This window comes from Syngnathoides biaculeatus, chromosome 11 (assembly GCF_019802595.1).
Source record: "Syngnathoides biaculeatus isolate LvHL_M chromosome 11, ASM1980259v1, whole genome shotgun sequence".
NCBI lineage: Eukaryota > Metazoa > Chordata > Actinopteri > Syngnathiformes > Syngnathidae > Syngnathoides > Syngnathoides biaculeatus.
Window position 1 is genome coordinate 3979990 of NC_084650.1, and position 71246 is coordinate 4051235.

General features: G+C 42.4%; 4 protein-coding genes across 12 annotated transcripts; 2 read left to right on the forward strand and 2 right to left on the reverse strand.

Annotated features, from left to right (window-relative positions):
• Positions 1–225: 225 nt before the first annotated feature.
• eif1ad (eukaryotic translation initiation factor 1A domain containing) lies at positions 226–2720 on the reverse strand. Its single transcript, XM_061834002.1, has 6 exons — positions 2646–2720; positions 2506–2571; positions 2111–2222; positions 1533–1641; positions 896–1004; positions 226–800 (listed from the first exon to the last, which is right to left on the reverse strand). Exons 3-6 carry the CDS (start codon positions 2195–2197, stop codon positions 599–601), a joined length of 507 nt encoding a protein of 168 aa, XP_061689986.1. The 5' UTR covers positions 2198–2222; positions 2506–2571; positions 2646–2720; the 3' UTR covers positions 226–598.
• A 578-nt stretch (positions 2721–3298) lies between these two features.
• ctsf (cathepsin F) lies at positions 3299–29069 on the reverse strand. Of its 6 annotated transcripts, none has more exons than XM_061833996.1 (15): positions 28926–29069; positions 12041–12298; positions 9276–9386; positions 8612–8693; positions 7874–7929; positions 7637–7709; positions 5557–5670; positions 5308–5456; positions 5099–5195; positions 4937–5017; positions 4686–4805; positions 4378–4442; positions 4209–4299; positions 3932–3990; positions 3299–3813 (listed from the first exon to the last, which is right to left on the reverse strand). In XM_061833996.1, the coding sequence occupies exons 2-15, from the start codon at positions 12281–12283 to the stop codon at positions 3739–3741; spliced, it is 1416 nt and encodes a 471-aa protein (XP_061689980.1). In that variant the 5' UTR covers positions 12284–12298; positions 28926–29069; the 3' UTR covers positions 3299–3738. The 6 variants fall into 6 exon arrangements, with proteins under 6 accessions (XP_061689980.1, XP_061689985.1, XP_061689984.1 ...); XM_061834001.1 differs by lacking the exon at positions 28926–29069 and adding an exon at positions 13822–14043; XM_061834000.1 differs by lacking the exon at positions 28926–29069 and adding an exon at positions 13018–13158.
• On the forward strand, positions 13578–48910 carry fnta (farnesyltransferase, CAAX box, alpha). Of its 4 annotated transcripts, XM_061833992.1 has the most exons (20): positions 13578–13717; positions 14115–14252; positions 14648–14798; positions 16060–16247; positions 21604–21676; positions 21877–21950; positions 27936–28002; positions 28157–28259; positions 28331–28468; positions 30938–31077; positions 31222–31310; positions 35486–35571; positions 37429–37543; positions 37803–37907; positions 41989–42115; positions 44650–44798; positions 44970–45032; positions 46665–46854; positions 47773–47822; positions 48186–48910. In XM_061833992.1, exons 1-20 carry the CDS (start codon positions 13677–13679, stop codon positions 48199–48201), a joined length of 2103 nt encoding a protein of 700 aa, XP_061689976.1. In that variant the 5' UTR covers positions 13578–13676; the 3' UTR covers positions 48202–48910. The 4 variants fall into 4 exon arrangements, with proteins under 4 accessions (XP_061689976.1, XP_061689975.1, XP_061689977.1 ...); XM_061833991.1 differs by lacking the exon at positions 47773–47822; XM_061833993.1 differs by lacking the exons at positions 35486–35571; positions 37429–37543; positions 37803–37907; ... (4 more) ...; positions 47773–47822; positions 48186–48910 and adding an exon at positions 33664–34028.
• A 17147-nt stretch (positions 48911–66057) lies between these two features.
• Positions 66058–67561, forward strand: LOC133508843 (transmembrane protein 271-like). Its single transcript, XM_061835314.1, has one exon. The coding sequence runs from the start codon at positions 66608–66610 to the stop codon at positions 67373–67375; it is 768 nt and encodes a 255-aa protein (XP_061691298.1). The 5' UTR covers positions 66058–66607; the 3' UTR covers positions 67376–67561.
• The last annotated feature ends 3685 nt before the right edge of the window (positions 67562–71246 follow it).

Here is a 71246-nt window from a genome sequence, read left to right on the forward strand (position 1 = left end):
CTGTGGTGTGACCTTAAACGGGGAGTTCATCCTTGTAAATGCTCCCATATGTCAGAGTTGAAACAATTCTGCAAAGAGTGGGACAAAGTTCCTCCAGAGCAATGTGAAAGACTCCTCACTAATTATCACAAACACTTGACAAAACTTTATAAATATTACATATGGTTTTATATTTTATAATACTGTTTTGTTTTTTTTTAACTTAAAAGGGAACAGAAATCAAGGTGATTTTGGGTGGCCATTTCAATTTAATTATGTTTACTTAAGGACCTGAAACGTGGGAATTTGTAACTTACATAGTTCCTTTATAAAATGACAACAAAGTTCATCCAATTTATGGTTCAGGTTAAAGTCTATGAGCACAAAATAAAACAGTGCGGAAATGTTTGTGCAGATAAGCACATGATGTGATCAGTAAAAAAAAAAATGAAAAAAATTTTTTGTGGAGATTAAAATGTGGGTGCCCCTGCACTGAACAAGAAAACCAAACAAGAATGAGGCCAGCCAGCGTCCATGTGGCTGTAGGATAAGCGGAAAAAAGAAATATAAAGCCTGAGAATTGTCACAAAATGAGTCAGCAGCCTCAGTGCTCCTGCTATCACTCTGTGTCCTGGATGTCGCTGTCCTCTTCATCTTCACTCTCACTGTACTGGTAGGTGCAGCGGTTGGTGTTCACAAACAAATCATCCTCGTTGTCTTCGGCCTCACCAGCACTGTCCTCCTCTTGGCCTTTCTCCTCAGTGTTGTTTTCTTGATCTGGCTGTTGGTTTGTCTTGTTGTCAATCACGAAGCTTTCAGGCCTGGAGGGGCACAATTGGGCCAATTTCACAAAATCACATTGAGAGGGTTTACACACGCACCAGTCAGTGTATGTGAGGTTTGACTTGCCACACACCAGAGATCACGTTTCTGCAGGTACACAATGTGATCTTTGTAAAGAATGGAGCAGATTTCTGCCTTCACCTTCTCTCCCTCCTCAATTGGATCCACGATCACATAGTCACCTTGATGTGAAGGAACAAATCACATCATAACATGCTGTATATAATCTCAGGTCAGAACTTGAGGCGGAACTTCTAGAGCAAAAAAACAAAGTGCAGAAAAAAAATATCACAAAATCACAAGTATTTGGCAGGCACATGAAAATGTCCAAAAAGCTACGTCCTGAGCGGTTTATTCTCACAAAGCTCGCATGAGGGCTGGAGCCAATCCCATCTCTCAGCAGGGAGGAGGAGGGGTACACCCTGAACTAGTTGCTAGCCAATCGGAGGGCAAAGGAATATTTGATATGATTTTGGTGCATTGGAACAAGAGTACTGGTCTGTTACTTTATTACACTGGTTAACCATATTCATGTATCATATTCTATTCTAGTCAATAAAAAGAAAATTTTATGCACTTATATATTATGGTATTATTACTTTTGTCTTATCTTATCAAAAAAAGGTTTGATGTCGCATGTGGAGATGATGAATGTGTCATGGGCGTTATGGGGGGCTACTGACGGCATGTTCTCCAATTTTCTCACTCACCTCTCTTGATCCAAATATTCTTGCGGAACTTTGTGGGCATGCTCACCAGGAACATCTCCCCCTGCGCTGTGACAGTTTCATGGAGGTTGTTACCACGACTACCAGTCACCTAAAGGAGACAGAAAGGAGTGGGAATGGGGTAAATTTGAGAGAGTAAAGGGTTTTCTGTCTGTTACAAAGATAATGTACAATACATGGTTGTAGTGACACAATTTGGATTTTTTTTTTTTTTTTTTTTTTTGCTCTCAAGTGGCCTAAATGTCATTACACTGGACCACACAAAATAAATAAATTGCATGCAATTACAAAACTGCACTAATTTATTCTTAACACTCCATTCGCTTTATTTTGCAGCATTTCTTTTGGCTTCATTGCTTCCATCACATGTGGATGTTGGATTTTCTTTTTCATTCAATCAGATTTCTATGTTTGAATACAATATTGATATAATAGTTATACAATATATAATTTTTAAGTTGTTGGGACCGCGGACTGAAGTGTAAATCCAGCCTGATATAAGGATTTGAAATCCAGCGCAGTAAAGTAAAATACAGTATAGCAGGAAAAGTCTTGCAAACCTTCACAATCTGCTGCTTCTCTGTTGGCACGACAAAGTCTCCAAGAATCTCCTTGACGACGTGCTTGCGTTTAGTGGCCTGGGACATTATTAATGTTTACTTTCTGAGCCAGCTGAGGAAAATGAGAAAGAAAAAAATAAATAAATACGGTTCACTGTTACTTACTGTAACTCGAATAGTCAGGATAAGGATAACAGCCTTTTTTTTCCCTTTAAACATATCGCAACTTTTTACAAAGTAAAGTTAAATTGACATCTTTGTAAACTCTAAACGTATTTGCAAACGTGTGTGACAATTTTAAGGGAACCTTTTTGTTTCTCACGTGAAATTAACATTGCAATTTAGCTGACGTTAGCCGAGCTCTGCTGGTTTAGTGATAAAGGTTACAAAAATACCTTGAAATTATGAGGGTCTTCTCAGAAGCAAATGTGTCCCCGAGTCTTGTCAGAACCCAAAAGTAGCTTTGAAAGAATGGAAGGGCTGTTGTATGAACACTTCAATTGATTCACACACGTTGCGGGTTACACTACCGTACTTGACTTCCGGAACGCGCTCGAGACATTCTTCTTCTTCTTCTGCTTTTTCTTCTTCTTGATTCATTTAATGACGGCTTGCAACAAACCCATTACCGCCACCTAACATGTAGTTTTGACCACCGCAACTATTGCTCTTGGGTGAAAGAATACAAATAAATGCATTTTTTTTTTCATTTTGATAAGCACATTTGAAAACATCTACTTTCTTCTGTCAAAAATGCCTCGTTACCTTTTCTAACCATTATCAGTTCACACCACCTTATAAACAAGTAGAACACCGATCCATCCATTTTCTCGGCCGCTTATCCTTAAAAGGGTCACGGGAGTGCTGGAGCCGATCCCAGCTATCAATGGGCAGGAAGCAGGTTACACCCTGAACTGGTTGCCAGGCAATCGCAGGGCACATGGAGACAGACAACAGCCGCACTAACAATCACACCTAGGGGCAATTTAGACTGTCCACTTGACGTTGCATGTTTTTGGGATGTGGGAGGAAACCCGAGTGCCCGGAGAAAAGCCACACAAGCACGGGGAGAACATTCAAACTCCACACAGGTGGGGCCAGGATTGAACCCAGGTCCTCAGGACTGCGAGGCCAAAGCTTTCCAGCTGCAGCGCCGTGCCGACTAAGTACAGACATTTGGAAAATAAATAAGAATCCATTCATTTTATTTCTACTTTCATTTAATTCCAACAAAAGTTTCATTAATCAGCAAACAAGGGCTGAAGCGGGGAGATGAAAGTTAACGTTTCTTCAGCCAGTGGTAAGAAAACAGTAAAATTCTTAGCACACGTTGCCTATTACTAGTGCCTCATACAGTTACTGTCAGAGAAAACGACTTAAAAACAATGCTTGACATTTAAGAAATGAAAAGCACACATTCAATCTAAAATTTAAAAAAATCAAATTTCACTATATTATTTTTAACCTAGTAATAGTATCTGCGTATGCATTTTAAGGAAAACTAGTCTGTTTTAACAGTGAAAAGATGTGAGTACGGGTACATCATGCAGTCTGGCTCAGACATCTGCAATCACTGTGACATTATGTATCTGTGTGCGGGAGACATAAAAAAGTGCAATTAAATCTATTTAGTTGACAATAGCAGAAGAAGCCATCCTGTTGATTCCACACGCGTTGGAGCCCCTGTATAGGTAGTAGTAACCCTGTGTGAGGAATAAAAATAAAAAAAAACAATATTGTACAACAGATCAAATTTGATAGTTTTCAATGGTCATTTTATCATCCAAAAGGCTGCTCCTCTCTTCCTTGGGTTTGACTTACCTGCTCCCCATAGTCCTCACCCCAGCTGTTTTTGATAGCCCAGAATGGAATTCCCTTACCTGAAAAGAATGTTCCATTATGATGGATTAAAATGGCATAATATGAAATCTATTGATGTAATTATCATTTAATATATGAAACCTAAAATAAGATTAATACAATTTGTCCATTATGTGTCAATTTTCTTCTCCTGTTCAGGTATGAATCCATTCATTTGAACCACTGCACTACCAATGACCCAAAAAAGAAGTCAAGAACTTAGTAGAAAATCACTTACGATCTCCATATCCAACCAGAAGCACTGCATGGTCAATCATCCAGGGGTTACAGAAGATCTTAAAAGGGTGTGAAACACCCTTCCTGTAAAACTGCAAAATAAGTCCAATGAAAAGAATTAGACATACTTATGACTTCTCAACTACGCAAACACTGTCGGTTGGCTTTACCTGCATGGCAAAAGCATTCAGAGCAACAGAAATGGGGCCATTTTCAGCCAACCAAGCTGCAATTTCTGGGAGAAAGGAAATTAAAATGAATTCCACACATTACATTTGCTTTTCTGTATATTCAAAAGCATAAACATCCACAAACTGCACCAACCAATGCTGCCTTTTACAATTTCACATGATCAGGGGACACTTGTTTTTATAAATTAGCTTGTGTGTTTAATTTACAATTGAAGTTTGCCTTTGGGCATGTATTTTACTCTATTCATCGTCATGATTTTGTCTGTGCTTTGCTTTTGTGGCCTCACCATTTTCATCTTTGGACAGCTCCACAGAGCTGTTAATATAGGCAGCTACCTTCCTGGTGGTGAAGTCGCAATTCTGTTTATGGCCAGTATAGGAGTAGTCGCTCTCCAACTCCAAACCACCTTAGCCACACATGCAAGAGGATGATCATTAGATACAGTGGCGATATGAAACATTATTCCGACACAATCGTCGTTTTTTTTAACCAGAGTTAGGAACAACGGGAATCGGAAGCAGAGTGACTCATACTGACCAAGATTCTCAATTGCTTCATAAGCATTTGATGGCAACCCGCCTCTGCACGCCTGGTCCAGCCCATCGCAGTCAACCAGCTCTATTACCCAGAAATCAATAAAGCAATCATATCTTGCTTAGAATGTATTTAATGCAAACACATTTGGCGGCAAAACAATACCTTGTTCGGACAAAGACTGCAAAGTTCCGTTTTTCAGAAACCACTGTCCTTCGATGTTACCTGTGACCGAAAATGCCCAGCATGATCCACACATACCCTGAAACACACTCATACACACATTGGAAGATATATTAGTGTGATACTTCATCAGGTTGAGCGTTTCTTTAGTCAAATACTATTTAGTGCAACTCCGTCTTTTGTCATGGTACCTGGTTCTTAACAGGACTAACAGCGCCATGATCCCGCCAATCCCAGCTGGTGGGAGCAGAGCTTCGGGCGGAGGGTGCCAATTTCATTGGTCGCTGAAGGGTCCACTGGCTCAGTAGCGGGTTCAGGTAGGTAGAACGAAACTCTTCCTCTGAAAGCAAAGGGAAAAGAAATGAGTTCGATCATGACGATTTTATTAAAGAAAACATTTTGTGTCTAGCTAGAAACAACGTGGCAGTATGTATACATACCAGTTAGGTCACTGAACTTGGTGACGCCATACTCGGCAGATCCTTTATCTAAAGACTGGATTTTTGCAGCGGTCTTAAAGTTCTCATGGAAGATCTGCAAGCGGCGGTCGGTCTCTAAACGCACAAAGTAATACATAAGACAAACAGATCGTGCATTGTGTATTTGAAAAAAATGAAATGATTTACCTAAATTGCCAACGAGTATGGTGGCAAATGAACTATTACTTGTATGTATAACTAAAACACAAGAATTATTTGCCCCATTCCTGATCTCTTTTTTTTTTTTTTGCGTATTTGTCACACTCAAAGGTTTCAAATTATCAAACCAATTTTAATATCATTCAGAGCCAACCCAAAAAAATACAACATGCAGTTTTCAAATGACAATTCAATTTATTAAGGCACACCAAAGAAAATCCAAATGTCTCCGACCCTCTGTGGAAAAGTAATTGCCCCCTGAACCTAATAACTTACGGGTTGTGCCACCCTTGGCAGCAATAAGAGAAATCAAGCGTTTCCAATATTTGGTGATGAGTCTTACAGATTGCTTGGAAAGAATTTCGCAGAATTATTTCAACTCTGACATATGGGAGGATTTTCTAGCATGAACTGCCCATTTAAGGTCACAACACGGTGTCTAATTGGATTTAAGTCCGGACTTTAACATGCCCACTCCTTGTCCTGCTGCATGATGAAAGAGCGCTTGAGTTTGAGGGCACAAACTGATGGCCGGGTGTTCTCCTTCAGGATTTTCTGTTACATGCCAGAATTTATTGTTCCATCAATCACAACAAGTTGTCCCGGTCCAGAGGTTTAAAAGAAGCCCCAGACCATCCCACTGCCACCATCATGCTTCTCTGCTGCCATAATGTTCTTTTTATCAAATGCAGTGTCATTTTTATGCCAGATGTAACAAGCCGTACACTTTCCAAATGATTCAATTTTTGACTTGTCAGTCCACAGAAAGTTTCTCCAAAAGTCTTGAGGATCATCACGATGTTTTTTGGTAAATGTAAGACAAGCCTTTCTATTCTTTGCTGGTGACAGAGGTTTTCTCCCGGGAACTCTCCCATGAATGCCATTTTTGGCCAGTGTCTTTCTTATGGTAGAGTCATCATCACCGACCTTAACTGAGGCTAGTGAGACCCTGCAGCGCTTTAGATGTTGTTCAAGGTTCTTTTGTAACCTCCTGGATGAGTTGTCGTCACATTCTTGGAGTAATTTTAGAGGGTGGTCCACTCCTGGGAAGGTTTCCCACTGTTCCCAGTTTTGTCCATTTGTGAATAATGGCTCTAACAGTGCTTTGCTGGAGACCAAACCCTTGGAAATGGCTTTAAACCCATTTCCAGACTGATGGATTTTTTTCTCCCCCCCCCCATTTCTTCTAAAATTTCTTTGGATCGTGGCATGACGTATTGGTTCTTGAGATTTTGTAGCCTATTTTACATTCTCTAACAGATTCTATTTCAATGATTTCTTGATTCAACAAGTATGGTAGTAATCAGGTTTGTGTGTGGCATGTGAAATTGATTTCACCTTTATTAAAATTTAAAATTAAAATTTATTTAACAAGGATGGGGGCATTTATTTTTTCATAGTGGGCCTGAAAGGTTTTGTTGTTTTTTGTGCCTTAATAAATTGAATTGTCATTTGAAAACTGCATTTTGTATTTCCTTGGATTATCTCTGAGGGATGTTAAAATTGGTTTGATGATTTGAACCCTTAGTGTGCGATAGATATGCAAAAAAAAATAATAATAATAAAAAAAAAACAACTGAAAACAGGAGGGGGCCAAATACTATCGCACAGTCCTGTAGACTTACAAATGAAAATCCAATAATGCAGGTCTCTGGGGTTTTTTTCCACAATAAAACATTTTAACATTTATCTACTGTACTTGGTGATTGTCTGTGTTATCATAACTACGAACAGAAATGTTATATTCCTTCACCTTTAATTTGCTTTTTTTTAAAATTTTCTTTATTTTGTGGCATCATCTAAATGATTAACATTGTTCTCGAACCTGGAGATTTCCCCACTTCCCTCCACATGCAATGGAATGTAGAGAATTTATACTCACCCTCCTGGGTACTATAGACCTTATTGTATTTAACCATGAAGTCTTTGAAAAGGCCCACCAACTCCACAGACTCCTGATGAATAAAGAACAGGCAAACATGCATGCTCAATCTTATCCTAAACTTCAACTTGATGATTAGAACTATTTACTTAAACACATGAATAGATAAAAGTGATCAGTGCTGTACTGTGCTGTGCTTGTTGTCTATACTGTCAAGAGATTTAAGCATTTTTTCACCTCTGTATGCTGGTCAGGGAAAGCGTCCTCAACTGTAGTTGTTTCTTCTGGTCCAGCTGATAAGAAAGAAGTTGGAGTAAATAAGTAACTTAATATATAGCACTGTACAAAATGTTTTGGCCAAAATTGATTTGTTGCTTTAGCAATACAATCAATATACATCGAATACTGCACAGCACACTAAAGACTGAACTGTTAATATCAAAGTAAAAGAATTAATACATAATGCCAGATTATGTACTGTTACACATGTTCTGGTTCAGCAAGGAGGAGGAATTTAGAACAGACAATTCCACTAAAGCCACAGTAACTCAAAATGAGTGAAAATAAATTTGTATTTCCAAAGTTTTTTTCCTTCACCAATGCTCTATCCCTACTTTAACCGTGATTCTGTGAAATACATACAGTATGCTTCTTCTACTTGGTGAAAATGGCTGCAAGGTCACGAAGGCTACTTACAAAAAAAAAAAGTCAATTGTGGCCTTACACTTTTACACAGTTACTGTAGTACTGTACACAAGGCAGAGCTACCACAAATACCAGGGACCTGTTAATAAATAATCAGGAATTTTGTCATTCCCTTCATTTTTTAGGGTCAAGGTACACCCTGGACTGGTCTCAATCTCAATTGCAGGAAACATAATGTGTAGGATATGCCAAATACTTTCACAAGGCACTGGATATTTAAAATGATGTTGCACCTTACATTGTCAAAAAAATATAAAGCTTTTTTCTTACCTTTTGGTTGGCATTTCTGTTTGAGCAGATTCGAGGTTGCCTGCCATGGTATGTCCCAGATTTCAAACACACATACCTCAGTCTAGAAAAACAAACAAACCAAAAAAAAAAACATGCAGTTTGTTATGTGGAATAAATTCCATGACTCTCTTTAAACTGTTTCTCAGTACGGTAGCTAGTCACTGGTGGAAAGTCAACATTTACATGGGGCTGTTTTATCCTAGTGGGGTTGCAAAAACAATGAGTGCCAAAAATAGCTGAGTGTGCATACCTGTGGTGTAATGAGATCTGACAAACAAAAACAAAGACATTGCTGAACATCCATCCATTGTCTGTATTGCTTGTCCTCAGTATGGTTGGAAGCATCCTGGAGCCTATCCCGACTGACTCACCCTCAACTGGTCGTTAGCCAGTCAAAGGGCACTTATAAACAAAAAACTCACTAACATTCACACTTGGGGGCAATTTCAAGTCTTCAGTTAACCTACCATACCATTTTTCAAATATGGGAACACACAGGAGACCCTGGAGAAAATCCGCTCAAGCATGAGGAGAACATGCAAACTTTCTCAGAACTGTGAGGCAGATGTGATAACCAGTCAACCACCGTACAGCCTCTGCTGAACATTAAAAAAAATGAACTAAACTAAAAGAGACAGCCTACCTTAAGTTGTTGTAACTCGGGATAAAAGTCACAAGTACGGAGCATCGTGGATTTCTTACATTGAGTATTGCTTATCTCCACCATTATAGTGTAGCGGATTCCCTTAACCAGCTGGAAATAAAAAAGACAGCATTTATTTATTCATTCATTCATTCTGATTTAACAAAGAAAATCCTTTTCTGTATCATTTAGACAGACATTGTTTTGATCCATGCTTGTCCAAAGAAATACTACAGCCACACTGAAAAACTACATATAAGTTGTAATGAGGAAAAAAATATATACTTGCTCGAAAAATATTTATACTGTTTAACTAAAAGATGGTGTATTTTCCAGATCAATGTTGTGATATCCAGAGAATGACGTTGTATCTTGAGCATACCATACTGTGAGTGAGCTCAATGTAATTACAGATTACATCATAGGTACAGGAACTTGTGCAAACTATCGACAGCGACACCCAAATCTGTGTGATTCTTTCAAAAGAATAGAATAGAATAGGATTCTATAATAGGCACCAACTTTAATCCAAAAAATATGACTCTTAACCTTGGAAATGGATTTTCTACAAAAAAAAAAAATTAATCATTGTACGACTCTATATCTTCAAAATTTTAAAAAGATACAAACATGAAAATATACTAATGTCAGAACAATTACAAATTCAATCTTGAAAATATCCCATTTATCTCATATATGTACAACTTTATTCTCTTAAAATTCTTACTTCATTGTTGAATATGTGACTGCCTACAAAATAGATGACTTAGATGAAACAAAATTACAGTTTCAATCATTATCCAATTATTCTTGTACATTTATGAATTGAATTTCAGAATTATTTGTTGAAATCTCCAAAATATAAGACTTCACATTAATAAATTTATAAATTTAACAATTATTTGACTTTATATGTTGCAGGTATACAAAATATTTTTTAAATATATACAATGTAAATTCAAATTATGAGGGGTTCCCATACTGTGGTACGTGGGCCCTGTTCAAACTGTGGACGACGTGACTGTCAGACATGCAAACACAAAAGGCATGACAAAAAAAAAAAAACATGGTACAGAGAATTTGTTTCAAATTTAAAATAAATTAAGAAATTTGAAAGACTGAAAAGTACAATAAGGCCATATAAACACATTTTATTCATGCTGAAAAACATGTACACCGATATAAAAATTTAAGATGAAAACAAAATTTGATGCATTTCTCTGCATTTTTGTTCTGGCCTACTACTTGGGTAAGCCACCTTCACCTGATGTAGTAAAAGTACCACTACTTATTAATAGCAGAAGTGGCGGAAGTGATATTCTCATCTTATCTTTTTTTATCCCGAGCACACAGGCAGAACCTCACGCGATGCGTTCACAGATTAGTCTGCTGCATTGTAAAATTCAGAAATTAAGTTTGTGTGTTGATGGTGGATGTGTGCAATGGATCTATCTACTTGCCAAGGTTCAAGGAGTACCAAAAAGCCTATGATGACTGACGACAAATGAGAACCACTCAGCTGGAAAAAAGAACTTTCCATCACAAAAATGTGCAACTTATTCTCATAACTTTAGAATTATAGAACTTTTTTATCTTGGAAATGATCCAATTTTGTTGGCTCAAAAGTACATATTTGTGGAAAATTACAATTTCAAATTTGAAAATGTACAATTTCATCATCATAAAACAATGACTATTTCAGTATTTAAAAATTTTTTTTTAATCAAGAAAATTTATGACTTTGTTCTCATAAAATTACTACTTCAACCATTATTTAGATTTGGAAACATTTTCACAATAAAAATATACAACTTTACCATCATAAAAATTATATTAATTTGTACAACATACAACTTTTCAGTTATGATGAAAATGCATACATAAAATAAAATCATGTTCAATTTCAAAACTATGGGACTTTTTACTTGGATAATATCCAACTTTTTTTCTAAAAAATACAGGGACTAGTTTTTCTGAAATTACAACGATAAAACAATACAACTATATGCATACATAATTACGTCAGAATTTTATGATGAAAAAATACTTTAAAAAATATATAAAATGACCACATAAAATAAACTTTATTCTTGTAAAATTACCATTTTCATATATCAAATGTGAAAATGACTTCAATATAAAAAAGATGACTTAATGCAAAAAAAAACATCTAACTGAATAATTGCACTTATGCATCATAAAAAACTGCATCGTTTTAGCTCAAAAAAATTGACTATACCATTTTCAATTCATCTTGGAAAAAAGATTCATATTTTTAAAAGAATTCTGTCAAAGATTTATGACTTGAACCTTGAAAATATACGACGGCATTTTGGCAAATGTATTTTAATCTTGTTTTAATCTGGGAAGATCGCTCTATTAGTCTCTTAAATTTCTCTCCAATTCCTCCCTTCATTTTAGATTGGATTTACTTCTTATAGTTTTTAACTGGTAATCTGTTGTCCCTGTCGGACTCCTGCAGTTGCCAACTTTTGTGTTGTTGAACTTGATCTGTCATGTGATTGCAGCATGACAAAATATTTCACTTCTCTGAACGTCAGTCAAATGATTTACTGTTAAGCATAACCTGAAAAACCGAAACTCGAGTTCCAATATTTTTTAAACAATTATTTTCCTTGAAGGATTGCATTGAGGTCAATATGTGCTACGCAACCTATTTATGATGTCATTTTAAATGGACATCACTGTTGTGTACAGTAAATGTAAATATCCACGAAGCGCGTGCGTGCGTGCGCTCGAAGTACCTGCTTGGTGGCGGAGATGAGCCGGCTGACTTTGCGGAGGTGCATCGCGTTGGAACCCAAGTTGTACCGCTCCTCGGCGAACTGCAGAGCCTTCTTCAAGCCAGGATCGCCCTCCCTCAGACGGACAGCAGAGCCTATACGGCCGCCGATCGGAGGCCGTTCCGTGTCCTCACCGAGCCCCAGCACAGCGCCGAATACTGCGACCAAAGCCACGCAGACAAAGGCCTGACAACCAGTCGCCATGTTGTCTCCGATGTGCTTAAAGAAGAAAAGAGGATGTGCGTTCAGTTATAGGGCGGACGACTTGTTTTGCTGCCGAAACAACCGACTTTCGACAGCGAGCTCTAACAAGAAAGGTTGTTGCCAAACAAATCCCGGACCGCTCTGTGGGAGGAGACAGTGGAATCAGCGAGAGGGGCGCATTCAAGAACACTCAAATTCACGTACTGTTACAGACACTCACTCAAAATGCTGCCTTTGGTCAACGGTTTGAACCAGTAACCTTAAAGGCTACATAATAATAGTAATAATAATAACATAAAACAAAAGGAAATATGGGTAACATTTAGCTGGTCATGCTTGATGGATGTCTTTTCACATAAAAACAAAATGCCCCCGACATTGGTATCGGAATATGATTAAGCGTGCGGGGTGTGTTCACTAACAACCACCGCCACATTTAGCATCGGCCTACGTCTTTATGTACACGGGAAGTTATGTAACGTTTAACCAGTTACCGTCGTATTGAATACCTGTTGATGGAATCATCCAAAATTAAAAGTGATCAAAAATAAAAAAAATATTTGTCTTACTTTTCGGAAGTGATTGCAATAGTTAAATAACTAACTAATATCACATTACAACAGAATAACTTGTAATTGTAACCAAGTGCATTTCCAAAGCAATCTTCCCAACAGCTGTAGTGTCCACATGGAAGTACAGTACTGTCCTTTAATTTGTGGATGAAGGATACTCACGAGAAGACAACGCGCGTCGTGTGAAGGGAGTATTATTTTGAAATGAATAGATCAAAGCCATATTGTGGGGTTCAGTTTCACATTTTGCATTGTATAATAATCTGATTTCGCCGAAACTTTGCGTATTTAGGGATAGTAGACGTCCACAGGTGATTTCATATTCGACAGTTCTCTTGACTGAAGAGGAGGTTGAGGAACAAGTCAATCGCCATCAGCAATGCCAATTGATTTTGTTCAGTTTTCAACTTGGGTCATGGCCACATTGTATAATTTTGCTTAACATACACAGGAATACAGTACATATACAGTGTTAAAATTGTTTCGTGGCTGTTAGCTCATTGGTCATTTTATTTTGTAGGGTTTGGTCCGGAAGTGAAAGGGCTAAGGTTATTGGCGCAAATTATCATTAGCATTGCTAACCGAACCGACATTTGAGCTAACTCGAAAACTTTTCCCTTGGCTTTTCTTAAAACGTTTCAGCTCAAATTTCGTCACATCTTCGAGTGAACAGTAACTGGCGCAGGGGTGTGTTGCCCGGGTGCACTCGAATAAACGAAACGTTTGTTTTTCTCTTCGTGATGACGGATTTATCTTTAGCGAGAAGGATCTGGTTGTTTTTATAGCAGTGTATTCTCGAGTAACGCATTGACTTGACAGACATGGAGACTCCGGTTATTGACGAAATGGTTGACTTTCGCCGGTAAGTCAATGAAGGGTGACTGTATTACGTAATGCAAGCTCCCACGTTTCCCCCCCCCCCCCCCCCAATATTTGTAAGTTGCATAATTTCAGTACAGTAATTACCTTTGCGATGGTATCGTCTTTGCTAAATACATTCCAATTCGGGCGATCTAATTTCGAATTGAGCTAACGTTTTTATACGAATGATCAAACTTGTTAAAAGTGTTGTCGTATTACGCTTGCGAATCACACGTATTGATACGTGTCGAAAGTGTCAACTCAACGCAATACTCATTCTGTGTGGTGGTGGATTTTCAGTAATTATATTAAGAGCAGTAGATGTCTATAAAGTGCCTATTTAGTCATTTGTACATGTCATGTTACAGCCCTGTTTATTCCCATTTATTTTTGCACAGGTTACCCAAAGATACACTTGTCCTGATACTGTTGATGATTTACTTTCCAGTTGGCATTTGTTTGATGTTACTACGCATTTTTATCGGCGTCCATGTATTCTTAGTCAGCTGTGCATTACCAGAAAGTTTTCTAAGAAGGTAGGTAACTGTACATTATATACACAAGATGTTGACTGTTGTGTTCTGTGCAACAAGGATTTCCTCAAGGAGCAAATGTGATTTTTGTAAATAGTGGTATAGTATGCACGTTTTGATGCTTACTCACACTAGTCATACTATTTTGGGAGTGAAATGTAGCATGCATTTGTTTTGAGATTATCCTGAACAATGTGTATAATGTTATTGTACAGGAAATACTTGCTGAACGGCTGTCTTTCACAACTACAATGCCTGAACTACATTTCCCCACATGGGTTGCTGTGTTATTAGCTGCTGACTTGTACATTCAGGCAGCTAATGAGACAAATTTTCTTTTAATTTTGTTGAACTACTCTTTTCAGGCAGTATCTGTTTTTGTTTCTCTCTCCTGACAGATTCATTGTGCGAGTTATGTGTTCCGTCTTGGGAATGCACGTGAGGCAGCAAAATCCTCGATCTCGAGACAAAAATACCAAACTTTACATATGCAATCATGTGACAGAGTTTGATCACAACATAATCAATCTCCTGACCCCTTGCTGTACTGTGAGTCATTTTCTTTTTCATGTCCTCCTTCATGTCTACTCATCATTTTTACTGAATGTGCAGTGAGACTCCTGAGGTGAAGCATATTTCTCAAGTGTCCGAACATGATCTCAAAATTTCTCATTGAAAATTAGAACCCTTGACTAAATCTGTTCCAAGATCATATTGTTGCCTTTTATCACTTGGACAGTATAGGCATCGCCTTAGTTAATGTTCTTCAATGTCGCGAGTTAAAGAGATAATAAAATGTAAGTGTTCACACAGCAAACTACATGCCCTCGCCTCCTTATCTTATTGTTTACGACAATGTAAACATGAATAAAGCTTAGAGTGCAAGTGATCATCTGTTGGATTACAGAATGCAGTAGAGCTCATGATCACAGTCCTTTAGACTAGTGTTCCCCAACCTTTACTGTGCACAGGCACCGATTTTTATAGGAGAAAAATCTCACAGCACATTAGGAAACCAAAAATATGTATACTGAATTAATGATGGAGTGTGGTGGAGGAATTGGTAAAGTCATTGACCTCACAGTTCTGAGGACCGGGATTCAAATCCTGGCCCCGCCTGTGTGGAGTTTGCATGTCCTCTCCTGCTTGCGTTGGTTTTCTCCATGGACTCCAGTTTTCTTCCACATCCCAAAAACATGTATTAATTGGAGACCCTACATTGCCCCTGGGTGTAATTGTGAGTAGGACTGATGTTTGTTTCTATGTGCCCTACGATTAGCTGGCAACCAGTTCAGGCTGTACTCCGCCTACTGCTATACAGCTACAGCTACAGATAGCTGGGATAGGCTCCAGCACGCCCGTGACCCTTGTGAGGATAAGCGGTTCAGATATTGGATGGACGAAATAAGGATTAATTTTTTTTAGTTTACCCACAAATAGACTTCCTTCGTGTGAATTTTTAGCCGGTTTGCATTGACCATAACGCTGATATACAAGAAGCCAAAACATATTCAGGAAGGATGGCAATTATTTGTACCTTCTAACCTTCTTCTTCTGGACTAACTATTAATTTTTTTCTGCCTGTCACTCTACGTCACTGACATAGATAAATGAACAAACATGTATTTGTAATTATTAGGTAATAGATTTTCTAACGAATTAAATGAAATTGTGATAATTGGCCGCACTAACCCTGGTGATCTCTCATAGCATACGAGTGTGGTATTGCGCCCTGGTTGGCAGTCAATGGTTTGGTATTATTCTTACATATATACAAATAACGAACCATTCTCTATTCCCTGATCACCAGCCCCAATTTGAGGGATCCACAGGTTTTGTGTGCTGGGCCAGAGGCTTCATGGAACTGCACTCTGCATTTGGCAGAGGAGCAATAAGAGAGTCACTTCAGAGGTATTGCTCCACTGAAGGAGTTTCACCATTGCTTCTGCTCCCTGAAGAGGACACCACAAATGGGCGTGCTGGCCTGCTAAAGTTCAGGTCAGTGCAGTTACTAGAAGACTCTTGTCTTAAAACTTGATCACCTTGCGATACATCTGAGTTTTGGGTGCGTGTGCATTTTTGTATACATGTCTATCTTAAAGGTAAAGTGTCATCCCTATAAACATTCAAAAATAGATATTGTAATGAAAAATACATATGAAAATTATTTTCTTAAATGTCTATACGAAAAAATAAATGTGAGCGGAGAGCGCGTCATCCATGCGCAAAGTTGCAGAAGTGTCATTCTCCGACATCCAAGTGGTTGCCATATTTGCTGCATCTTCAGTCCGTGACGTCACCAAGACATTCGTCAATCAAAACACGCGGTGGACCCTACTATGGAAGACGAACACGCCCCTTCTGATACGGGAGCTCTTTTCGAAAAGGAGAACATCACACAACCGAGTGAAGTTACCGGGACAATATTACACTATTGTTTCGAGCCATATTCAGATGATATGCGATCACGGCCAAACCGCCTCCCCGTCCCATCCACTTCCGCGGCGAAGATGAGCCATCGCGGCTCATTGCAGCTGGCCGGTGTGGCTTATTTTCGGCACCGACGTGGCTTATAACGGAGCCGAGCCATGCTCCTTTAGCGGGTTGTTCATAGCCGCTGCAGTACACGATGAACAACACCGTAAAGCCGGGGCGCTTTACTGCGTTGTCGTCGCACGAGGCAGAGCCGAGTCGTGCTGCTTTAGGGGATTGTTCATAGCCGCTGCAGTACGCGATGAAAAACACTTGCGGGGCGCTTTACTGCGTTGTCGTCGCACAGAGCTGAGTGAGGCAGAGCCGAGCCGTGCTGCTTTAGTGGGTTGTTCATAGCCGGAGTACACTGAAAAACACTGTCGAGCTGGGAGGCTTTACTGCGTTGTCGCCGCACGCGGCTGAGTGTGGCTTTGTCGGCTGCGTTCTTCAGAGCCACCGCCGTTCGCAAGCCCGACCCTGCGCCTGAGCCACTGTGGCTCATTTTCCGCGCCGTGGTGGTTTATAATGGAGCCGAGCCGTGCTGCTTTAGGGGGTTGTTCATAGCCACTGCAGTACGCGATGAACAACAGTGTCGAGCCAGGGCGCTTTACTGCGTTGTCGTCGCACGCGGCTGAGTGAGGCATTGGTGCTGCGTTCTTCAGAGCCGCCGCCGTCCGCGAGCCCGAAGTGCAGCCTTCGCTGGCGAAGCGACGCAGCAGCCCGACGTCGTCCGACGTGCACATCGACACATTTCGTACGCGGATCTTTTGTTACGTTATGAGGGAGCGATTACGTGGTCCGCCCCAAACTATTATTTTTTTTAGGAGCTGTATACACACCTACCTGTAATTTGGAACCCACGAAGCTCTTGTCCTCTACACCCGTGCAATCAATTTTTCACTACAGACCGTGTCTCTTGCAACCTTATGAAGGGTAAATCCATTCGCCGAGTGATCAAGCAATGTCCAGCTATGCAATGAGCCGGCATTTTGGCTAACGTGAAGGAACAACGAGCTACCTTCCCGGAGGTAAAACTAATGGAAACAAATGAGTCCACTTGGGGGCGCTTCTGTCCTTTACGTCACTTCCTGCTTCTTCTTGCAAACAAATCCCTCGAGAGGATTTTCATGGCGGGAGCTACAAAAAGCTGTATATGTCAAAATCATGTTTTGTGGTGGAAAAAAACGCATGGGCCCATATTGGCTGCCGTTTTTTCATGAATAACATACTAAAAATCATCCATTTCATGACAGTGGCCCTTTAATGATGTTCGACACCACTTTTTTTCCAGCGCGATACCAGTAGGAGTAATCTCTCTTGAGAGCTCACTTAATTTCACCAATACTGAGTACCTTTCAGATATAAAATTTCAAGTGACACTTGAACACAATTGTGAATTTCTTCCTTTGTGATGTATATGATAATTCACAGATGGACAGAACAGCTTCCACTCGCACAAAGACAATAACCGTGTCCAAAATCGTTTACTCACTCCATACTCCCCATGTTGTCTTGCACTTTAAGGTGGGATACATAGTGAGCGCATTCATAATAACTTAGGACTCTGTTAATGATGTGACAGCTGTTGCACATTAACAACGTAGGATGTTACGGTGGATTAAAAAGTAAATAAATTGGACATTATTCAAATGAAATTATTTTACTATACCTACTGTAACAAAGTCATTGTTTTCACCAATACCACTAAAGTCGTCATATTCAGTATCGGAATTGAAGAGCCTCAGAACGTCTCCGTCACAAACCAGTTTCTCAGTCGCTCTTCGTGCAATTTTCATATCGAAACTCAGTTACTGCTGAAGTTGTTATGTTCTCCTCACGTAGCAGTCCAGCCTTTCAAATAGTTGATACTTTTCCAATGCTTCACGCTTCCTTTCTGATTTTTGACATGGTTTCATGTTTTTTGGACCAAGCAGTCATGAATTTTGATCCGGTTATGCACACGAGAGTGTGAATAAATGAGAACTGAAAAGAAAATGACAGCACCATGTGCTGGATAAGACAGAGCACATATATTTTGTTAAAAAAAGAAATAAATAAAAAATAACCTACAGACCCTAGTTCTGAAATGTGGGAAATTGGAAGCACAACATTTTTGTACGCCTTATTTCAGCTGCTGTCCACGCAGTGGATCGTCTTGTTAGAGAAACTGCATTGGGTGGAACACGAGTCCGTATCACCAGCAGATCGATAGCATCAATCGCATTAGATGATTTAGTGCAGGGGCACGCTGTACAGAAACCCAGTTTGCAATGCTCTGACCCGGATACAGGCTACACTAGTTAAGAAGAATAAAAAAAATAACTTTTGGGTTCAGATGTGTGTTGTGGCATCCAGGTGAGGAGTAAGGAGACAAGTACAGTGAAGAAAATAAGTATTTGAACACCCTGCTTTATTGCAACTTCTCCCACTTAGAAATCATGGAGGGGTCTGAAATTTTCTTCATAGGTGCATGTCCAATGTGAGAGAGATAATCTAAAAAGAAAAGAAAAATGTATTTTTTTTAAACGATTTATTTGTGTGATACAGCTGCAAATAAGTATTTGAACACCTATTAGCTAGAATTCTGACCCTCAAAGACCTGTTAGTTCGTCTTTAAAAGTCCGCCTCCACTCCATGTATTATCCTGAATCATATGCACCTGTTTGAGGTCGTTAGCTGCATAAAGACACCTGTCCACCCCATACAATCAGTATGACTCAAACTTGTAACATAGCCAAGACCAAATAGCTGTCCAAAGACACCAGAGACAAAATTGTACAACTCCACACGGCTGGAAAGGGCTACGGAGAAATTGCCAAGCAGCTTGGTGGAAAAAAGTTCCACCGTTGTAGCAATCATTAGAAAATGAAAGAAGCTAAACAAATGACAGTCAGTCTCAATCAGAGTGGAGCCCCATGCAAGATATCACCTCGTGGGGTCGCAATGATCCTTAGAAATGTGAGGAATCAGCCCAGGACTACACAACAGAACTTGGTCAATGACCAAAAAAAGAGCTGGGACCACCGTTTCCAAGGTGACTGTTGGTAATATGTCATGGTTTGAAATGATGCATGTTACGGACGGTTCCCCTGCTTAGACCAGCCCATTTCAAGGCCCATCTTAAGTTTGCCAAAGACCATTTGGATGATACAGAGGAGTAATGGGCGAAGGTTTTGTGGTCAGATAAGACCAAAATTGAACTTTTTGGTCATAATTCAACTAACCGTGTTTGCAGAAAGACGGATGATGAGTTCCAAGAACACCATCCCTACTGTGAAGTATGGGGGTGGTAGCATCATTCTTTGGGGGTGTTTTTCTGCACATGCGACAGGATGAGTGCACTGTTAAGGAGAAGAGAACCGCGGTCATGTATTGTGAGATTTGGGGGAACAACCTCTTTCCCTCAGTCAGAGCATTAAAGGTGGGTCGTGGCTGGCTCTTTCAACATGACAATGACCCGAAGCACACAGCCAGGAAAACACATCAAGGTTCTGGCATGGCCTAGCCAGTCTCCAGACTTAAACCCAATAGAAAATCTTTGGAGGGGGATGAAACTCCGTGTTTCTCACCGACGGCACAGAAAACTGTCTGATCTGGAGAAGTTTTGTGTGGAGGAGTGGGCCAAAATCCCTCCTGTAGTCTGTGCAAACCTGGTGAACAACTACAGGAAACGTTTGACCTCTGTAATTGCAAACAAAGGCTACTCTACCAAGTATTAACATTGGTTTTCTCAGGTGTTCAAGTGCTTATTTGCAGCTGTATCACACAAATAAATAATTAAAAAAGTCATGCATTGTGATTTCTGGATTTTTCTTTTTAAATTATCTCTCTCACAGTGGACATGCATTTACGATGAAAATTTCAGACACCTCCATGATTTCTAATTGAGAGAACTTGCAATATAGCAGGGTGTTCAAATACTTATTTTCTTCACTGTATGTCTTTCATTTAGTTGTGTAACATTGTGATGGGACTGTTTTGATGTTCTGATCCGTGATTGCTGTTGGCATATATGTGACCCCATACACAATTTAAAACTAACAAAGGAGAGGTGGACAGTGGCTTCTTGGGCAGAAAGAGTAGAGTAAAGCAGAGATTTTAACTTAATGTGAGGACTTTGAATGTTGGGACTATGACAGGAAAGCTTGGGAGTTGGTTGACCTGGTGATTATGAAAAAAGTTCATGTTTGTCCTGGAGAGCTGGGACAGGAGGTGTAAAGACAGTACGGCTTGAAGCTTATGAGCAGGTTTAAAATTATTTTAGGATGCTATAAATGGAAAGAAATTGTGTAGGGATATTTTTAAAAGGAAGAGTTAGGTAATGTGTTGGAGATGAAAAGGGTGTCAAATCGAGGGATGAAACTGGAACTTGAAATTACTGTCATGGAGAAAGCAAGAGACAGACTGTAAATAGGAGGTCAGCTTGCTACAATGTGCCTTTATGTGCACTTGTGCAGTGACACGTGTCAGAAGAGGCCAGGATTGGTCAAACCGACTGTCAGTTGTATGGGCCACAAGTGATGAGGTTTTTTTTTTTTTTTTTTTTTTTTGTGACGAGGGACACGCGGTCACGCGATCAACCAAAACTGCCTCAGCAATTGACTAATTTGAACCAGTAACGTTCCAACTGTAAGGATGACTTGCTAACCAAATGGGACATTGTGTTTGTAATTTATTTATTTATTTTTGTGTCATGGTAAAATGACAAACTATACACTGCAATTAGCCATCCATTTTCTTATACCACTAATCCTGTTCGGAGTTGTGGGTAGCTTTAGCCTATCCCATCTGGCTTCAGGCCAAAGGCTGGTGATTGCACTTGTACTGGTCAGCTGTCAATCACATGGTTACATGCAATCTAATCTAATCTTTTTCTTTTCAGTTATTGGCCCTTTTCTCTGACTGACTCCATTCAGCCTGTGGCCTTGAGGGTGGCAAGACCTCTGATTTCTTTGGTAATATATTTTGACATTTCTAGGTTTCAGTGTGCAGAGATGAAAATATAACTGTTACGGATTATTTTCAAGTGCATTATATTTTATATACTGTATGTTGTGTGTTCCTTGCTTTAGATATCGCAATTATCTTGCCATTTAGATGCTTAAAAAATGTTTGCAGTTCAACAAAATAATGTATTTATTTATTTCATCCGCAGAGCACGCCTGAGACCAGTTGGTTGACAGAGCTGTTATGGACATTTTTTTCTCCATTTACAGTGTATCATGTAAGGTACTAAATATCTTATATCATTATCTCTTTCTTCTTGGTTAAATCATCAAAACGTACAGTACGTATTTTTCTTTATGGTAAATGGACGTTGTTTTTATAGTGCATTTGTATCTTCAAGGTACTAATTAAATTGCTTTTACTCTTCTACTTAATTTTCTCGGTCAAAATGATTGGTACAATATAATAGACAAGTAACATATTCAAAGGACCAAGACCAACTTTGGCTGCAATCTTGCTCAATGGGCTGTAAGGTGTTATTTTCAAGAGTGCAAACAGATAGAGGGAAGGGATCACATTTTTTTGCATAAGTACTCTCCTGACTACCTTTCTGATCACCCTTGCTGTCGTGGTCCAGTCTTTTGGAAGTTCTTCCTGTCCACCGTAGGCCTGTCTCACCTCTTTTTGAAAAGATACACAACACTCTTTCTTTTTCAGCTCCCACCATATGCTTGTCATGGTTATCTGCTCTTCTTTTGTCTTCTTAATCTTCCTCCCCAATCCCAGAGTCATTTCTTCCACCAGCATCCTATGCTGTCTAACCAACTCTCCCCTACCACTACCTTTATAGTCAGTAACCTTCAGATTACATCGTCTGGACAAAATGTAATCCACTTGCGTGCATCTACCTCCTGCCTTCTCTAGAATAAAGATTTCACCAAAGCCACTTCCATCATATTTACAAAGTCTACTACCATCTTCATGTTCTTCAAAGTTCCTTTCCTGGATGCGAACTTTACTCATCACTTCTTCACCTGTTTCCCTCACCAACTTGTCCATTACAATCTACACCAGTAAAGACATTCTCTTTGTTTGGGAGACTCAACTGCAGTACTCCATCTAACTCCTTCTAGAATTTCTGTTTCACTTCTTGGTCACATTCCAATCTTAATTTTAAATTTCAGACGCATCACTCAATCTGGTACCAGTCACCTCCAAGACATTCTTAGCTGCATCTTCCTTTGAAATAACAAGCACGTGTCTCTTTAACAGGCGCTAATCCATCAGCCAAAATCAATAAAAATGAAACGTTGCATTGGGGAATACAAAATGAAGCTATTTGGCAATATATTTTTACCTTTGGAGTATTTTGTCACTTTGAGACATTTATAATGTTTGAAAATATCAGAAATCACATGATCGACCCTGATTTTCAATCACATGACAGGATCAAGACATCCTTTGAAAAGCCTTTTTTTTTTTTGGGGGGGGGGGGTATTTAAAGCAGAAATCTGCCTGAAGTTTTTGCCGTTGGTGCATGTCCACTGTGAAAGAGATAATCCAAACAGAAAAATCCAGAAATCACAATGTCTGATTGTTTTTAACAATTTATTTGTGATACAGCTGCGAATAAGTATTTGAACACCTGTCTATCAGCTAGAATTATGACCCTTAAAGACCTGTTAGTCTGCCAAATCCACCTCCACGCCATGTATTATCCTGAATCAGATGCACCTGTGTGAGGTCGTTAGCTGCATAAAAACACCTGTCCACCCCATGCAATCAGTAAGTCTCAAACTTGTAACATGGCCAAGACCAAATAATTGTCCAAAGATACTGGAGACAAAACTGTACAACTCCACACGGCTGGAAAGGGCTTCGGAGAAATTGCCAAGCAGCTTGGTGAAAAAAGGTCCACTGTTGGAACAATCATTAGAAAATGGAAGAAGCTAAACATGACGGTCAATCTCAAATGGAGTGGAGCCCCATGCAAGATATCACCTCCTGGGGTCTCAATGATCCTTAGAAAGGTGAGGAATCGGCTCAGGACTACACGACAGGACTTGGTCAATGACCTGAAAAGAGCTGGGACCACGGTTTTCAAGGTGACTGTTGGTAGTATACTAAGACATCATGGTTTGAAATCATCCATGACACAGAAGGTTCCCCTGCTTAAAACAGCACGTCAATGACCGTCTTAAGTTTGCCAGTGACCATTTGGATGATACAGAGGAGTCATGGGAGAAAGTTTTGTGGTCAGATGAGACCAAAATGGAACTTTTTGGTCATAATTCCACTAACCGTGTTTGGAGGAAGATGAATGATGAGTTCCATCCCAAGAACATCATCCCTACTGTGAAGCATGGGGGTGGTCGCATCATGCTTTAGGGGTGTTTTTCTGCACATGTGACAGGAAGACTGCACTGTATTAAGGAGAGGCTGACCACCGCCATGTATTGTGAGATTTTGGGGAACAACCTCTTTCCCTCAGTTAGAGGATTGAAGATGGGACGTGGATAGGTCTTTCAACATGACAATGACCCGAAGCACACAGCCAAAAAAACCAAGGAGTGGCTGAGTAAGAGGCATATCAAGGTTCTGGCATGGCCTAGCCAGTCTCCATGCCTAAACCCATTAGAAAATCTTTGGAGGGAGCTGAAACTCTGTGTTCCTCAGCGACAGCCCAGAAACCTGTCTGATCTAGAGAAGATCTGCGTGGAGGAGTGGACCGAAATCCCTCCTGTTCAAATACTTATTTGCAGGTCTATCACACAAATAAATCCTTAAAAAAAATCATACATTATGATTTCTGGATTTTTCTTTTTAGATTATCTCTCTCAGAGTGGACATGCACCTACGGTGAAAATTTCAGACCCCTCCATGATTTCTAAGTGGGAGAATTTGCAAAAAAGCAGTGTGTGTCACGTCCCATCTGAACGAGAGGTAGGACCCAAATGCAGGAACTCGGAAGACGCAAGGTAGTTCAAGAAGAGACACATTTATTGTATGCCGAGGTCGGGGATCGAGCAGGCAGTCCGGTGCAGCAGCGGTTGTTGGGGCGTCGGGCGAAGAGAGCAGATGAGTGGGCAGGCAGTAGTCGGTACACGGGGAAACAATCAACGCAGGCAGAAGTGTCAAGGAGTCAGGCTTACAGGGTTGGTCGGAGAACGGACGAAGGTCGGTACACACAGGTTAAGTCAGGAATACGAGAGTGCTGGAACGGGACATAAAGCTCAACGAACTGGCGGCTGACCAGTTGTCACTGGGTCCTAAATATACGGGGGATGATCAGGCCGCATGAGGCACAGGTGTGTGCCTCCCAATTAGCGCACCCGCACAGCTTGTGCTGGAGCGGCAGGATCATGACAGTACCCCCCCTCAAAGGCACGGCTCCCAGACGTGCCTTAACGAAAAAAAACCACACAATTAACACAGGCAGGGGTGGGTGGAAGAGGGTCCGGAGGAGAGCACGCCCCCCCCCCCCCAACCCCAGACTGGTGACCATCCAGGCCACCAAACACGAGGCGTCCGGGTGGACAGGTCAGGAGGACGACCCGGACGCCAAGCACCAGGGTCCCCACGGGGCGATTCGGGCGGACGACCTCTATGAGGAACCAAACGGCGAGGCAGGAACCAGAACGAGGCAGGCAACTGCTCTGGATGAAAACCTCCCACGCCGTGGTTGCGAGACGACCAGTGATTTGTCGCCAACGAGGCCAGGTCCTGAAGCGGCTGGGCGAACTCAGGAGTGAAGAAGATGATTGAGAGCAGGACCAGAGCCATGACCGCCACCCCGAAGTCTCTCCAGCTCCTGGGTGGCTCCACAGAACTCCCCAGCTCCTGCTGGACAGGGACGTGAGAAGGCGGCGGCGAGGCCAGTACCGCCCCCTCCTGGACAGCGACGTGAGAAGGCGGCGGCGCCGCCAGTACCGCCCCCTCCTGGTCAGCAACTTGAGAAGGCGGCGCCAGTACCGCCCCCTCCTGGTCAGCAACTTGAGAAGGTGGCGCCATTGCCGCCCCCTCCTGGTCAGCAACTTGAAAAGGCGGCGCCATCGCCGCCCCCTCCTGGTCAGCAACTTGAGAAGGCGGCGCCATCGCCGCCCCCTCCTGGTCAGCAACTTGAGAAGGCGGTGCCATCGCCGCCCCCTCCTGGTCAGCAACTTGAGAAGGCGGCGCCATCGCCGCCCCCTCCTGGTCAGCAACGTGAGAAGGCGGCGCCATCGCCGCCCCCTCCTGGACAGGAACGTGAGAAGGCGGCGCCATCGCCGCCCCCTCCTGGTCAGCAACGTGAGAAGGCGGCGCCATCGCCGCCCCCTCCTGGTCAGCAACGTGAGAAGGCGGCGCCATCGCCGCCCCCTCCTGGTCAGCAACGTGAGAAGGCGGCGCCATCGCCGCCCCCTCCTGGTCAGCAACGTGAGAAGGCGGCGCCAGTACCGCCCCTTGCTGGTCAGCAACGTGAGAAGGCGGCAGCAGCATCACCAACTCCACCTCCTCCTGGACGGGAGCGTGAGGCGGCTGGGGAACTGTCGCCACCTCCTGGACAGGAACGTGAGGGCGTGCCCGTCGCCGACAGAGCAGGAACGGGGAGCGACCGCGGGCCGGTCGCCGACAGAGCAGGAGTGTGGAGCGTCCGCGGACCAGTCGCCACTGCCACTCCAGAGCACGGACGAGAAGCGGCTGTGGAGACGTCGCCACCTCTTGGACAGCAACGTGAGGCGGCGTCGGGTCGGTCCCCACTGCCACGTGAGCTTGCACTGCATCCGTAGAAACGGCAACGTGGGCGTGGCTCGGTGGCGAATCCGTTCCCAGGGCAACGTGAACCTGAGTAGGCGGAGAGTCAGTCGAAACTGACACGTGGGCGTGTCTCGGGAGCGGGTCAGTTCCAACTGCCACGTGAGCTCTGCTCGGAACCGCCAACACTGCGACGTGCACTTGACAAGGGGGCGGGTCGGTCTCCACGGCAGCGTGAACCTGAGTCAGCAGTTTGTCCGTCGCCGTTGCGACGTCAGCGAAGCTCGGCTGGTTCGCCAATCGTTGCCGGACCTGGGCCGTGAGAGCCGCCAATTCAGCGCTCTGCCTCTCTAACTGCGCCCGCATTTCGCGACAGAACGCCTCGTGGTTTGGCGGCTCCTCCTCCCTCTGGGCTTGAGGCTTCGCCACCAGCTGCGGGTCTGCCGGTCTCACAGTTGCCGGCGAAGAGTGGGAGGACGGTGTCTTCGTTGCCGCGCAGCGAGAGACACCAGGGAGCGCCCGGCCGGGGCGTCTCCTCTGGCCGCCACGCGGAGGTCCCGGGTAGATGGCCAAGCGGGTTCCCTCGTACCGATAGGTGCACTTGGATCTACCGGGCGAAGTCGCTCGGGTGCTGGAAACGCGGGAAGACGGGGCAAACTGACTGGGATCAAAAGCCGGGCAAAGAGACTCAAAATCAAAGTCGTCGGAGTCGTACTCAGGCAGCCGGGCATACAAATCACGGTCCTCCTCATATTCCGAAAAGTCAGAGTCCAGAAGAATATGAGGAGCCGGGCGGGTCGTGTTCGGGACGTATTCATACCTCGCTGGCGGAGCGTAAGACACGGAAGTGGAGGACATCAGGGAGCCTACCCGGATTGGGCAGGCTTGGTCCTCCGGCAGACGGTCTACCTTGCGTCGGTCCCGGCGACGCCGGGTCTTTCCTGCTGGGTCCTGTATTGGCCAGTTCGTTCTGTCAAGTCCCATCAGAACAAGAGGTAGGACCCAAATGCAGGAACTCGGAAGACGCAAGGTAGTTCAAGAAGAGACAAGTTTATTGTATGCCGACGTGGGGATCGAGCAGGCAGTCTGGTGCAGCAGCGGTTGTTGGGGCGTCGGGCGAAGAGAGCAGATGAGTGGGCAGGCAGTAGTCGGTACACGGGGAAACAATCAACGCAGGCAGAAGTGTCAAGGAGTCAGGCTTACAGGGTTGGTCGGAGAACGGACGAAGGTCGGTACACACAGGTTCAGTCAGGAATACGAGAGTGCTGGAACGGGACATAAAGCTCAACGAACTGGCGGCTGACCAGTTGTCACTGGGTCCTAAATATACGGGGGATGATCAGCCCGCATGAGGCACAGGTGTGTGCCTCCCAATTAGCGCACCCGCACAGCTTGTGCTGGAGCGGCAGGATCATGACAGTGTGTTCACATACTTATTTTCTTCACTGTATGTCTGTCCGTACATCACAGTTTAGTTGCACTCACAAGAAAATGGACAAATTATTGTCCAATTTAATTTTCTTTTCTTGCCTTCAGTTGGTTGCCACCGGTTTCTCGACAAGATGGTGAGTCCTCCCAGGAGTTTGCCAACAAAGTCCAGGAGGTAAAGCCAAAAAAAATAAAATAAAATACAAGTCACTTGAATACTTGTTAAAGCCCAGTTGCAGAAATCTTCTAAGTGCAGGAAAGAAATCCCTCACTGGTCGGTGGTTGCCTGCCAACAAAAGTGTGTTTACTATGGGATTTTGTCTTTGCAGTTGCTCGCCTGTGAACTTGGCTTGGTCTCAACAAAGATCACTAAAGCTGACAAAGCTGAGCACATCAAAAGGAAACGACATGCTGTGACGCAAACATCTTCAAGTAAGCAAATGGATGCAGACAAACATCATTACAATGTTTTTGTATTTTGATTGATGTATTCCTCACTTTAGATATAAGACCTGCATCTATTGGCTTGGGTTTTATGGTGCAGGGTTTGGGACCAGATGAGCACGGGATAGCTATAATGGCCCAGCAGGTTAAAGATGTACTGCCTCACATCCCCCTGAATGTCATCACAAACGACTTAGGTATGACACTGTTAGCACATTTTTACTTTGGAAATCCTCCTTGTGCTGTCTTGTAAAATCTAATCTTCATTGATCTGCTCCAACATCATATCCCAGATTCACTACTTCCTCTCAAACACAACCGTTTTTTTTTTGGGTCCACTTAAATACACAAGGTTCTTGTAATAATAATGACGTAGAACTCAGTGGCCATGTATTTCATCAAGTTTAGCGAACAAATACCATGAGTGGTTGTTTTAAAACATTTCTGATACCTCGCTCAGGAGTTCGGTATCAAATTTTAATAGGTTCGTCGGAGATAGGCACTCAGAAATGAAGACAAGACACACTTCTGGCTACCAACAATTGGCACTTTATTGGTCCCACACAGAAATGGTAACACAAGCACAAGCACAAATCACGTGGTATGAAGCTAAGTAATATCCAACCAGCTCTTAGAAGAATATACAGCTCTTACCGTGCGCCAATAGGAGGGAGAGCCAACACTCCAGGTAGAGCAGCTTCAATACCGGCTGGGCGTCCGTACGCAACCCGCAGCAGACTCTACCGAGAGTATCCAAAGTTCTCCTTTTATACTCTAAGCGTGTGCGGAAGGAGGGGTGAGTGGCCAATTCATCCCGCCTGACGCCACACTATTCTTTGTTACCAACAGATGGCGTGGCTCAACATCATACATAACAAAGACATCTTTTATGACATTGCTGGTTATCCAAACATTCTTTTATGACATTGCTGGTTATACAAAGCTATGGAGATGATCTTTTAGGTTATACAACACGAAGCTATTGCGAAACATCTTTTAATTATGGAAAAACAACACAATAAAATTATTCTTACTTCAGTGGTTATTTTATCGCATACTGTTGACTTGTGGTGCATTTCATTGCAATTTTAAAACTATTTACAAAAACAAATACATGTAAAAGTAATGTTTTGTTAAAATAAACAAAATGAATTGTCCCAGAGCCAAGGACCACCTGTAGGGGGGTTGTGATATTTTGGCCTTTTAGTCATACACGTAAGCCATGCTTTACTTCACTGAAAATAAACCATTTGAGAAAATGAAAAGAGACTCATCTTGTTTGCTGAAAGAATTTCGTTGTGAAGTCAAATCGTGAAAGTATCAATCCCGGAAAGGCAAAGATTATACTGCACAATGGCCCTTTCCGACGGACGATCTTCAGCTCCGCCCCCCTTAGCTATAGTTGCCATGCCCCACAATCTTCCAAAATGGCAACTGAACATAGCAGGTTTGAACTGGATTCTCTATCACGTATTAAAGATAATATTGGGGTATATTTTTTGCCAAATGCGTCAGACTTGTCCAAGAGAGTTCTACAGAGAGGTCTCAACTATTTCACGCAAGGATATGTACACGGAATTAATATTTTGGACGGAGCAGGACGCAATGTCAGAGTTACAGCGAAACGTGGCGATCGATGAAAAAAAGTTTGATGCCTCACAAACTTCATATTGAAATCCAACAGTAAAAAACGGTGGAATCGTACTGAGCATGTAAAGCAGGGTGAGTACTTTTTACTTGGAAAGATCACAAGTAATATTGTAGTCTTTATAAGTGAGTGGGTGTATTCATTTGACGTGGCTCGTAATCGAACCCAGTGATCTGTCTTAAAAGTCTGATGTGATACAAATAGGCAAATAGACATTTCTCTTACATGACATCGCACATTTACGTATCACTAACCTGCCTCTTCAGCATAAAACATTACACACTTCATTCAGCAGGTCAGTGTTACACTAACACACTGAAAGTTGTTCTCCTGCAATGTATAAAGCACTGATAATAATAAAATCAAACTCAGAGAAGATACTTCTACCCTCACTTACCTTCGAACGTACAGCCTCGTGTTTGTTTATATTGTCCACACTTAGTTGTACGCGCGCTCTTCCACGAGCCTTAATCCGTTGTAGACACTTCCTCAACTGTCTTTTAGGCTTTGGAAAATGAATCAACCAGGCCCCTTGTAACCTAGCAGGATATCTTTCATCAGAATTCCACGTTCTCCAAGCGCATCTGAGCACCATGTTCTTTGTGACATTAACTTTTCCAAGCGTACGCTACGGACAACCAGTTTATGGGACTTGTGGGACAACATGGCAGCAGGGACGTATGAAGCCAGGGAATAAGACAATGTGGCTATCTGATTGGCTATTATTGTACGACTGATTGACAGGTCGGAAAGGTCCATTGTTTAAAGGTTGTGGGAGGGATAGAGTTTTTTTTAAAAATATAGTTACCTATTGCTGGTGGGTCTGGAACATATCCCCTATGATGAGGGGGTTCAGTGTATGTCTTTAGGAAGTGTGTAGCAATCAATTTTGCCCGATTGCAGGGACCATGCCACTTAAGTTGACCTGCAAAAATAAAATGCTGAGTATGACCTCTGTTTGAACAATTTACATCTTCTATGCAGTGAATCTGAAAGTTGCCTGTTGGTTATTTTACAGCAAAAACAAATTGTGTTAACATCACTATAACAAACCTCCTGGAAAACAATGAGGAATCTTCAGTAGAAGTTACTGAGACGTCACTGTTTGGAGCATCAGTAAACAGCTCTTATTCCTCAAGTTGTTCTCCGACCATAAAGGTATTATCTCTGATTTCATACCTATATGTGACAGTCATAGGACAATTTGTGACAAGTTCTACAAAACTACTATAGTTGTCACTTCTTCCATCTTTTTAAAGTAATCGCTCAATGTAACCTAATTCCATTTTGTCTTCTCCACAGCCTGCTGCAACATCTTTTGGGAAATCACCGACTGACAGGCATTTGTCCCTTCAAGAGAGGAAAGACGCACTGTATAAATTTGCAAGAAGGTTTGATTTCCTCATCGTCAGCAATACTGTCATAAACATATATACATTTACATATAATTTGCAAGAAAAATAAATTTAAACTACTGTTGTTGTTTGAGAGATGGTCTTTAGCATCCTGGTGACCATCGAGGTGCCCCTGAGCCAAGGCACTGAATCACCTCCGAAACTTAGCCGAGTCATTTTCACATTGCAGGACTGTCTTTGTGTGCTATGAGTAGTGTGTAACCAAAAATATAGAAGTATAATTTAAATTTAAATTTGAGGGATTATAATAATGTGTTTGAATGTTGGTATCACAGTTCTGAGGACTGGGGTTCAAATCCTGGCCCCACCTGTGGCATTTGCATGTTCTCCCCGTGCCTTTGTGAGTTTTCTGTGGGCACACACAAAAACATGCATGAATTGAAGACTCTGAATTACCCCCAGGTTTGATTGTGAGTGTGACTGTTGTCTTTCTATGTGCTCTGTGACTGGCTGGCAACCAGTTCAGGGTGTACTACACCTCATGCCCATTGATATTGATAGCCGGTATAGGCTCCAGCACTCCCACCACCCTTGTGAGCATAAGATGCTCAGAAAATGGATGGATTATAATCCATTCATTAGAAACTATCAATCCATCCTCTTCACTGCCTATACTCACAAGGGTCGCGGGGAGTGCTAGAGCCTATCCGAGCTGTCAACGGGCAGGCGGTGGGTATACCCTGAACTAGTTGCCAGCCAATCGCAGGGCACATTGAGACAAACAGCCACAATCACAATAACACCTAGGGGCAATTTAGAGTGTCCAATTAATGTTGCATGTTTTTGGAATGTGGTAGGAAACTGGAGTGCCCGGAGGAAACCTGCGCAGGCACGGGGAGAACATGCAAATTCCACACAGCCGGGTCCGGGATTGAACCCGGGACCTCAGAACTGTGAGGCCAACGCTTTACCAGCTGCCCCACCGTGCTGTCTCATTAGAAAATAAAGATTTTTTTAATTAATAAATTAAAGCTGTTGTTGAAGCAAAAAACATAAAGGTGGCTATTAAGAAAAAAATAAATAATGAAAAAAACATTCAGCTTTCCTTGGAAAAAAGCAGAATTTGCTACAATGTGCAGATCTTGGATCAGTGCACAAGAGTATTGCTCGCTGCATATTGTCCAGTCTGTTTTTAGCACATGTGATATGCTTACACTATGTTTCTATCATCACTACAAATTGATTTGGATTAGTTCTTAGTGTGGTTTGAAGAAAGAGTCGGCAACATTTTTAGTTTGAGGAGAAAAAGTCAATTTTACCCAAGCAACTATTAGAGGAGATGGTAGAATGCCGATTAAGCCTATTAGCTCCTTCTACATTCTTCTGTAAAGCAACATCTTGCTGTAGTTCTATGTTTTTTAAATATCCTATTCCCAAATGTATTTTCTCACATGCCTTGATTGTCATATTAAGTGATTTCCCATTCATAAGGCGTAGTGTTCAGTATTACATGACGTTCCACCCTTTGCAACTATAGCATCTTAAACTCTTGTGTGAAGGCTTTCAGCAAGATTGAGGAATGAGTTCATCTGAATTTATGACCGTTTTTCCAGGAGAATTTTTGTGAGTTTACAGACTGATTTTGGATGACGCCTGGTTCTCAGTCTCCACATGTTCTTATTTTTAAGTGTTCTTATCGGGTTGAGGTCAGGATTGTGCAGACTAGTCAGGTACATTCACATTAATCTCTCTCATCTGTGTCTTTACGAACCTTGAATTGTAATCAGACATGTTGGAACAGGAAGGATCCATCTCCAAACTGTTCCCACAAAGTTTCAAAGGTCCAAAATATTAGCGCCTGAGCCCCAGTGAAAGGACCGCTGAATTCTTCAGTTCACCAAGAGATTTCCACCTCTGTGGGAAAAGTTTGGACCAACAACACAAATGCAGACCGGATTCAATGACACCAAAATCCATGCCTCTTTCCATGGCCCTCTTTGCTGCCCGACATGGTCTCTGGCTGTAATGAGTAACGTCCAAGTAATACATGCTCAGAACACAGGAGTTGTAGTTAATTTACAAGAATTACCTATTCTGAAAAATCTGTCTTTTTTCCTACACTAGCTGTCTTTCAAAACAATAAAAACATTGTTGAATTATCACATACAATGAGCCCTGTATGTTATATCAAAGCAACAGATTCGGTTCTATTGAATTTCAATATAGGGGAATGACGGAGTTTCCGAATTATAGTTTTCAGTGAAACAGCAATTTTAACTGAGCACAGCAGCACTAATGGGTGGAGAAAAGTCACTTGAAAAAACTGAAATAAGTGTTTGCAACTGTATTAAACTCCTATTAAAGTGCCTTTGTTTTTTTTCTCCCCCAGACGCTATATTGAAAAACATGGATTGGATCAAGAAGACAGTCACTGAACACTTTGGGTCAAGTCATTATTCTCTTCAGAAAAAAAAAAAAAAATCATTCAATGTATCTGTCCAGCCTGAAAGATGATTTTTATAGTCAATCAACTGGTGGCGGTGTTGGAAAAACGATTTTGCTGGACAGGTCATGGAATGTTCTCACCTTATACAGTTTAAGTTGGTGGAAAGGTGATTAATGCACGTGTTCTATTTGTCATTCTTCCTGACACATAGTTTTGATAACACTTTGTATTATGATCCACTGACTGTAAATCATCTATTTATTTTTATATTGTCCAGAGTTGTCAATTACGAATAAAGTTCAGTTTGACCTTTCAGTGGAATTATTTCACAACATTTGTCCAAGTAAACAGACTACACAATATACCAATCATCAGAATGTGATCCTCATAAGTTTTCATTTTTCTGTCCCCAAATGTGGTGGCACGGTGGAGCAGCTGTACAGTGTAGGCCTCACAGTTCTGAGGTCCCTGGTTCAATCCCAGCCCCACCTGTGCAGAGTTTGCAGGTTCTCCCCGTGCATGCGTGTGTTTTCTCCAGGCACTCTGGTTTCCTCTCACATCCCAAAAATATGCATTCATTGGAAACTCTAACCTGCCCGTAGGTGTGAATGTGAGTGTGACTGTTGTCTGTCTCCCTGTGCCCTGTGATCGACTGGAAACCAGTTCAGTGTGTACTCTCCCTGATAACAGCTGGGATAGGCTTCGTAGACCCTTGTGAGGATAAGCGGCTCAGAAAATGGATGGATGACCCCAAATGTTTGCCTGAGAATGTGAATGTACTGTATAGATATGTAGTGCAGTTTGTCATCAGTGTTTGCAACTTAATTTCAGTTTCACTGTTAGTAAAATTAATTTCATAGGAAGAACTGCAGTCATTCCTGTGGATACACAAAGATCATTGGATTAATACTGTGAAAAAAATGTAATACCAGGACGAAACAAAATTGTTTCCTGTTTATATAAGTTAAGATTTAACACTGAGATGTAAAATGAATTTTCTAATACGACAGATAAATAATGTAAACTTATCACAAGGACAGACCTGCAAAGTAAGTCGAGTGGGAGAGGGGACAGACGATAACGTGTTAAACTCCTTTATGAACACTATTTAACACGAAAAAATACATTGATAAGAAACGACATGAATGGGGTGTCGAATTTTTGTACTGTATACACAAATTACATCGATACTGAAACGTGCTGAACAACTGCCCGTATGTTTTTCTGCTGTTCCAAAATGTCCCACTGAACTTAAATGCATCTTTCAGTAAAACCGGAAATTGCGTCCATGCCTTTCCTTCGCAGACCGTTGTGATTGATAAACTCAGTTAGCAATGTCGGATATTGAGGACCTTTCCAACAATTCATTGACATTTAAAGAAGATGAGTATTTAAATGCAGACGTGGGGGACCACGTCGATGATGACTATGTCATTCATCCATACATGTTTTACAGGTATTGTTCCGTTCTAGAAACGTAGTTGTGCAATGTGCTAGTTCTCTTACACTATATAGAATATCCACTTAATTTACTTTTGAGTGTAGAATGCATGGTTAGGTTTGAAGCCACTATATTTCCCAAGAACAGTCATTGGGCATGGTGAAGTATTTGCCATTCTCTTTTTGTTTTGTTTTATTTTTATTTTCGTTCTTGTGAAATTACTTTCTTATCAAGTTCCACTATCTGTCATATATGTGTCTAGGTCTGAATTTAGAGCAGGATTTTATTAATATCAATTATCAAGGTTCGTGTTCTGTGTTTCAGAGACAGGAAGGAGTGGGCTGACTTGGAGCCTGTTCCTCAAGATGATGGACCGAACCCTGTTGTCAAAATTGCTTATTCAGAAAAGTGTAAGTTCAATACAGATGCCGCTTATCTATGCCTTTTTGTTCTGTTTATTTTAATCCCATCTGCAAAATTATCCAAAAGTTACAATGCAATGATAAAGCGTTTGCTCTCTTTTCTTTGTATTTCATCCATCCATTTTCTTAGCCGCTTATCCTCACAAGGGTTGCGGGGAGAGCTGGAGCCTATACCAGCTGTCAACGGGCAGGAGGCAGGGTACACCCTGAACTGGTTGCCAGCCAATTGCAGGGCACATAGAGACAAACAGCTGCACTCCCAATCACACCTAGGGGCAATTTAGAGTGTCCAATTAATGTTGCCTGATTTTGGGATGCGGGAGGAAACCGGAGTACCCGGAGGAAACCCACGCAGGCACGAGGATAACATGCAAACTCCACACAATCGGGTCCGGGATTGAACCACGGACCTCAGAACTGTGGGGCCAACGCTTTACCAGCTGCTCCACCATGCCGTCTGCTTCATGTATTTATCACACTTTAATATTTTTCATGAAATACAAACTGAAGGTTCAATATGATTTATTAAATTTAAAACAAATCAAACCCATCTGTCCCTTCAAATAAAGCACATTACCCGCGATTGACCTCACTCTTTGGAAAGCTGTTTGATTTTATTGGCCGCTGGCTACAAGATCTCAAAGAAATGGAGGAGGCCACTATCCCAACACATTCAAGGACAAAAATGAAACAAAGTGGTTGAAATCTCAGTCTTGAGAAGGTTCCAAAGCCAAGGCTTTGGGAGTTCAGCAAGCCACTGTCAGAGCCAGTCCGCTAATGGAGAAACTAGGAATGCTGATGTAGAATGGCCGTTGTAAAATTAAAAATTACATTGCTGCTCTCTGTGGAGCTAATCAACCCACATTGAACACCTCATCGCCAGTGAACACTTAAAAATGCCATACTATAATAGATGTTTCTCTTGGCTTGTCCCGTTAGGGGTCGCCACGGCGTAACATGAACGCTTATATTTGTTTGGCACAGTTTTTACGCTGGATGCCCTCCCTGACGCAACCCCTCTTGGGGAGTAGATGCCCCAGTGAGGCACGAACTCACGATCCCTGGTTTACCATACCAATGCTTTAACCAATGCCAACAGTAAAACTGTTCGGCGTGTGATCGTCGGGTTATTTCGATGTTTTGGACCTGAGGTGTATTTCTGAAAGCATGTTGGATAAAAACTCAGTGGAAGTTAACCTTTACATTTTACTGGTCTTCACTCCTCCCACAAAGGGAAAACAGAATTGCTGTGCAGTCCTTTCAATATTGAAGTTCTTCTATTTTTGGTTGCATTTCAGATTAGTTTCTATTTAAACAACACTACAGCTTTTCACCAAACTCAGTGATGTATCTTCATAACATTCTTTGGGCTGTACTATCTCTAATCTTGCATTGACGGTGCAAATTTAGTGTGATGGACAAAACTTTCACTTGCTAATGGTATTTTTGTGTGAAGGCATATAGTATATAAATGCATCTGTGTGCCTGCTGGAGAGAAAAAGCAACATCGCAGTTAAACGCCTGTTAATTGTAATGGTGTAAGAAAAATAATTACACATATTTGCAAATTATTCTAGAAATCCTTTATCTGAACTCATTTATGTTTTAATTAAATTATGATGGACACACAGCTGCTCAAACTGGGACATGACTAATTTAGAGGTGGGCAAAGTAAGGGAAGGCCGCTCCATGATGTAATGTGTCCTGATAAACCTTTACATTATCAAAAATTGCAAGTATTTGTTGCCTTAATTTAGACCATAATGACTTCAAACCGTATATTAATTGGATGGCGGTATAAGAGTAACCAGTATAGTCGATTTTGGTGTCTAACTTTTTCAACAGTCTCTGATGTCTTTGACTATTTCCGTGCCCTGCTGAAGAATGACGAAAAGAGTGAACGAGCTTTCACCTTGACAGCAGATGCTATTGAGCTGAATGCTGCGAATTACACAGTGTGGTGAGCTTGCTCTTATCCTGTTTTATTAAAAAATTGTTTAGATGTGTATTGAAAATAATTTGCTTTGAAATGGTCACCATTGCTTCAATTAGTACACTCACTTATTAGGTTCAGTTCTTACCTTTGGCTGGTTGTGATTGTTTTTAGAAAGGTTTGTTCACTTATAAACAGTTTCAAAAGGTTATACATACATTTGGAAGTTACTATAGGCGTGTAGATAATTCTGTTGTGGAAAACTTTTTTTTGTCGGCACATTCAGGCATTACAGACGAGTTTTACTACAAGCGTTGTCAAAGGACCTGCGGAACGAAATGAGGTACATTACTGCCATCATTGAGGACCAACCTAAAAACTACCAAGTCTGGTGAGTGGCAAACCAGTGTAGATTTCATCCATCCGTCTATTTTCCATACTGCTGGGAGCATATCCCAGCGATCTTTGGGAAAGGGGCGGGGTTCATCCTGAAGTGGTTGCTCGCCAATGGCAGGGCACATATGAATAATAACCATTTGCACTCACATTCACACCTACGGGCAATGGACCTTTCTGACCTGTCAATCACTTGTAGAATAATAGCCAATCAGATAGCCGCATTGTCTTAACACCTGGCTTGACATGCCCCTCTCGCCATATTGTCCCACAAGCAATGCTGGTTGTCAGTAGCGTGCGCTTGGAAAAGTTAATGTTACGAAGGAAATGGTCCTCAGATGCGCTTGGGGAACGTGCAATTCTGATGAAAGATATCCTGCTAGGTTACAAGGGGCCCGGTTGATTTATTTTCCAAAGGCTAAAACACAGTTGACGAATTGTCTACGATGGATTCAGGCTTACGGAAGACCGCACGTACAACTAAATGTGGACAATATAAACAAACACAAGGCTGTATGTCCGAAGGTAAGTGAGGGTAGAAGTATCTTCTCTGAGTTTGATTTAATTATTATCAGTGCTTTCTACATTGCAGGAGAACTACTTTCACTGTGTTATTGTAACACTGACCTGCTGAATGAAGTGTGTAATGTTTTATGCTGAAGAGGCAAGTTAGTGATACGTAAATGTGCGATGTCATGTAAGAGAAATGTCTATTTGGCTATTTGTATCACATCAGACTTTTATACCTGTTCAAATACAAAATACCCCCAGCCTATCCCACACTGTCGATTATCTTACCAACCAGTAATCAAAAATGTGACATTAGTCTGTGTCTCCAAAAAAAAAAAAAAAACTCAATTGTTAACATCCGTGAGGCCACCACTGGCTAATTTAACCTTAGTCATTGACAGAGAAACTATTTGGGGGTGGTGATGTAAATTAGCCCCACTGTTCCGTGATGGTGGGCTGAAGTGCAGGCTTGCTCACAGACACATCAGATATACAAATCCAATTCAATTGCGACATTGTATAAACCATAAATAAAACCATAACACAATGATTTGCAAATCATGTGCAACCATTTAATTAAATACACTACAAAGACAAGATGTTTGATGCTCAAACTAAATTTTTTTTTAGCAAGCGTATATTTCTCCACAACCTGTATGTATCGTTCAGCACTGATCTGTGAGTTACCCATCCCAATCCCACGGGCACAGCCTCATAATATCACAGATGCTGGCTTTTGACATTTGCATCCATAACTATCCGGATGGTTCTGGCCCAGAGTACACGATGTCCACCATTTCCAAAAACAATTTGAAATGTAGAGAACTGAACTCTTCCACTTTGCATCAGTCCATCTTAGATGAGCTCGTGCCCAGAGAAGCCCGCAGCATTTGTGGGTGTTGTTGATTAATGACTTGCACTCAATGTTGGTTTTCGGACTTGCCCCTTACATCCAGTGATTTCTCCAGATTCTCAGAACCTTTTGATGAGATTATGGACAGCAGATGATGAACTCCCTAAATTCTTTGCAATTGTACTATATTGTGGAACATTGTCCTTAAAATGTCCGACTATTTTCTCATGCACTTGTTCACCAAGAGGTGAACCTTGCCCCATCTTTGCTTGTGAATGACTGAACAGTTCAGAGAAGCTCCTTTTATACCCAATCGTGGCACTCACCTATTCCCAATTACCCTGTTCACCTGTGGGATGTTTTTGATGAGCATTCCTCAACTTTGTCTTTTGTCCTACCTGTTCCAGCTTTTGTGGAACATCTTGCAGGCATAAAATTCAAACTTAATGATTATTTTCTAAAAAACGATACTTTATCAATTTGAACATTGAACATTTCCTTTGTAGTGTATTCAGTTAAATACAGAAAATGTCAATATAATGAGTTGTAAATGGTGTCTTGCCCCAACTTCATTGAATATGGGTTTGTTGGCTGATAGTGAAAGATTTACTTGGTTCTTTAGTTCCACACTTGATGGGTGGGAGCGCACTCCATAGCCCTAAAATTGATCATGCAATCAATCAAAAAAAGTAAATTATCCAGAGTATGTCCATTTTAATCTAAACTTAGCTACCATATATTGTACCGAGCTGCCATGACAGAGGAACGGGTACCACTTAGATTAGATACAATACGACTACTAGTGAGACAGTACTGTATCACTAATGTAATGATGTATTTTTCCTCTGTTTTTTAGTAGTCACATTTTAACTCTGTAGCCTCATCGGTTCCCTCGGACCACGACAAATATCTAAAAAGCGATGCACATTTGTGTCGTAAATTAAGGCAATCACTTTATACAGTGGGTACGGAAACTAGTAAGACGTCATTAACTTTGTTATACTACAGCCATTTGCCAAAAAATCTCATTTTTTTTCCTCAATGTGGACACAGCACCCCGAATGGAGAGGGGAAAAAACTGATTTGCTGAAATTTTTATCAAATTTATTAAATAAAAACTGAAATGTCGCACCCTTAATTATTCGACCCTTTACTGTGACACTCATTTAACTCTCGTACTGTCCTTGTGTTCTGATCTTCCTTGAAATAGTTCCACGCCTTCATTGGAGTCTGGCTGTGTTTGATTTATACCGATTTGTTTAGGAAACCCACACGCTTGTCTATATAAGACCTTAAAGCTCCCAGTCAATGTCAGAGAAAATGACTTCATGATTCATGAAGTCAAAAGAACTGCCTGAAGCGTGCAGAGACAGAATTGTTGCAAGACACAGATCTCCCCAAGGTTAAAAACAAATATCTGCTATACTGAAGGTTTCTAAGCATACAGTGGTCTCCATAATTATTAAACGAAAGACATTTGGACCAATCAGACCCCTTCCTAGAGCTGGTCTTCTGGACAAACAGAAATTTGAGAAGAGCCTTGGTAAGAGAGATAAAGAGGAACCCAAAGATTACTGTGGCTGACCTCCAGAGATGAGATGGGTAAATGGGAGAAAGTTCTAGAAAGTCAACCATCACCACAGCCCTTCATCATTCGAAACTTTATAGCAGAGTGGCCCAACAGAAGCCTCTCCTCAGTGCAAGATACATGAAAGCCCAAAAAACCTGACACTTCAACTTCGTGAGAAATAAGATTCTCTGGTCTGATGATACCACGAGAGAACTTGCTGGCATTCATTCTAAACCAGGCACTATTCATCACCTGTCCAATATAGTCCCTACAGTTAAGCGTGGTGGTGGCAGCATCATGCTGGGGGGACAAAGGGGTGGGGTCTTTTCAGATGTCGGGAGAGGACAAATGGTTGCAAACGAAGGAAAGAGGAATGCACCTAACTAACTCACTAACTATAGGGATATTCTGGACCAAAAATCTCCTGAGTGCTCGGGACCTTAGATTTGGTTTGTTGTCCAACAACACAATTTCCCTAAGCACGGCAGCTAAAATAACACAGTGACATTAAAGCAACTCCGTGCCCTGACTTAAATCCAGTTTGAGGATCTATGGAGGGACGTGAAAATAGCTGTCCATCCACCTTGACAGACCAAGCGAGGATCTGCGTGGAGGAATGGCAGAGGATCCCCAAATCCAAGATGTGAATAACCTTTCCCCAAAAAGACTCATGGCTGTATTGGCTCAAGAAGTTATGTCTACTAAAGACTGAACAAAATGTCTGAAATGTCTGTCTGTGTGATATTTCAGTTCTTTTTTTTAACAAATCTGCAACAATTTCAACAATTCTGATTTATTTTTCTGGGAATATGGGTTGCTGTGTGTACGTTGAGGGAAAACATGAACTTAAATGATTTGTAGCAAATGGCTGCAATACAGTATTAAAATGAAAACTTTCTATACCTACTGTAAATATATTTTCAGAATATGCTTATGTCTTATATGACTGGATTTTTTTTGTGGCTAAAGAGAAATTTGGTCAAACTAGGTTTTATGACTTCACAGGTATTCAGATTGAAAGGTTTTGGTATACCTTTATGGAAATAAGCATGACAGGTAGTTATTTTCTAAAAGAAAGAGGAATATTGTACTGTATTCCTGGTCATTTTCAATTTAAAAAATTTAAGTATTTCACTCTTCCAGGCATCACAGACGAATAGTAGTTGAATGGTTGAACGATCCCTCAGAGGAGCTGGAGTTCATTGCAGACATCCTCAGCCAAGATGCAAAGAACTACCATGCCTGGCAGCACAGGCAGTGGGTCATCCAGGTTGGTGGTCCAACTACTTTCCAGAGATTTCTCATGTCTGCATGGATGCCGGATTCAATGATGGTTTAATTCAGGGTTCTATCCATCCAATTTCTGAACCGCTTGTCCTCGCAGTGTTGGAGCCTATCCCAGCAATCTTCGGACAGGTGGCGGGTACATTTTGAACTGGTTGCCAGCCAATCCCAGGGCACTTAATTTAGGGATTAATTTCATATTTTCAGTGCAGTGTTGTTTGGGCAAAAATCAAATAAATAGTTACAAATGAACAGTAACAGAAAATATTTCTGTGTATCAATAATAATAATAAATAATCATGACTACAGTGCTGTTTTCCGGTCCAGGCACCCTGCCTCTCCACCCTGCCTACTCTCTAGGATTTGAATGCATCACACATGCACTCATCCCCATTTCTTTTAATGAACTACATACACCCATTTCTGGGGGGATGGTGGGTGGTATTTGTCTGGTAAGCAGCAGTGGCTGGCAGCTTGGTGAAAAAATGTCCACTGTTGGAGCAATCATTAGAAAATGGAAGAAGCTAAACATGACGGTCAATCTCAATCAGAGTGGAGCCCCATGCAAGATATCACCTGGGGTCTCAATGATCCTTAGAAAGGTAAGGAATCAGCCCAGGACTACACGACAGGACTTGGTCAATGACCTGAAAAGAGCTGGGACCACCGTTTCCAACGTGACTGTTGGTAATATACTAAGATCTCATGGTTTGAGATCATGCATGGCACGGAAGGTTCCCTTGTTTAAACCAGCACGTCAAGGCCCGTCGTAAATTTGCCAATGACCATTTGGATGATACAGAGGAGTCATGGGAGAAAGTTTTGTGGTCAGATGAGACTAAAATGGAACTTTTTAGTCCTAATTCCACTAACCGTGTTTGGAGGAAGATGAATGATGAGTTCCATCCCAAGAACATCATCCCTACTGTGAAGCATGGGGGTGGTTGCATCATGCTTTGGGGGTGTTTTTCTGCACATGTGACAGGAAGACTGCACTGCATTAAGGAGAGGCCGACCACGGCCATGTATTGTGAGATTTTGGGGAACAACCTCTTTCCCTCAGTTAGAGGATTGAAGATGGGTCGTGGCTGAGTATTTCAACATGATAATGACCCGAAGCACACACTCAAAGAAAACAAGGAGTGGCTGAGTAAGAAGCATATCAAGGTTCTGGCGTGGCCTAGGCAATCTCCAGGCCTGAAGCCATAAGAAAATCTTGGGAGGGAGCTGAAACTCTGTGTTCCTCAGGGACAGCAAAGAAACCAGTCTGATCTAGAGAAGATCTGTGTGGAGGAGTGGGCCAAAATCCCTCCTGTTCAAATACTTATTTGCAGGTCTATCACACAAATACATCCTTAAAAAAATCATACATTGTGATTTCTGGATTTTTCTTTTTATATTATCTCTCTCAGAGTGTACATGCACCTATGGTGAAAATTTCAGACCCCTCCATGATTTCTAAGTGGGAGAACTTGCAAAAAAGCAGTGTGTTCAAATACTTATTTTCTTCACTGTCTTCTTCTTTTCCTTTCAGCTTGTCCCGTTAGGGGTCGCCACAGCGTGTCATCTTTTGCCATCTTAGCCTATCTCCTGCATCTTCCTCTCTAACCCCAACTGCCCTCATGTCTTCCCTCACCACATCCATAAACCTTCTCTTTGGTCTTCCTCTCGCTCTTTTGCCTGGGAGCTCCATCCTCAGCATCCTTCTACCAATATACTCACTCTCTCGCCTCTGAACATGTCCAAACCATCGAAGTCTGCTCTCTCGAATCTTATCTCCAAAACATCCAGCTTTGGCTGTCCCTCTAATGAGCTCATTTCTAATCCTATCCAACCTGGTCACTCCGAGCGAGAACCTCAACATCTTCATTTCTGCCACCTCCAGTTCAGCTTCCTGTTGTTTCTTCAGAGCCACCGTCTCTAATCCGTACATCATGGCCGGCCTCACCACTGTTTTGTAAACTTTGCCCTTCATCCTAGCAGACACTCTTCTGTCACATAACACACCAGACACCTTTCGCCAGCTGTTCCAACCTGCTTGGACCCGTTTCTTCACTTCCTGACCACACTCTCCATTGCTCTGTATTGTTGACCCCAAGTATTTGAAGTCGTCCACCCTCGCTATCTCTTCTCCCTGTAGCCTCACTCTTCCCCCTCTACTTTTCTCATTCACGCACATATATTCTGTTTTACTTCGGCTAATCTTCATTCCTCTCCTTTCCAGTGCATGTCTCCATCTTTCCAATTGTTCCTCTGCATGCTCCCTGCTTTCACTGCATATGACAATATCATCTGCGAACATCATGGTCCAAGGGGATTCCAGTCTAACCTCATCTGTCAGCCTATCCATTACCACTGCAAACACGAAGGGGCTCAGAGCTGATCCTTATTTTCTTCACTGTATATAGTTGAATTTGTAATGTCACTTCAACCTTGCAGTGTAGAATCACTGTCAAATACAAACTTTTCCATGCTTCTGCTAACTTTTTTTTTCTTTTTTCCTGCTCACCAAACCATCAGGAATATAAACTGTGGGACAATGAGCTGGAATTTGTTGAGAATCTCTTGGATGAAGATGTGAGGAATAATTCTGCATGGAACCAGAGGCATTTTGTGATTTCACACACTACAGGGTTCTTGGATCAAGCTATACTTGAGCGAGAGATTGAGTAAGTGTGGCAATATTTTTGAGAGCCTCTTCAATTTGCATTTTTTCCTAATAATTGCAATACCAACAATCACCACGTGATACACACAGTTTAATTGGTTATGCTGCACCATTCTTGCATTTTGAGTTGTACAACTGATTTCATCTTCTTTTGTTTGTAATTTCATGTAAGATACTGTCTGACCCAGATCAGAAAGGCCCCCCACAATGAAAGCGTGTGGAACTATTTGAAAGGGTAAGACATTTTCCAACAACGTTTTTGCCCTTACCACTTACGTGCAGCGATTCTCCATATACTGTATATATTTTTTTTTATTCTATCATGACATGGACTGGATGGTTAGATCCCCAAATTCCTTGCAATATTTTCTTTGAGAACTATTTTGGCAGGATCTTCGAGGGTGCATGTGAGTTTCTCTAACCAGTCTACATTTGTTTGTGGCTTTGGAGAATGCGTTTGACCATGTCCCTCAGTCCTGTGGAGAATGCTAAAGGATTATGGGGTACCGAACCCCGATACAGGCTGAGGTTTGGCGGGGTCCAGTCTGGTGGCCTCAGTATTCCATCTCTGCTTTTTCCAGATGATGTAGTTCTGTTGGCTTCATCAAGCCATGATCTCCAACGCTCATTGGGGTGGTTAACACCTGAGTGTGAAGCAGCTGGGGTGAGAATCAACACTTCCAAATCTTAGACTATGGTCCTCAGTCGGAAAAGGGTGACATGCCCTTTCTAGGTCAGAGATGCGATCCTGCCCCTATTGGAGGAGTTCAAGTATCTTTTAATTAAATTAAATTTAAGAGATTCAAGACCTGGCGTTGAACACTCTAAAGACTGTGGAAATGACTGTGGACTTTGAGAGGCATCCTTCACCACAGGTGCCCCTGACGCTGTCCGACTATCTTGTCAACTGTCGAGACCTTCAAGTTCTGAAGTGGGGATGAACATCAACTCCATCCTCAAAAAAGCCCAGCAAAGGATGTACATCTTGCGGCTTCTGAAGAAATGCAGCCTGTCACAAGACCTGCTGAGACAGTTCTACACAGCGGTTATCCAATCAGTACTGTGTACCTTCATCACAGTCTGGTTTGTGGCCGCCACAGAAAGGACAAACTCCGACTGCAACGGACAATCAAAACCGCTAAACGGATTGTCGGCATGACGCGAAACGGATTGTCGGCACGACGCTACACACTATCGAGGACTTGCACGCAACACAAACTAGGTCCAGGGCAGGCAGGATCCTTTCGGACCCTCCGCATCCTGGCCACCAGCTCTTCCAGCTCCTTCCGTCGGGAAAGCACTCTAGATCAATGAAGGTCAAAAGTAGCAGGCATTCAAACTGTTTTTTCCCCTCTGGCAATTAAGTCATTAAATTCTTGACCAGCGAACCTACTATTTTTATGCCTTGTGCCATGTTAGGACACTCACTCAGATCATCCTGGTCCAGTCACTATTAGTAATATATATATTTTTTTTAGATTTGTTTTTTTTATATTTTGTAGACTGCACAATTCGTCACTTTAAACTGCTCAATTCGCACAATTGACATTGGTAACACACGTATCTGTACAGATTTTACATCTTGCAATCTTTTAAAGATTAGTTCCTATAAACAGAAATGTTCCTTGTTCTTTGTTCTGAATGTTGTACCAGGGCAGCACTGACTACTGTAGAAAAATTCCTTGTGTGTTTTTACACACTTGGCCATTAAAGCTGATTCTGATTCAGTTGTCACACTGACAATACAACCCCTGCAAGGGAGAACTCTATGCTGGATAGTGGGAATATAAAATGTGTCGATTCATCAATTGTTACCTCCTTTTCTTATTGATACTTCCTGCCAACTGTGTTTTTATTCCTCCCCCAGGATGTTTCAGCACAGAGGTTTATCATCTCAGCCTGACCTGCTGGAGAAAGTCCTAGAGCTAAAGGAGACTCATTGTTCTTCATACCTTCTCGCATTTCTTTTTGATTGTTATGAGGATACTTTGGAGAACAGCAGTCAAAAAGGACAAGCAGAGGAAGACCGGGTGGAAATTTTAAAAAGAGCTCTAGAAGTAAGTGACTAAATTGTCAGTATTAGAATTGTTTGTCTTTTGTTTTTTTTGTGAAATAGTCCCTTGGAAATTGAATGGTTCAGTGGTCAAAAATCTATCCACCGATTTTCTGAACCACTTTCCTCACAAGAGAAGGTGTGCGTACGCCTAGAAAAAGATCAAAAGGGGGGAATTGCCAAAAAGGGTGGGATGAGGCCAATTATAACAGTAGGGATTAGACGCAGGGAGAGCTAAGACACTTTGAATGCATACGTCAAAAATACGCTACAAGTTCATTTGTTCTTCATCGGATACGGATACAGAACTGATGGACCAGATCATGTGTATTCTTTATTTCCCTGCGTATTCTGGCCTTTCACCTGGAAGCGTATAGGTGGCAGTACATACTGAAAACTCATGGGACAGAAACAAGTTTTGAAGCTAATAATTTCCAGAAATGGTGAATATTTATCAAAATAATTCCCAATTGAGATGGCTTGTGATGGTTATTGGGGAAATTAGGCATTCATACTTTATGCTCCATAGAGGAGCGTAGGAGGTGTGTCTGAAACAGCCAACACTGTATTACTGGTCACTGACTCAGGTAGTGGTGGAATTAACTGGGGAATTAACTTTATTTTCATCATGCGCAGAAAATGCATTTGTTAGCCCCGTTACAACCGCATACAACACAACCTCACAAGATCTTTTTTAAATCACTAAGGTGTTGTTGGATTGTGAGTGAGAAGTTGTTTTCAGGATGTTTTGATACCATTTTTTTATTCATGGCTCTGCTAGGACACACGCGACATCATTGCCCCAGAGAACCCTGTTTCGAAGTATTTTGCCATTTATTGGACATCGTAGTGAGTGTTCATGTGCATTTTAGTTATGGATAATTAAGAAAATACATGTATTGTGTTTTGTCTGTTTTATTAGTCATTCCTGAAACAAAGGCTGAAAATAGGTCTTCACTTATGGGCTGCACCGTGAGTCAATCATCAAGTTTCTGGGTTCTTTACATACCGAAACACTTTTTTTTATAAATGGTAAATATCTGTGGCCAAGCATAAATAGTTTATAAAAAGTAAGTAGTAATATCAGAAGGATATTAAGTGCTGGTTCTTGTGAACAAAAAAACTATTGGGAGATAACTCGAACTAACTGTATTCTGACTACTATAACGTAAAAAATTCAATAGGTGCCTGAATTAGTTTGAGTGTAAATTCCATGGGTCCATTGTATTTATTGAGTCTTTGTCAACAATGTCAGTATTGATCAAAAAGAATGGTTAATAGTTAAGGGTACATGTTCTCTGACACCGTTCCTGTATTTCCTTTTCTTTTTCCAAGATTTCTGAACTTTTAGCCCAGGAGAAGGACACCATCCGCAAGGAGTATTGGCTCTTTTTAGGACGTTCTCTAAGGAACAAATACGGATCGAGTGAGCCAGTCAACGCCGAACTTCCATCCTTGACAGCTGAGCAGCAGGAAATGAACTAATTCCACTAGTCCAATCCACTCCTACTTATTGTTTTTTGTTATTATTATAGTACTTTGCTATTTTTTTTAAATACCCTACACAGTGGATCATAGAGGGAGAGTAATGAGAATGGATCATGTACGTATAAAGCAATTGTGTAAAGTCCTTTCTTAAAAACAATCCATCTAGTTTCCATACTGCTTATCACTTGAGTAGTTGACTTGTTGGTGCCTGTGTCAGCTGTTTTCAACCGAGAGGCGGGGTACACCCTTAACTGGTCGCCAGCCAATTTCAGGGCATAAAGAAACAACGCGTCACACTTCCATTCACAGCTACGGGCAATTTAGAGTTTTCAGTTGACCTGCTGGACATGTTTTTGGGATGTTTGAGAAAACCCACACAGGCATGGGGAGAACATCCAAACAGGGAAAGTCTGGATTTGAACCCAGGTCCTCAGAACTGTGAGGCAGATGTGCTAAGCAACCACCGCCGTGCCCCCCTTCAAAATCATGATAAATTTTTTGCCACCAGGGTTCATTCATTCATTTGGCTGCTGTTGCTGTACTTTAAAATGTCTTAAAACATTTAAATTCGATTGTGACTCACCTCTTCATTCCTTCATCAGTTACTCCTTTCTCTTCTTTAAAGATTCAGTAGTGATCAAAGAGGCCAGTTTTATCCAAACAATTTGGTTTTTTTTTTGCTCCACTTAGTTGTCCTCTTGAGGCAAAAACCAAATTGATGAACACAGATTAGGACTCAGCAACATCTCACAGTCTGGGACCTCCCAAATCGATTCAAATTTCTTCCTCCAGGTGTTTCCTTCATTTAAAGTGCTATCCCCCTCTTTTTATTTTTAGTTTTTTTTACTTAATACAGCAGACTCTGTGGCAAAATACGATTAGAATAGGACTCCTTGTTCTTGTTTACACAGTCACCATTTACATAGAATTACCTGATGGTGTCATGACAAAACATAAAAATCAGTTTCTCATGACGGGAACTGCCGCTGAAAAGTATTTTGCAAAAATAAAAGCAACCATAGAATCTTAATCTTTCCCAAATGACAGTATGGACTCTTAATGTTCCATATTTAGTGAGTTGATTTCATGCATCTTTTGCTGAAGAAAATGAAAGTTGGAGCAATTTCCAATGATATCAATTCTTGAGCAATTGATAACTAATTGTCATTGTCACGCCTCTTTTCCATTGGCAAATTTGATAAGTATGTTGCTGTGATGTCAGTGGCAGAAATGGAGACCAAATTCACTACATAGCCTGTCTGCAAATAACAATGCACTAAACTATGAAGTGGCAGGTTTACACATCGCTGTCAGTTGTAACCCCCCACCTCCAAAATAACAAATTTTCAGGATATTGAAAGAAAAGGTGACAACGTGCTTGAATTACCATGCACTGCTTTGTTCAAGTTGGTATTACACCTTTCATTGCGACATATTGTTTCACTATCATATTAGCAACTGCTGGCACCCCAAAGTTATGAGGATCATTCAATAAATAAGGTGAATTTTTCGATATAAGGACTTCTAATACAGATATAAGCGTTTTCCTTTTTTTTTTTTTTTTCAACATAGTCTCCCAGCACTGTCACACACTTTTACCACGCATGATGACTCCTGACTAATATATATATATATATATTATATACTATAGAGGAATAAAGTTGATGAGCCACACAATGAAGTTATGGGAAAGAGTAGTGGAGGCTAGACTCAGGACAGAAGTAAGTATCTGCGAGCAACAGTATGGTTTCATGCCTAGAAAGAGTACCACAGATGCATTATTTGCCTTGAGGATGCTAGTGGAAAAGTACAGAGAAGGTCAGAAGGAGCTACATTGTGTCTTTGTGGATCTAGAGAAGGCCTATGACAGAGTACCAAGAGAGGAACTGTGGTACTGCATGCGTAAGTCTGGTGTGGCAGAGAAGTATGTTAAAATAGTACAGGACATGTATGATGGCAGCAGAACAATGGTGAGGTGTGCCTTAGGTGTGACAGAGGAATTTAAGGTGGAGGTGGGACTGCATCAGGGATCAGCTCTGAGCCCCTTCCTGTTTGCAGTGGTAATGGATAGGCTGACAGATGAGGTTAGACTGGAATCCCCTTGGACCATGATGTTCGCAGATGATATTGTGATATGCAGTGAAAGCAGGGAGCATGCAGAGGAACAATTAGAAAGATGGAGACATGCACTGGAAAGGAGAGGAATGAAGATTAGCCGAAGTAAAACAGAATATCTGTGTGTGAATGACAAAAGTGGAGGGGGAAGAGTGAGGCTACAGGGAGAAGAGATAGTGAGGGTGGACGACTTCAAATATTTAGGGTCAACAATCCAGAGCAATGGTGAGTGTTGTAAGGAAGTGAAGAAACTGGTCCAAGCAGGTTGGAACAGCTGGTGTGTTATTTGACAGAAGAGTCTGCTAGGATGAAGGGCAAAGTTTACAAAACAGTGGTAAGGGCGGCCGTGATGTACGGGTTAGAGACCGTGGCACTGAAGAAACAACAGGAAGCAGAACTGGAGGTGGCAGAAATGAAAATGCTGAGGTTCTCGCTCGGAGTGACCATGTCGGATAGGATTAGAAATGAGCTCATTAGAGGGACAGCCAAAGTTGGATGTTTTGGAGACAAGATTCGAGAGAGCAGACTTCGATGGTTTGGACATGTTCAGAGGCGAGAGAGTGAGTATATTGGTAGAGGGATGCTGAGGATGGAGCTCCCAGGCAAAAGAGCGAGAGGAAGACCAAAGAAAAGGTTGATCAATGAAGGCTACCAGTAGAGTAATTAAGAGTCAGCTCAAACAATTTAAACATTGTATCTTTACTATTTGCTTCATGTATTGTATAAGATGTCGAGGTTCTCGCTTGGAGTGAGCAGGTTGGATAGGATTAGAAATTAGCTCATTAGAGGGACAGCCAAAGTTGGATGTTTTGGAGACAATATTCCTGAGAGCAGACTTCGATGGTTTGGACATGTTCAGAGGCGAGAGAGTGCGTATATTGGTGGAAGCGTGCTGAGGATGGAGCTGCCAGGCAAAAGAGCGAGATGAAGACGAAAGAGAAGGTTTATGGATGTGGTGAGGGAAGACATGAGGGCAGTTTGGGTTAGAGAGGAAGATGCAGGAGATAGGCTAAGATGGCAAAAGATGACACGGTGTGGCGACCCCTAACGGGACAAGCCGAAAGGAAAAGAAGAAGAAGAAGATGACTCCTGACTAATGGCCCCTGTGTTTGTTCTTTGTCTTTCTTGACCTGCCTCAGCAGTTCACAGCAGTTGGCACTATTCAGTGCTTCCTTTCTCAAGGAATGAAATCTTGATTGGACCTTGCATATACCAACAAACTGAGCATCACCTTCCGCTGAGACTTGAACTTCTTCACTGGAGAGCCTGTGTACTTCCACTCCATGGATTTAATGGTTCTAGGGAAACAAGCTGTCTTTGAGTCTGCTTGTCCGTGTTTTGCGGGACCTGTAACGCCTGCCAGAGGGAAGCAAGCTAAGCAGGTGGTGACCAGGATCAGAAGAGTCCTTAATGATGTTAACAGCTCTATTGTGATGGTGAGAGTTGCCAATGTCCTCTAAGGAGGGCAGAGAGCAACCAGTGATCTTCTGGGCGCTGATGATCACTCTTTACAGAGCTTTCCTGTCCGCTGTTGTACATCCAGCATACCACACTGTGATGCAGTATGTGAGGATGCTCTCCATGGTGGTTCTGTAGAAAGCCAACACCAGCTGAGCTTCTAAGTTGTTCTTCCAGAGCACTGTCAGGAACTGGAGTCGCTGCTGGGCCTTTTTCACCAGCTCCGTGATAACAGTCCAGGTGAGTCCCAGAAATCTGAAGGAGTGGACCCTCTCCACATACTCTACTGAAAGCCCAAAATGATTTCCTTCGTTTGCTGAACACCGCTTTGACAGATTTACAATGTAATTTCTGTAGGGAGACTCATCTCCTTTTGAGATGACCACAATCACCGTGGTATCATCAGCAAACTTGGTGACAGAGTTGCTGCGACGGGCTGGTATGCACTCGTGTACAGAGAGTACGGGAGAGGGCTCAGTCCACAACCTTGAGGGGACCCAGTGCTAAGGGTGATTGAGGAAGAGCGTTGTAGGTTGTTGGGGAGTTGTGTGGGTTTGTGAGAAAGTCTTTAATCCATCAGAAGATTGAAAGAGATTGGAGGGAGAGTTTGTCAACCAAAATACCTGGGATGATGGTATTAAAGACTGAGCTAAAAGTCTACGAAATGGATCCTCACATAGTTCCCTTGTTGTTCCAGGTGGCTCAATGCAGTGTGGAGAGCTATTGCGATAGCATCTTATGTGGACCAGTTTCCTCCGTAGGTAAACTGGTCGAGTGAGGGAGTGAGTACTTTATGTGACTTGCAACTAGCCTCTCAAAACACTTCATGATTACAAGCGTAGGTGCAACAACCTTGTAATTATTCAGACTGTCAATGGCTGTCTTTTTGGGGACAATGGTTGATTGTTGCAGGGAACGGTTGAAGATTTTTGTAAAAACACAGGCCAGCTGATCAGCCCAGGCTTTCTGTATCTTCCTCAGCACTCCACCTGGGCCAGCAGCCTTCCTGGTGTTTAAAGTCCTGAGCACACATCTCACTTTTTTTTCCTTGAGTGTCAGTGTGCTGTTGATGGGAGGTGGTGGTGATGAGACTGAATTTGATCTGTCAGTCTCAAAGCAGCACACATCTGGTTATATTTGTTGTAGTTTGTGATGTCTTATAATCCCTCTGTCATCTTTTTTGAGTTATTTTCAGTGATGCACTCAATGTTCCTTTTGTAGGCTGCCTTCGCCACTTTGATGCCTCTTTAAGGCAACTCTGGCAGCGGTGTATTGTACCTTGTCCCCTGACCTGAAGGTGGTCTTGCAGTGTCTCAGGAGTGCCTGAGTCTCTCAGGTCATCCAGGGTTTTTGGTTGGGGAAAACCCGGATCCATTTATTGGGAGTCACAGTGTGTATGCAGTTTTTGATATAAGGCAGAACAGTATGTGTGTTCCTGGAGGTTCTGCCTTCTGCTGGTTTCTGATGTTCATATAATTCCCAAACAGTGCGTGAAAAACAGTCCTGCAGCTGAGCGAGTCCATTCTCAGGCCATGTTGTAAAGTCTTTATTATTGTCTAATGTTGGAATAAACATGGTCCAGGCTTTTTATCTTCTGGTGGGACACTTCACAGACTTGGCGAATTTGGGTAGTGTTTTAACGTGCTTAATTGAAGTCACCAGCAACAATAAGTACTCCGTCTGGGTGTGCGAGCTGCTGTTTGTTTATAGTCGCGAGTAGACTGCTAAGTGTTGTGCTGTTAGCATCCAGAGGGATTTAGACAGCTAAGACAATGACAACAATTAGCTCCCTCAGTAGATAAAAAGGTCTGCACGAGACTGCAAGGACCTCGAAATCAGGAGAGAAGCGGATCTCAATGATCCTGCTGTTAGAACACCAGTTGTTGTGCACATAAACACAAAGCCCACCTCCTCTGCCCTTAGCGGAGACTTTGAGTCTGTCCTGTCGATGTACTGTATGGTCCGCTAGCGAAACTGCAGCATTGTGTGTTGATGATCCTGCTGTTAGAACACCAGTTGTTGTGCACATACACACAAAGCCCTCCTACTCTACTCTTAGCGAAGACTTTGGTTCTGTCCTGCCGATGTAGCGTATGGTCCGCTAGCGAAACTGCAACATTGGGGATTCGTAAATGTTGCCACGTCTCTGTGATGAAAGTAACACTGCAGTTCTGGACAAAACTGTGGCTAGTTGTAATTCCAATTCTTCCATTTTGTAGGTAAGGGATCTCGTGTTGGTCAGAAACATGCTTGGTAGTGGTGGTCTGTGATGTTGCTTCTTTAGCTTAGCAGCTAGACCCAACCAATATCCTCCCTTTTGTTTTAGCTTAGCAGCGAGACCCCACCAATATCCTCCCTTTTGTTTATGCTCCCTCCACCTTCTCCGTCGCTTGCCGGGTAGACCGGCTCTCCATGGAGATCCCGGTGGTCTTGCGATGTCCTCTGAAATATTGTTTTTCTTTTGATATTCGTTTGTGAGTGATAAATTATACTTCAGTTCCAGATTAATCAGGTCCTGGAAGCTATACGTGAACGTGACTACAAAAATCCACAAATAGCGCCAAAATAATGAAAAAGAAAAATCCTCAAACTGGAGATCTAAGAGTCGCTGCGCCCATGAGTGCCGCCATCTTTAAAAATAGATGTTAGTGTTATTGGTCCCAGCACAAACAATTAAAGCCTATACAATCTCTGTCTAACTTGTTAGTCAACTAACACCATACCACATGCATGTTAGTCTACTGGTGTATTGAGTTTCTGAGACAGCCCCCTCTCCACCTGCAAGCAGGAGCGAAGCCAGCAAGCCTGTCCAGGAGGTTACCCAACTAGGGGGACACCACCCACTTCCCAAGACTAGTCTTAACACAGATCTTATCAGCTTGATGGGTATCAACCTATTAGTAATAGTAATAGTAATATTTCATGCCTATCGGCTAATTCGCTGATCTAATCAATGACGTCACTGATTGGCTCTGGGTCTCCATCTTGCATCATATATTTGAATCCAAAAGCTAGTTTATTTTTAACCTCGTCATGGGTCTTTTAATACTGTAAATCCATGACAGCCAATAAAGTTATTTGAAAAAATATACGTTTGCAATGCGGGACAGACAACACATAATGTTGACCACAAGACAACATTTTGCGCTTTCACAATTGCACTGTCAGAGTACTGCCCTATCCCGTTATTTTATTTTATTTTTTAACGATCATTGGGCTTTATTTTGTCAACTCAAATTTGACCAGACACACCTGTTCCCTTGGCCACAATGACGCATGGATTGCGCAGACTTCCAGAAGAAAATGGGGAGAACGTGTTGGTGTTCACCAGTGCTCGGGACTGAACTTTAATTCAAGGCTAGCTTGTGGTATGTTCATAAACTTTTAATATGAGCAGTGATTCCCAACCTTTGAGCCAAGGAACCTACAGTATTTTACGTATTCTAAAGTCTCACAGTACACCAGCAAATAAAATATGACAAAAATTGCATGAATTACTTCATGTACTTTCTACCATCGAAGAGAAAACCATTTCTTCTGTCATTGCCTCACTGGCATAAACAGATGAACAAATATGTTATTTCTTGTAAATATAATTTTTGAGCAATTAGCTGTACAAGTATATACAGTAAATTAACTGGACATTTAAACAGACACATTACTTCATCTTGTCATTGGTTATTTTATTTTATTACAGTATTGCTGATTGGCCTCAATAATCCTGATTGTTTAAAGCCAACCAAAGTGCCTAAACAGTCCCTAACAGGAGAGTAAGGGTGCCAGACCCCCGCTAACATGCCCCACAACTACCCCAATCACCTCTGGAGAGCCTGGAGGCCCCAGCCATCTAAAGGGCCCAAAATAGGAGTTAGCCAACACCTGAAGACGGTCATAGCTTGCCTATGTTATGTGCTCATCGTGAGCAATTACAGGCAAGGGCGCCAAGAGAGGGGAGAGCACAGCGAGTCCTCAAGGCAAGGGAGTGGGGCAGAGCTCGCTAAAGTTACCAGGTCCCCAACTGGTAACCATTATTCCTGTACTGTGAGCAAGTGTGGTGGTGTGTCGTGCAATAAAGTTTAGGAAAATTGTTGTGTTTAGGTGAGACAGTCACAGGGCAATGACATCTAAATGTCACCCCCACCCAGGCCAACCATCTCAAGTATGTGGCCAAGATTTTTCTGTAAATCAAATGATCTGACAAAGAGACTTCTGGGCCTATTTGGGTCGCATTTTTTGCTGCAATCATTGGTAAATCCAGAACTATTGAACAAGTGTCAATGTTAATACGAGCGGTCCTTTCACGATAATCAAATGTTTACAGTGCTCTCTGGTGGATGAATGTTGAAAGGTCACTGTAGACTATGAATACTGTACTGCACAAATTAAGATTGAAGTCAGAACTCCAGGACACATTACCTTAAATGGACTGGAATGGATGTATTAAAATATAGGTTCATGAGATTATAGGCCAATCTTCATTTCTTATCCTACTACGTTATTTTCAAAACATGTAAAGATTGTACGTAACGTCACTCTTTCATGAACCACTGTCACAATAGATCAGAGCTTCTGCTTTTCTATGATGTTGGAAAATTTCAGCCATGGTTTATGATTGTTAGCCATATGTTCCATGTCCCATGCTCGGCGCAAACACCTCACAGTTGGATATGTGGGCTAAGTGGTGAGAATAAAAGATTAAAGAAGATTACACTGCTTGTTGTGGGCATCTGGCAAACCTAAATCCTTGATCTACGTTTTTCCCCAAAGATTTATACTATTTGTTAGTCCCCATTTGACTTGATTTTATTTAATTCATTTTAGTTTACAAATTATTGACCAAAATAAGATGTTGCTCTCTTTGACAAAGCAATGTTAATCCTGAACAAATATCCCTTTTTTTTCCTGAAGTGTTTTGCCTATGCCAAGTTTACACCCAATTCCGTGGGTAGCTTCAAATGGGAAGTCTGAAACACATAACTACATTTTTTTATTACTATTATTATTTGAGGCAGAGATGTTTGGCCCAAGTTCAGTGGAAACTAGTTAGATATCACTATCATTTGTGAAATCTAGCAAAATCTGAAATGCAGATGCAAACATCTGAGAAAGACCCACATCCCCATTTAGTCTTCCACTGGGATCCCCATCACCAGTTTTTGCTAGTTTAGTAGTACAGTATTTTATTCTTGATGAATGTCAATTCTACAGCTCTGTAGAATTTTGGCAAAAGCTGAACTATAAAAAGCAAATCATAACTTTGAGGTATCCATCCCTTCAACCATAGAGCCATCCATCCAGTTTCTGTGGCACTATCCTCATAAGGGACAGGGGAGTGCTGTAGCCTATCCCAGCTGTCATCGGGCAGGAGACAGAGTACACCCTGAACTGGTTGCCAGCCAATCGCAGGCCCCATGGAGACAGACTAAAGTTGCATTCACATTCACACTTTAGAGTCTCCAATTAGCACGTTTTTGGGATGTGGGAGGAAACCGGAGTGCCTGGAGAAAACCCACAGAGGCACAGGGGAACATGCCAACTCCACACAGGTGGGGCCAGGATTGAACATCAGTCCTCAGAACTGAGAGTCCAACCATTTGCACCACCTTGCCGTCAATTTTGAGGCAATCCATATTAAATATACACCACATCAGAAACATTTTCAACTGTTACAAGTAAAAAAAAAAATAAATAAATAAATCACAACAGAGCCTGTTCAGAGACACTGTAAATTATTTACCAGAAGAATGACCATTCATCCCTAAAGAGAAACACTTTTGACATACTGTGACAGTTCAAAAGATTGTTTAAATAAAATATTATATTGCTGGGAAATAGATTGCTATTTTTGATACGACAGGTGCATCTCTTCAGTGTACTGCAACATGCCAGGAAGCACCAAGGACAAGCACAAGGGATCCAGTGTTATCAAACACAAAAACCTCAGAGAACACCGCCCAACTAAAACTGTCATTCCCAACGGTAATAGTCGTTACCACAGAGCAGAGAGAATGTTTGCCTCTAAGTCTTGTAGTGGGTTGAAGTAGCAGGTGTTTGAAGATTTGTAATTACTGGAAAATCTATTTTAATTTTCGTTAAACTTACTTGGGCCTTTTGTTGTTTGTGAGCATTAAGAATGCAGACTTTATTTAGATGTAATCATTCTGAACAGGGGTGTCAAACAAAATTGTTTCCTCAAGTGTTGAATTTGGGCTGTGAGAAGGGAAAACACATTGACAGCAATTTTGCAGGATAAGTAATTTTTAACAATTTGTCTACTGGGGACACACTGACATCCACTTACCACAAAGGACAATCTAAACTGGCTGCACCTCAGAGTTTGACATCTGGTGTTGATGCACTTGAAAATGCTACAAAATGACAAATATCTGGAGCAAAGAAAACCTATTACATATAAAATGATGTGTCACCATTCACTTCTGTTAAAATGATTACCTCTTGTAAATATTTTCATACTGTCCATCCATCCGTTTCCTTCCACATATTTGAGGTAGGGTTGAGGGTGGAGTAGCTTCAGCAGGGAAGGCCAGACTTCGCTCTCCACAGCCACTTCTTCCAGCTCTTTGAGAGGATCGTGAAGCATTTCCAGGCAAGCCGACAGACGTAGTCTCTCCAACGTGTCCTGGGTTGTCCCCAGGGTCTCCTCTTGGTGCAACGTTCCTGGAACACCTCAAGCAGGCAGGCATTCTGAAGGCATCTGAAACAGATGCCAGAGCCACCTCATCTGGTACCTCTCAATGCAGAGCAGCAGCGGCTGTACTGTTAGCCCTCCCTGGATAACGGAGCTTCTCATCCTATCTCTTAAGGGAGGGTAAATTGAGAACTTTGCCTTTCGCTTTAGGTCCTTCTCAGTACGACGGACCAATACAAAGTCCGCATCACCGCAGATGCTGCACCAATCCGACTGTCGATATCCCGATATATTCATCTGTCACTCATGAACAAGACCCCAAAATATTTGAACTCCTCCACTCGAGGATGGATCTCATCACAAATCTGAAGAAGAAGAACTCCACACTTTTCCAACTGGGGACCATGGTCTCTGATTTAGAGGTGCTGATTCTTATCTCAGCCCACACTGGCTGTGAACTGCTGCAGTGAGAGTTGGAGATCACTGCCTGATGAAGCCAACAGAATGACATCATCTGCAAAAAGCAAAGATGCAATACTGAAATCACAAATCTGGATGGCCTTTACAGCCCTGCTGCGCCTAGAAATGCTGTACATGAAAGTTATGGACAAAATTTGTGTAAAAGGGCAGGTTTAGTGGAGTCCAACCCTCATTGGAGACAAATCTGCCTCAATGATAGCAATGTGGACCAAACTCTGACTCAGGTCCTACAGGGACCGCATATATAACAGCCCATATCAAGGAATTTGGTACTCCATGCTCAGCACAAAATTCCATGAGGTAAACAACTGGACACCTTCTGCAAGTCCACAAAACACATCTAGACTGGTTGGGCAAACTCCCATGCACCCTTGAGGATCCTGCCGAGGGTATACACCTGGTCCACTCTTCCACGGCCAGGTCGAAAACCACATTGTCTTTAGGAACTCTAGGCAAATCTCATCCACTCCCAGGGCCTTGCCACCAGGGAGCTTTGTAACCACCTTGCTGATCTCAACCCCAGAGATAGAAGAGACCGCCTCAGAGAACCCAGACTCCGCTTCCTCATGGGAAGGCGTGTTGGTGGAGTTGAGGAGGTCTTTGAAGTATTCTCCCCACCAACTCACAACAACCTGAGTTGAGGTCAGCAGTGCCCCATCCCCACTATACACAGTGTTGACGGTGCACCGCTTCCCCCTGCTGAGACGCTGGATGGTGGACCACAATTCCCTCGACGCCGTCTTGAAGTCGTTCTCCATGGTAGGGTGAGGAGTGTGATCAACCTGTAGTTGTAAGACACCCTCGTTTCCCCACTTCTTAAAAATGGGGACCACCACCCCAGTCTCCCAATCCAGACGCCCTGTCCCCATCTCCATTATACTGTACACAATGTTAATGATGCACTGCTTACCCTTCTTGAGACTCCAGACAGTGTACCAGGATTTCCACGAAGCCGGCCAGAAGTTGTTCTCCATGGTCTCATCGAACTCCTCGCAAAATCTCCATTCTGCTTGACTAGCCAGTACCCATCAGATGCCTCAGGAGTCCCACAGGCCAAAAAAGGCTTGAAAGGACTCCTTCAGCTTGACAGCATCCCTCACCCCTGGTGTCCACCAACAGGTTTGGGGATTGCTGATTACCACCAGCTACCAAACAAGACAATTATTATGAAATGTGATTATTTTCAGAGTTACAGGAATTGGAATCGGTGGCCGATTGTTTAGAACATCTGCCTCACCGTTCTGAGGAACCGAACTCAAATCTGGCCAAAACTGTATGGCGTTTGCGTGTTATGCCCGTACCTCCATTGGCTTCCTCCGACATTCCCAAATCATGTGTGGTTGGTTAGTTGAAGACTAAATCAATGTGTGAGTGTGAATGTTTCCATTTTTCTTGGTGTACGCCGCCTCTCACCCGGAGATAGCTGGGATAGGCTCCAGCATACCTGGAGATAAGTGGTACGGAAGATGAATAAATGTGAATGAATGAACTTCAAATCATTTGCACCAGACGGCGGGACAAATTTGTAATCGTCTTTATTTACAGTTTCTTAACCCATGACTTTAATAGTCCACTCCACTTGTGATTAAATTAGGGGTGTATGTGGTTTGTGAAGGAAAATCAGTTTAACACACCTGGTCTCGTTGAACCTCTCATAGGAGCAAGCTTTATTAGTTCATGCACCAAGCCTGGTTAGGATGGAACTAGTCTGGGTTTTTGGTCTGGATACTCAACTATTTGTGATGCGTGTACCACTTTTTACAACAGAATGGAATGAGAATGAGGGAGTTTCTGCCTAGCGACTTTTCTTGAAAGAAAATAAAGGCATCTTAACAACTGTCGTTTTGCATTCCAAAAGACTGATACCATTCAATTTTTTTGGCATGCCCCCATCTTAAGTTTACAAACCAAAAAAATTAAGTGTAGTGCTTTCCCGGTTTGATGCATGAACTGATTAAGCTTGCTTGGATGAAAGAAGAAACATCTTCTACGACAACCAGAACAGTCCAGTTGTGATCGATTCAATGCCCTGAGAATGAAATGAGCGAGATGAACAGGAATCCAGTAACTGCTGGTATTTCATTTGTCTGTTTTACAGTGAACTTCATCTCGGGTTGATCAACAACTCGAAGCAGGCACACTTTTAATTTTGCCTTTTAATTTGAGAACTGTGAGACTCTTTTCTCCATTGACATTATCTCCCATTTCTTGACAGCTAGAAGAACGAAAAGGCAGTAAGCAAGGCATTCAAAATGTTTTTTCATAAGGTTAAATGTGTTTGATGTGTGTGGGAGGAGTAAAACATTTTTTTTAAAATATAAGGTCATTCACATATTTTGACCTTTTGGTGGTGGATCTGGAAGGTATCCCACAAGGGGTGTTCCGTGCCAATGCCTGTTGAGTGAGTAATTTTTCCCTCAGTTGCTTTGGCCCTGGGGACTTCGACTTGTAAGATGGAGAATTGTAAGCCTTGAGACCAACCATGGACTGAAATTGACTGATATACCATTTTGCAAGAAAACACTGCGCAGATGGACAGACACAGTTGCGCCGTTTCCTCACTTCTCTTTCTGGCTGTGACAGTATGTATAGTGAGTGTGCAGTAAGTTTCCCAAATAAAGTCATAATGGATATTATTATAATGAACATGATCCTTGCTTTCCTGTTATTAAATAGGTAATAGTTTAAAGTAATACACTGGCTTATCATCATCGCATGCGCATCTGCTCTCACTTTACTAATAAGCCACTCCGATACTCCAATGATCATCCTCACCATTACTATCATTATCATTGTCTACCTAAAGTGCTTCCATAAAAAGGCACCTGGGAAAATCATATTAGCGACTTTGTAAAAAACACAAAGTAATGACATCTATTCATCCCATGAGCTGAACAATCATAGAAATGGCACTGGATAGTGAGAAAAGCACTTTTGATATGAATCTTGTTTCTGCATCATTTTCTTCCCCAGACTAGCCCGTCGGTGCCGACCAGTTGCCTTATAATTGCCTTCAATATTTCAAAGCAAAATTGAATGAAATGATAGTGATGGGGTGGCAGTGGCTCAGTGGTGGTGTACCCTGCCTCATACCGGTTGACAGCTGGGATAGGCTCCAGCACTCCTCGTGACCCTTGTGAGGATAAGCGGCAAAGACAATAGCTGGATGGCTGAATGTATGCACAGTAAATATATATGACGTATGTGAATGTTTTTTTGAGCCAATATACATCACAATTTCTTAATATATTTCTTGCTCAAATTCATGTAATAATGGTTCACTTTTCAACAACAAAGGGTTTAATGCAAACATAAAAGAACCACATAAACTGCGATTAAATTCCCAGTGCAAAGCGCTCCCTTATATAAAAATCATCATTCTAAGATGGCACAAAACTGTTTAGCAGCGAAACATTACAGTGTACCCCAGCTTTGGCCCAAAACTCCTGAAATAATGACCAGGTCTCCTATGACCCATCTGACAACAAACCATGTACAAAATGGGTGTACTTCACTTGAGTTAAGTTTAATTTGTTCCGTGGCAAGATTGTAACTTAGTTTATTTGTATTTTAAATCAGTATGAATTGAAATGGCATTAATCTATTTCAGCCACCCAAAACAATACATTTTTGCTACGTTTGTTATTAATTGTATTTTGATTTTATATTTGTGTTAATAAACAGCTTAAAGTGCTTGTGAGAATTCTTGTGAAACAGGACACTCATAAATTGAGATACCAAAATATAATTAAGACAAGACTCTCATTTGTGATGTTATTACTGCTTTAATGATGCCATTATGACCTCAGTATAGATTACTTTCGGCTTTGTTCAGACTTCATTTAATGAGCCCAGCCTTCTCATGTGGTTAATGGCCATCATGTGAGTATTTCACCATCCACAGATTTCCCAGTGAAAAAGTTCAACGTGCATTTTCCCCACCGTCATTATATCCCGCCATTGTCAGTGATACAACAAAGACAATTATTCTTGTTTTCGGCCTCAATAGTTGAAATTAACATAATGTTGCCCTGATGATCACAATGAACTTGAAAAGGACACTCGGTGCAGGCCCACATAGTGATGCAAGTGACAGTCTATTGACGTTTTGCGACCCACACAGGACAGTGAGCTGTGTTATCAGCGTGAATTGGCCTCAGACTGAACAAAAAAAAAACTCATTTAATGGACATACAGTACGCTGCTCTCATCCAATGTATTCATCCATCCATTTTCTGAGCTGGTTATCCTCAAAGGTCGCAAGAGTGCTGAACCCTATCCCAGCTATCTTCGGGCAGTCAGACCAACACCAGTACGAGTATCTATTTTGGAAAACTAACATTTTAACGAACACAATGAGGTGAGGCAGCACGGTGGCGCAGCTGGTAAAGCGTTGGCCTCACAGTTCTGAGGAGCCGGGTTCTATCCTAGCCCCGCTTGTGTGGTTTTTGCATGTTCTCCACATGTCTGCGTGGGTTTTTTCCGGATACTCCAGTTTCCACCCACATCCCAAAAACATGAAACATTAATTGGACACTCTAAATTACCCCTAGGTGTGATTGCGAGTGTGGCTGTTTCTTTCTATGTGCCCTGCAATTGGCTGGCAACCAGTTCAGGGTGTTCCCCGCCTCCTGGCCGTTGACAGCTGGGATAGGCTCCAGCACTCCCGCGACCCTTGTGAGAATAGTGGCTAAGAAAATGGATGGACAATGAGGTGACGCGGCGGTGCAACTGGTTTGAGCGTTAGCCTCAGGTTTCAAGAACTGGAGTTCAAATCCTGGCTCCACCCATGTGGAGTTTGTATGTTCTCTCCCATGCCTTCGTGGGTTTTTTCCAGGCAGTTCGGTTTCTTAGTACATTAATTGGAGACTCTAAATTGCCCTCAGTTTTTTTTTTTTTTTTTTGTGACTGTGAATGGTTTGTTTCGATGTGCCCTACGATTAACTGGTAACCAGTTCAGGGTGTACTCCACCTCCTACCCATTGACAGCTGGGAAAGAATACAGTACTCCCGCAAACCTCGTGAGGATAAGCAGCTAAGAAGATGGATGGATGGATCCTGGAACATCACTTCACAGATCCCTTTCTGTTGCTTGCCTTCTAAAGAAGCCACCTTCCCCCAAAAAATTTTTGTTTTACCTTCATCTGCCACTTTCATTGGCCAACACACCCACTCATTTTACCAACACATATTGTGAGTAAAGCCTGCATCATCATCTCTTTGTTGCAGCAAGTGATGACTCATCCTCACATCCCTCTGAATTGATCTGGACTAAGTAGAAGTCCTCCCGCCAATAACCTACCTCGTAATGACACGGGAATGCTACTCACATTTGTTCCACGACGAAACGCTTTCCCTTACATGCCCAAATGGTTCTTAATAAGGCCAACGTGGGCTAATGGAAAGAAGTAGAGTGGGCCAAGTTTAGGATCAGGCTTTACATTTCAGCACAACGGCCAGCACGTTTTGGGGCTGCACTCCTCTTCACTCCAAGAATCCATCCATCCATTTTCTGAGCCGCCTATCCTCACGAGGGTCACGGGAGTGCTGGAGCCAATACCAGCGATCTTCGGGCAGGAGGCGGGGTACACCTTGAACTGATTGCCAGCCAATCACAGGGCACATGAAGACAGATAACAGCTGCACTCACAATCACACCTTGGGGCAATTTAGAGTGTCCAATTAATGATGCGTGTTTTTGGGATGTGAGAGGAAACCAAAGTGCCTGGAGAAAACCCACGCAGGCACTCCTGGTCCTCAGAACTGTGAGGCCAATGTTTTACAGCTGCTCCACCGTGCCACCACCAAGAATCCATCTGACAAAATCTTAAAGCCAGGTGGACGTGTGATGCGCATGTGCATATATAAATACACAATTAATCTTTCATATGTAGGCAGTCAAATTATTTTGCCAGACCTCAACCAACTAATCTCTCGTAATCTTTACCACTTGTAGAACCATTTTAAGGTTCTTGTCTGCCCTTTGTCCTAACTAGTAAGACAATTTAATGCATAAATATAACTATGGTGCATTTTTAGAACAACTGTGTATTACTAGTGTTGTTTTAGTGGATCCTGCCTATTTGGGATTCGGCACTATCCGATTCACCTGTTTGCATTTTTTTCTTTAGTTTTTCTAGTATTTTTTCCATCCATCCATCAAGATCGAATGTGAGGCGAGGGGGGTTGTGCCTTTTCTCACTTTGACACTCATAGCGTTGGTTCTGCAATGTTTTATGAGAATTAGTCACCTGAAAACTTTGCCCTTGTGTGGTACCGTGGAGACTTTGTCTGTAGTCACTTGGTCTGTTTGATTGGTGAATTGGAATTAAACGTTGGTGGTGGTTAGATTGCAGTGGTTAAAGGGAATCACATGACAAAGCTTTAGGAGAGAGTTTCTCTGTCCATTCAAAGCAAAGAGATGGCATACACAATATTAATGCATAAAGTAGTATTTCTTTTTAAGATTACTCACTGAAATGTGAAATGTATGTTTCACTAAAACTACACTGATGGGTACATTTTATCCTTAAGATCCCTAAATGTAGCAGAATAAAGGTAGGACACTACCAAGGATTGCTTGTAAAAGAACCAGAAAAGGAACTCAGAACGCACGTCAATGCATTGGTGCTAGCTTTCATGGAAAATGCTAAATAAGCAAGAATCCAACAAAGTATCCATCCATCCACTTTCCAAGCCGCTTATCCTCACAAGAGTCACAGGAGTGCTGTAGCATATCGCAGTATATATCCAACAATGTAGTCACTATCTTCAGAACGAATTTGTTTCAGCTCCTGGTGAGTGTGACTGTGTTGTTTCGCTCAATAAATCACAAATGACTCAGTAATCTGTAATAACATTGGTCATTTTTTAAAGTGAATAATAGGATATAGGACTGTGAGTATGATGGTGTCTGATTACATTTGTTGCTGCACAGTTTATGTTAAAATATCCATTCCTTAAAGCGCCATAGCATTGTCATAGATAGCTAGATTTTATTTTTTTTTTTGGGGTACTCACACGTCTCACATTGCCCACCTCCATCTATTCTTAACAAGCACTGCGAGTAGTTTCAAATGGAAGCTGGTCAGAAAATGGCCCCTGGGTCCCAGCTTGGGCACCCCTGAACTATGACATTATGCAACATAACACCATGCAAATGAGTACATCACAGATATACCTTTTTAGGACCGAACTGGTAAATACAATGTCGGCGCACATCCGTTTGTCTTTGGATTGAAGTCAAAGCATTTTCAAGCTCCATCGAACCTGTGGATCGCAGGCAGGAAAGCAAGCACGCACGCACGCACGCGCACAGCCAGACGACTCGGCGGCGTAAAGGTTTGCCGACTTTGCTGGGATTAGTTTACGAATGGATCTCGATCGACGGGGCGCTAAGTGCAAAGCGGGCCACAATGTGTTCCTGGCATGAAGGATTGCAGCGGCTCCCGTGACGCAGAAAGACGCCAGAGCGGCGCGGACCGGGGAGCAGCAGCGGCGGCGGACGATGACCGCTCTCGGACCGGGTGGACGATGAAGACGGCTGGGGCAGCAGACGCGGACTATCATGCAGTTGGGTGGCAAGGGGCTGCGCGCCGTCTTGTCTGGCGCACTCCTCTTCGCGTGCGCCCTCAGCGAGCTGGTGCTCGGCTTGCGGTGCGTCTCGCTGGGCTCCAGCGTGAGAGAGGACTTCCGCCTCGGCGCCGCGGCCGGAGCCTTCTACTCCGGGCTGCTCCTCGGCAGCGGCCAGCTCCTGCTGGGCGTCGCGCTGCGCTGTTGCACGGGCAAGCCGCGCGGCAGGAATCTGGTCCTCCTGGGGGTGCTGCTCTTCCTGATGGGGGTCCTCAGCGCCTTCTCCGGTGCCGTGGTAGATGGGGACACCGCTTCTATGGTGGAGAGGAAGTATGCCCACTACTGCGTCCGCTCGGCCCGGGAGAGCCGCGCCTGCGAGGCGCTGAGGGAATACCAGAGGAGTCTGGTCGTCTCCACGGTGCTCAGCACGCTTGAGTGCCTCCTGGGGCTCGTCAATCTCGTGCTCATCCAAAGGTACAAGGCGGCGCAGTTCTCCGGGAGCAGGAGGAGGCTGGCGCAGAGGGGCGGCCGCGCGGGCATCGTATTCAGCGAGGAGCGCGACTGCTCCTCGGTGGACTTCCAGCCGGTGTCTTACATCAACTTGGCCGCCGTGAACGCGTCGGACGACAGCGGCGCCGAAGCCCAGCGCGGGGGGCACCCATCCATCCACCTGCCGGGGTACTCGCCCGCAGACCCTTTCCCTTTCTCCTACCCGCTGCCCAGTGAACTGCCGCCGTCCTTCGAGGACATCTTCCCCGCTTGATTTCCTTCCTGCTGGAATACGGTTTGCATCAATATCTCACGGGCTCGTTTGACATGAGGCGGTGTGGGAACCTTACAAAGCGTGCGGGAAAAACTGGAATTTGTCTTTGAATCTTTGCTCCTCAGATTTATAGTCAATAAAAAGTCTATTTAACCACACTTATCAAAAACATATTCTGAAAATTATTTTCTCCCCAACATACTTACACTAACTTAAGAGGGGCAAAGAAAGGGTGGGGGGACGTTTGTGAGCAGGGGGTGAAGAGTCTGATGGGATGCACCCTGGACCAGGAGCCTCTGGTGGACAGGACAACCCCCGCACCGAGGGACTGAGTCTGGTCCACCGGCCCCCAAACCCTCCCAGCCACCCCCAAATCAGCTGAAACTGAGGTCTTCCTCAAAGTGGAATTAATTATAAACCATTCAAAATGCCAGTCAGTATTAGCACAAACATTTCGGACTTCTGCTCAACAACAACAACAACAAAAAGTCATGAAAATTCTACACACACATCAAAACATTATTTATATCACAAAAAATGGCTTATGAGCAGGGATATGTAGACTTTATAAAAACTTTCAAGTTAAATACATTGACTTCAAAAAGCCCCGAAACTCAGAATTCTTCGCGTGTTTTGTCACGGAACCTATAGATGTACTTGGCTCAGAGTCATAATTGTCCATTTTTCCAAACAAACATGCTATTTGGCACTTCGCCTGACACTAAAATGCTAGATGGAACAAAGCAACGAAAGAAAAATCTGTTCTTCCCATGATGAAAAAAACCCAGCGTTCATTCAGTATACGTTTCTGTTTCATCCAAATAAGAAGATTATTGCTACATGGAGGACTTGTAATGACCGCAAAGAAGGAAAGTACTGTAACCAACCTTCAACAAAAAGTCTGTGAAAACTGTTTTCTGTATTTTCTGCACCTTTTCAACATTTGCTTTGGATTAAATGAGCTATCACTTTTGACACATCCATATCTGCAATGTTCATCTCGGGTGTTTTTCAATTGGTATTTTGGCAATTAAGGAAGTCGCCAAGAAGGTAAAAAACTTTCATCCATTTTCTGTACTGGGGTCACGGATGTGCTGGAGCCTCTCTGAGCAGACTTTGGGTGAGAGGAACTGGCTGCCAGCCAATCACAGGGCAGATAGAGACAGACAACAGTCACATTCATATTCAAAACTCCAAGCAATTTAGACTCATCCTCAGCACCCTTCTACCAATATACTGAACATGTCCAAACCCTCGAAGTCTGCTGTTTCCCACCTTGTCTCCAAAAGTCCCAACTTTGGCTGTCCCTCTAATGAGCTCATTTCTAATCCTATCCAATCTGCTCACTCCTATCGGGAACCTTAATATCTTCATTTCTGCCACCTCCAGTTCTGCTTCCTGTTGTCTCTTCAGTGCCACTGTCTCTAATCCGTACATCATGGCCGGCCTCACCACTGCTTTATAAACTTTGCCCTTCATCCTAGCAGAGACTCTTCTGTCACATAACACACCAGACACCTTCTGCCAGCTGTACCAACCTGCTTGGACCCGTTTCTTCACTTCCTTACCACACTCACCATTGCTCTCTATTGCTGACCCAAAGTATTTGAAGTCATGCACCCTCGTTATCTCTTCTCCCTGGACCCCCTCAATCCCTTTCATTCACACACATATATTCTGTTTTACTTCGGCTAATCTTTATTCTTCTCCTTTCCAGTGCATACCTCCATCTTTCAAACTGTTCCTCCGCCTGTTCCGTGCTTTCACTGCAGATCACAATATCATCTGCGAACATCATGGTCCAAGGGGATTCCAGTCTAACCTCGTCTGTCAGCCTATCTATTACTACCGCAAACAAGAAGGGGCTCAGCGCAGATACCTGATGCAGTCCCACTTCCACCTTAAATTCTTCTGACACACATACGGCACACCTCACCATTGTTCTGCTGCCTTCATACATGTTCCGTACTATTCTAACATATTTCTCCGCTACACCAGACTTGCGCATGCAGTACCACCGTTTTTCTCTTGGTACTCTGTCATAGGCTTTCTCTAGGTCCACAAAGACACAATGTAGCTCTTTCTGACCTTCTCTGTGCTTTTCCACTAGCATCCTCAAAGCACATAATGCATCTGTGGTACTCTTTTTAGGCATGAAACCATACTGTTGCTCACAGACACTCCTGTATCTAGTGTCTACTACTCTTTCCAATAACTTCATTGTGTGGCTCATCAACTTTATTCCTCTATAGCTCCCATAGCTCTGAACATCGCCTTTGTTCTTAAAAATGGGAACTAGCACACGTTTCCTCCATTCTTCAGGCATCTTCTCGCCTGCTAGTATTCTGTTAAATAAGTTGGTCAAAAACTCCCCAGCCACCTTTCCAAATTGCTTCCATACCTCCACAGGTATGTCATCCTGACCAACTGCCTTTTGTCATGGCAAGAACTTGCGGCTGAACCCAAATGCATGACTCATGAGGCTTAGGAGCAGTTTGGGAAGCGTCTTTATTTGATCCAAGGTCAAAACACCAGCAGGCAGTCCACGGAGGCAACAGTTTCAGAATCGGCAGTCATGAGAGGAAGGTCAAGAACGAGGTGGGGTTCGGTACACAGGATAGCGAGAGCAAAGAGCAAAGACAAGGAGTTGCGGGAACGTAACATGGGATCAACGATCTGGCAAAGACCAGACCGCACGCATGGCCATAATTATGTGAGACGTAATTACGGAGACGAGTTGCCGGTGCGCACCTCTGCTGATTGGAGCAGGTGCCCGCCGCATTGTGACCGGCACAGCTATAACACGACCAGCACAGCCATGGCACCTTTCCAATTTTCATCCTCTTTCGTGCCTTTCTAACTTCCCTGTTACTAATCAGTGCCACTTCCTGGTCCTTCACACTTGCCTCTTCGACTCTTCTCTCTCATTTTCTTCATTCATCAACTTCTCAAAGTATTCTTTCCATCTATTTAGTACATGACTGGCACCAGTCAACACATTTCCATCTCTATCCTTAATCACCCTTACCTGCTGTACATCCTTCCCATCTCTATCCCTCTGTCTGGCCAATCTGTCAGAAGGAAACCGGAGTACCTGGTGAAAACCCACACAAGCACAGGGAGAATGTGCAAACTCAACACATGCGGGGCTGGATTACAATCCCGGTCTTCAGAACTGTGAGGCAGACGTGTGAAGTCGTCACCACCGTACCACAGGAAAAAATATTAAAAAGGAAAAATCAGTGCAGATGGATGTGGTCTAAATTGTTATAAAATGAACAAAACCACTACATATTCAAATATTAACACTAAGCGTGCAAATATTTACCTTTTCATAGAATACTGAGAGAAATAACTAGGAACAGCAACAATATGGCTGCTCTTTTGGTGTGATTTCATGATGATGGCCAGCCTATTTGCGTTGAAATATTCATGCCATCCAATTCTGCTGCCAAAATATGATATACTGGATTTGTCTACTTGACTTTCCAGCAGGTAATTATCACAACTGTATGATGGATTTACTGTTAGCCAGTGCCTATATCATTTAATTGGAAGCCTTGGTACTCGGTCAAGCGGTTCATGATTTCCAGCTCCAAGAATGAGCAAATTTTATTGTGAAGTCGAATTTGGTCTCACATAGCTGTAGTACACAATTAACGCATGTGTTGAGGACAGTTACGCAGCTTCTGGGCACAAATTGATACAGCAAAAGATTGATGAGGTGAATTTATCATGACAGTACTTAGTAGTTACTGATATTCTGATAGTAACATCCTTGTAAAAGTTTGTGCACGTACAGATACATGCAGGCTGTTATCATAAAATCTGTGTTTTCCTGGCCCAAGAGGCTATTTTCCAGGTGATGGGT

Bases quoted from the DNA above. Each gene is read 5' to 3' on its own strand.
- eif1ad (XM_061834002.1), bottom strand. From the start codon at position 2,197: ATGTCCCAGGCCACTAAACGCAAGCACGTCGTCAAGGAGATTCTTGGA. The intron at 1,005-1,532 runs GTGAGTGAGAAA...CTTCACATCAAG, and splicing joins GAATATTTGGATCAAGAGAG to GTGACTATGTGATCGTGGAT. The intron at 801-895 runs GTGTGTGGCAAG...GTGCCCCTCCAG, and splicing joins CTGCAGAAACGTGATCTCTG to GCCTGAAAGCTTCGTGATTG.
- ctsf (XM_061833996.1), bottom strand. From the start codon at position 12,283: ATGGCGACTGGTTGTCAGGCCTTTGTCTGCGTGGCTTTGGTCGCAGTA. The intron at 9,387-12,040 runs GTACTTCGAGCG...TTTTATTTCCAG, and splicing joins TCATCTCCGCCACCAAGCAG to CTGGTTAAGGGAATCCGCTA. The intron at 4,300-4,377 runs GTAAAGCCAACC...CTTATTTTGCAG, and splicing joins TGAATGCTTTTGCCATGCAG to TTTTACAGGAAGGGTGTTTC.
- fnta (XM_061833991.1), top strand. From the start codon at position 13,677: ATGGAGACTCCGGTTATTGACGAAATGGTTGACTTTCGCCG. The intron at 35,572-37,428 runs GTAAGTTCAATA...CTTTTTCAACAG, and splicing joins AATTGCTTATTCAGAAAAGT to TCTCTGATGTCTTTGACTAT. The intron at 45,033-46,664 runs GTAAGACATTTT...TTCCTCCCCCAG, and splicing joins GTGTGGAACTATTTGAAAGG to GATGTTTCAGCACAGAGGTT.
- LOC133508843 (XM_061835314.1), top strand. From the start codon at position 66,608: ATGCAGTTGGGTGGCAAGGGGCTGCGCGCCGTCTTGTCTGGCGCACTC.